Below are 71,590 nucleotides of genomic sequence, written 5' to 3'. Positions count from 1 at the left end.
GCTGGCAAGGCGATGGACTCGGGCACTATGTCGCTGTTTGGAGTCGTTGCCTGGTCGGGTGATTCTGGATCACTTTTTATGGAGCTCTCGGGAGTGTTTTTAGCTTTCTTAGCCCGCTTCGGGTTGACCGCGGGGGTGTTCCGAGTTTCTCGTAGTTTATGCTCGGCCAAGAAGCAGAGCCTAGACTGTTTCTGGCATCCCCAGATTACCGCTGTACCGTTTGGAGTTGGGAACTTGATTCCAAGGTGGTAAGTCGACGGTACCGCTTTCATGGCATTGATCCAAGGAGTTCCCATGATGACATTGTAAATGGCCGGGTTATCGACTACCGCGAAGTCAATGATTTTCGTCACCTCTTTAGCCATCACTGGGAGTTTGATTGATCCGAGGGTCATTGACGTTGCACCTAAGAAACCGGTGAGATTTTTTGGTTCCGGGACGACTTCTCCGAGTTCGATGTTCATCCTCCGGAGGGTATCGCGGAAGATGACGTTGACTGTGCTTCCCGTGTCGATAAAGATCCTTCCCACTTCCAGGTCTTGGATCACCAGATCGATAACCAATGGGTCGCTGTGAGGTTTGTTGATTCCGATGGTTTCCCGCTCTTCGAAGACGTTCGTATCGTTACTGACGTCGTCGGTTGGGGACCGAGCCGGCCAGCTTGAACTCGTCTCCGCCTTCCGTCCATAAGCTTTGATCGACGAGATCGAATCACGATAGAATTGCGATCCCCCGATGATCATGCTCACCCTTCTACGGTTGCTGTCGTTTCCTCGGTCATCCTGCCTCCTTCCGCGTTTCTCGCCCGACTGATTTTTGCGGGCGTCATTTTTGGGGGACTCTTTATCAGTTTTGGGAGGGCGTTCGGAATCCAGCAGGAGGTCTTTTATGCCTGTGACCTTTGAAATTTTGCCGGCGAGGAGCTTCGCAGCAAGCCTTCCGCCGAGAACCTAGCAGTTCATAGTTGAATGACCTCTAGTCTGGTGGAACTCGAAGTAGGAATTATCCTTGAACTGGTTTCTAGTCCAGGTATTTCCGGAAGTCTTTCTCTGTTCGGAGTTGATAGCGTAATTATGCTCGCCCTGGAGATCTTCTCCCTCCTGGTGGACATACATGTCGTTACGAGGGTTTTTCCTTGTCGCAGACGTCTTCTGCGGGTTGTACTTCTGGGAAAGGACATTCATCTCTTCTTCCATCATGATGAAGTCAGTTGCCTTGTGAAGAGCGTCTTGGATTGTTCTCGGCTTTTCAAGGGATATCCATTGCCGGAGTTTCGACCTGTACCAGAGAGTTTTCCGCAAAGCGTCGACTGCCACTTTGTCGCTGATTCCAGTGACTCTTGCCATTACCAGCTTGAACCTGTTCATGAATTCGCGGAGTGGTTCGTCTTCTCTTTGAGATAGACTCCAAAGGTCGACGTCTGAGGTTTCCCTGTCCATGAACATGGAATATTGTTTGAGAAACTCCGAGGCGAACTGATGGAAACTTCCGATGGAGTTTTGTTTCAGACGAGAAAACCATTCGAGCGCGGCCCCTTTGAGGTTTTCGACGAAGAGGAGGCAGTAGCCAGCGTCTCGTTCGCGTTCCTTGATTTTGCACCTTCCCATCGCGATCTGGAAAGACTGCAGATGCGCCTTCGGGTCGGTGGTGCCATCGTAGACGGGAATTTTGATCTTCCCAGGATCTGAGATGTTAGTTTCCGTGATTCGGGCAGTGAACGGAGTTTTCCGCGCCTCCTCGAGAAGTGTGTCGATCTCGGTGTAGCGCTTGTCGCGTGGTGAATATGCGACTTTACCGCCTTGACTTATGCCACAATTTTTGCGATGTACTCGCGGAGATCATGGATCTCATCAGGATTTCTAGCAGCCTTGCGAGCCTGTCGGCGTTGGCTGCGGTGGATCCGAGCTTGATTCTCGGCCAGTTCTTCCTGTTCTACCCAATAGAGGTTTTCTTCTTCCTCTGTCATGGGCTTTTCGAACGACGCGTCCTGCCGAGCGGACTGGCTTCGTGTTCTTCTCGGATGGACGTCGGCACCTCCGTCCGAGTGATCAGACTGGTCGCTTATGTCCAGATCGATCTGCTCGAAATCGCCTCCTTCGTTGCTCCCGGCGGGAGGTGCAAGGTTCTCCGCGGTCGGTTGTGCGCCTGGCGGGACTGTTTCGTCAGGGTTCTGACCTGAAGAATCCGTTCTGCCCGTGTGGCCCGATCGCTCGGAGTCTCAAAATCGAGTCTTCTGCCACTGCGGGCTCTTGTGGCCCCGCACGGGTTTTTACTCTTGGCCTTCGCCGTTAAGGTTTCCACCTGTTTTGCAAGAGAGGCCACAAGCTTTCCTTGTTCGTCTGACTTTTTCTGAGCGGAGGCGAACATTTCTTTCATCTGGTCTAGTATCACGGCATTCGTAGTGACCGTGGATACATTTCCTGCTAAATTTCTTTCAGCGTTGGCATTGACGGAAGTCCCGTCGTGCACTTGCTAGTCTTTTTCGGCGTCGATCGTCATACCTAACTGAACGTGCACGGTTGCGTGAGAGATAGATCCGTACCCCCCCCCCTCCTTCTAGCGCCAAACTGTGGGAACCGGAATTCACACCGTCGAGATTTGTTAATCGTAGGAAAGCCAAGCTAACCCAGCCTTCCTTGAAGGTCCCGGTTATCTGCTGGGCCACGCACAACACAATCAATATGAAAGAGTCGAAAGTAATAAATCGTAAAAGAGAGAAAAGAGAACGAAGAGGTCTTATTTCCGAATTCGCGTTTGAGCGTAAACAATAGGTAAGATCCTAGGCCACGAGAGTTGTCGTACGTTCGCTAGTCTAGCCACCTAAGTTCTAACCTAGTCGAGTCGCAGCTTGGTAGTAAAAACAAAAAAAATACCTAAATTGCTCTAAGAATTAAGTTTGCTCTGATAAAGCTCTCTCTTGCTCCTCGCTCCCTAGCTCCTCGCCTTAAGCCCTCCTTATATACCCTCTCTAGGTCGGTTTGCACCTCTTCCTAGGCCGGATTTGTCGCGAGACGGGCTTTTCCATTTTTCGTCACCCTTCATGATTATCTTCGGAAACTTGACATTCATCTTTTCCTGCGAATAAAAAATAGACCGTCATATCAGCCTTAGGCTCAATCATGTTCTAAAATAGTAAGTGAGTCGTTTAGCCGCGGTTCAGGCCCCTTTTGGGCCGTTTTGGGACTTAGACGTTTTTACGATTTTTCCTAAGAAACAGCCGTTGGTTTTTCCGAAAGGATTCCAATTCCCCGTATAGTTAAGGCAACTGGTGTTCAAGCTAACCATAGCTGTTTTATACGGCAGGCAGGAATCCATTTCGAGGACCAAGTTTTTATAACTTTTCCTAAAGTCTTTCTTTGATAATCCTAAGCGAGACGAGACATGTATATTGCGTCCAAGGGCCCGAAGATTGTGTTACGGGAACTTAGACGAGGATGCACGGTTTTGGGACAGGAGGTCGATCCTCACCCATGGGGGAGATGACGTCGGTGCGGGTCATCCTCGCCCATGGGCGAGGTGACCTCGGCGCGGGTCGTCCTCGCCCATGGGAAAGGTGTCCTCGGTGCGGGTCGTCCTCGCCCATGGGTGAGGTGACCTTGGCGCGGGTCATCCTCGCCCATGGGCGAGGTATCCTCGGTGCGGGTCCTCCTCGCCCATGGGCGAGGTGACCTCGGTGCGGGTCCTCCTCGCCCATGGGCGAGGTGACCTCGGTGCGGGTCGTCCTCGCCCAGGGGCGAGGTGACCTCGGTTGAGATGGTCCTCGCTTACGATCGAGACCTCATCCAGACTGATCCTATTCTCGACATTCCTCGGTTCGCATCCGCGAAAAAACTGTCTTTTACTTGATTAACCGTTTCCCGGGAATGTCTAGTTTTCAAGGATCGATCGAGAGTTGGTTTTCCGGGAACTTTCAGGCATTGATTCCGTCGTGACCGGTTTTGACCCCAACAACCGGTTATCTCTGTTAAGAATGCCGTCTATAATGGAACGACCGGCTCGAGGAGCGAGAATCATCGTACCCGGAAAGTCGTTGTTCCGCTTTATGGTGAACAATTGCTTCAACTCCTAGAGAACAAATTCGAGACCCTCTTCCCTAGCTCGGATCCACGAAGTCAACAAATAGCGAAATAAATTGGGACTCATCTGAGCGAAAGCCATCCCAAGCTCCGCTAGCGCCTCCAGGAGAAAGCGAGGAAGAGGGAACGATAAACCACCATCCTTGAAACACGACGTGTAGGCCCCATAATACTCGGGCCTCACAGTCTCTGGAGTCTCACCGTTTGGAAGTTTGATTTCGACGGCATAATCGACCCCCTAAATTTCGTAGATAGCATCAATGTCCTCCCCTTTGAGGATTGTCGGGAGATGAGGGCTGCATTTTTCATTTGCCATAGTTCTGAAGCAAGTAGAAAGATCAATAAAAAAGCGACAATAAAGAGAACAAAATCGTCGTGTTAGAGAAAACGATACACTCAGCAAAAAATATATATAAATATATACACGGAAAAAATGGTTCCCGAAAAGGTTAATCATAACCGGCCACGAACGATCGATCTCAGCCACATGATTCGAAAAATGGCCGACAAGTAAAATCAAGCTGATACACGTGATATCCCACTACTCGAGAATTGCGACGACGCCGGAGCATTTCATTAATCAGTTCTCACCCTTTCGGTTTCCCAATAAAACAAAAGGGCTAGGGGACAAATGTTTGTCCCAATTTCGGTCCATAAATCAAATGGGCCAGCATCGGTCAAGGCCACGCGGCGCGGAACGAGTAAAAGGCCCATTACGAGCTCTTCGAAGAGATGGAAGATCCGGAGATCGCGGAGTCGATCCACTATAAGAAGAGATCGACGCAAACAAAGGAGGACACACTGAAAACCCTAGAGAGAGCTATACACACACATCAACCTTATTTTCACCTAGCTTTAAGTCTTTTCTCTTATTGGTCTCGTTTGTAACGTTCGATCTCATTTCATTTATTGTATTTGATCTTATTGATCAATAAAATCCATCTTTGCCTACTGGATTCTGATTACATCGTTGTGTTCTAATGATATTGTTGCCTACATCATCTTTCCTGACCCAGATTAAACTCTCAATCACTATCAAATACTTAGGGTGAATTTTAGGATCTACATTACTCTAGGAACCCCGATGCGCCCTAGGCTGCACCGGGGCTTTAGGTAGTTTTGACAGCATACTCAGGCTTGCGCATACCCATTCCTGCTTTATGTCTCTTACCCATTTTGTTTTTCTATGGACGTGCAACTTTCTGATAAGGGTTGGCCAGGATCAGAGGTCTCTGGAGACCTGATCCAGCTCATATGCCCCTTTAAGTATAATGATTTTTCTACTACCCTTATAGTCGGAACTATTTTTATTATAAGCTTTGTCCGGAGACGTTTAGCATACATAGAGTAGGAAACCATAATGCTTACATAGTATATAGTAAGATAGTAGAAATCGTGGTTCGGAGACCGTTATTAAAAATGATAGGCTTTGAGGTGCAGGGCTTTCCAGTAGATGGGTTTTACCTTTGCTATCTTGTAGCATGTAGGCTCCTGCTCCCCGCACCTCGATTACCTTATAGGGTCCTTCCCACCCGGGGGCGAGTTTCCCTATCGCTATCTCAACTCGTCGTAGAACCCAACCCCCTTGCTGGGAGGTCCTAGTTCTTATTTTCTTGTTGTAAGTCCTCGCGACGTCTTGCTGGTAGGACCAGTTTCTTAGTCGAGCAGCCCCTCTCTTTTCGTCGAGTAGGTCGAGGCTCAATGTCATTAGTTCATAATTCTCTTCTTGAGAGGTAGACCTTGAGACCGTCTTTCTCATGTGCATCTCCGTGGGTATTATGGCCTCAGAGCCATAGACTAGCGAGTAAGGAGTTTCCTGCGTCGCTGTCTTGGGAGTGGTCCGGGAGGCCCAAAGGACTCCGTGCAATTCTTCTGCCCATTTCCCGTGAGAACCCTCCAATCGCTTTTTAAGCATGTTGACCACGGTCTTGTTCGTGGATTTGGCTTGTCCGTTAGACTGGGGATGTCGGGGTGTGGCGAATGTGAGCTTTATTCCCCAGCCCTTGCAGAACTCCTTGAAGTTGTGGCTTGTGAACTGGGGTTAGTTGTCGGTGATGATCTCTTGGGCGACCCCAAAGCGAGTGATCACGTTCGTCCACAGGAATTTTTGGATCTGAAGGTCTGTTATCCGGCTGAGTGCTTCTGCTTCAACCCATTTTGAGAAGTAGTCAGTAACTACCCGGAGGAACACCTTCTACCCCGACGCCATAGGGAATTTCCCAACTATATCCATGCCCCCACTTTTTGAAGGGCCACGGTGAGCTTATGGATTTGAGGTTTTCCGGAGAGAGTTTTGGAAATTGGAGTGTGCCTCTGACACTGATCGCAGTGTCTAGCCTGTTTGTTGGCGTCTGCGGCCATCGTGGGCCAATAGTAGACTGACCTTCTGGCCCTGAGCACCAGGCTCTTGCCGCTAGAGTGGGATCCACAGTCTCCTTCATGTAGTTCTACAAGGATTCTAGCGGCCTCTCGAGGTGTGACACATCTCAGGTACGGGCCGGAGAAGGACCTCCGATATAATTTCTCCTGGGAGATGCAATACCTTTTGGCTTGCTTCTTTATCTTTCTGGCCTCGTTGCGGTCTTTCGGGAGAATGTCGCTCTCTAGGTACTGGATTAAGGGGGTCATCCAGGTTTCGTCTTCTCGATAGCGGAGATATCTTCGGATTGCAGTTCCTCCAGGGTGGCTGGCCAGTGAAGCACAAGCAAGGGGATGCTCATCTGGCTGTTTGTTTCTAAGGCAAACCCTAGATTAGCCAGGGCGTCGGCTTGCGAGTTCTGGTCCCTGGGGATTTGTGCGAGCTTGCAACTCTTAAATTTATTGATGAGTCGCTGGGCGACCGCCAGGTACTGGATCATGCTGTCGTCCTTTGATTGATATTCTCCCTGCACCTGGTTAATTTTCAGCTGGGAGTCGCTGAAGACCTGGATGTTTTCTGCCCCCATTTGATGGGTGAGTGTTAACCCTGCGATTAAGGCTTCATACTCGCTCTCATTGTTGGTTGCTTTGAAGTTACACCTCACGGCCCTTAAGGGTTTATTTCCTGTCGGCGAGGTAAGCATTAATCCTACCCCGGCTCCTCTAACGCTGCTGGACCCATCAACATGCAATACCCATTCTCCTTCTTCTTTTGTTTTGCTTCGGAGGCGTACTTCTTGCTCCAGAGCTGGGAGCAAGGTAGGAGAGAATTCGGCCACAAAGTCTACCATGACATGTGACATTATAGCTGTAGCTGGTCAAAAAATCACATCGTACTCCCCCAGTTCCACATCCCATTTCGCTAGGTGTTCGGAGACTTCAGGATTGTGGAGGACCAATTTTATAGGGAAGGAAGTGACGACCACGATTGGGTGAGCCTGGAAATAGGGCCGCAGCTTACGGGGAGCGACTATCAGGGCTAAGGATAGCTTCTCCATATGGCTGTAGCGGGTTTCCGCGTCCAGAAGGGCCTTACTCACGTAGTAGATTGGTAGCTGCTTGCTCCCTTCCTCACGCACTAGGACGGCGCTTACAGCATGCTCCGAGCAATGGCTTGGATAGGAGAAGCTCCGAGCAATGGCTTGGATAGGAGAAGAGGAGTGGTGAGGTAAGCCTTCAGTTCATGGAGAGAAAATTCGCACTCTTCCATCCACTTCAAATCCTTTGGGTTTTTTAGGGTCCCAAAAAAGGCGTGTGACTTGTCGGAGAGCCTGGAGATGAACATGCTCAAGGCTGCCATTCTTCCTGTTAGCTTTTGGACCTCTTTGACATTCTTCGATGAAGGAATTGAGTGAATGGCCCTGATTTTCTCCGGATTGGCTTCAATGCCCCGGTGAGTTACAATGTACCCGAGGAACTTGCCGAAACTGAAGCCAAATGAGCATTTAGCTGGATTGAGCTTTATATTGTACTTACGGAGGGTGGAGAAGGCTTGCTCCAAGTGAGATATGTGGTATTCGGCCTCCAGAGATTTGACCAGCATGTCGTCGATGTAGACCTCCATGGTCCCCCCAATCTGGTCCGCAAACATCATATTCACCAGCCTTTGGTAGGTTGATCCGGCGTTCTTTAAGCCAAAAGGCATGACTTTGTAGCAATAGATCCCTCTGGATGTCATGGAGGATGTCTTTTCCTGGTCTTCTGGATGCATGAGTATCTGATTATAGTCGGAGAACGAGTCCATGAAACTCATCAGCTGATGCCCGGCAGTGGCATCGACCATCTTGTCGATGTGAGGCAGAGGAAAGCGGTCCTTTGGGCAGAACTTGTTGAAGTCTGTGAAGTCTATGCAGACTCTCCACTTCCTGTTCTTCTTCTTGACTACAACCACGTTGGCTAGCCACTCCGGGTACTGTATCTCGAGAATGAACCCTGCGCCGAACAGGATTTTGACTTCGTCGTTGATGATTGCATCCCTTTCGAGGGAAAACTTCCTCCTCTTTTGTCTGACGGGTTGATGTAGGGGATCCACTTGCAGCTTGTTGTTGGGGTCAAAAATGGACACGACGAAGTTAACATCCAAATATCCGTAAAAATCAGCATGAAAGCTTTTACGAAAAGTAGTCTTCGTAAAGAAATCTTTACGAAGAACTTTGCGGTAAAATCTTGCACTAATCTCGGTCGATTCATCGAAACTAAACACCCATAGTACAAGAAGACGTTCATAAAACGTCAGAAAAGGATTCAAACAAGGTCGCCACGTAGCGACCGGTCCGCGAACGAGCCGGTCTCTACGTAGCGACCAACCCGCGAACGAGTCGGTCGCTACGTAGCGAACGAGTCGGTCGCTACGTAGCGACCGACCAAGCTACGTAGCGACCAACCAAGCCACTCGGTCGGTCGCTACGTAGGGACCGACCAAGCCTTTTGTTCAGTCGCTACGTAGCAACCGATCCAGCACGGACCAGGTCACTATGTAGCGACCGAACTGTCTCGGACATCGGTCAACAGGTACGACCCAAATCCGTGCATTCTCGTCTTTCCCTCAATGCTAGCTCCCATGTACCGAAGCCATATCATTTCTCACATCATTCCCATCAAAGTTACCGTTGAAACTTTACGATAAAAACTGCGAGAACTTGTTTTTGTCAAAAAGGAAATCGTAACAAACGTTTCACGTCGAAAGACGGCCCAACGAGGTCTAAAACGCGACTACAAGCCCACTTACGATTCTTTAAGAATAAGCTCGTAGATACTATGGCGGTTTATGTTTTCATTTTATAAAAACATAATAATAATAATAAAAGATAAGTTTCCGCAGAAAAAATGTTAAGTTTCTGCGGATAAACATGAAGATCGAAAAAAATGGAATATCTTCATTTTTCACTTAAGACGGCTTAAGGGCAGGAAGAGAAAAGCTAAAACCGACATTGGAGGAGTATATAAGGAGTCCTAGGCGAGAGGCATAAAGAGAGAACTTTTTCAGAGCAAACTTAGCACTTAGAGCAATTTTAGGCAACTTTCCGTTTTTGTTATTCGATCTGCGACTCAATTAGGTCTTGCAGTCTTAGGGTTTTAGAACTAGGAATCCCGCTGACAGCTCTCGTAGCCCAGGCTCTTACCTTGTTGCAACGCTCAAACGCGGATTTAGAATAAGATCTATTTTGCTCTCTTTTCGATTTCTTATTTTTCTCGTCTTTATTTTGTGTTCTGATTGTTTGGCGTGTGGTTTAGTAGATATCCGGGACCTCTGGGAAATTAGTGTTTTCCTAACTTTCCTTATTTAAACGGAAATTGACAGTGCAAATTTCGGTTCCCACACTTGTGCATGATGGTCTCCGGATCGATCCCAGACATGTCTATGTGGGACCAAGCGAAGTAATCGAAGTTAGACCTGAGGAAGTCTATTAGTCTTCTCCTTAATCCCTCGGTCAGCTTGGAACCTACCTTGAGATATCGGGTCTGGTCCCCTTTGATCAATGGCACGTCATCCATCTCTTCAACCTCCGGTTCTTTGGTGTGATGAGCTAGATGTTTGTTCTGTAATTGCTATAAGACCTTGGTAATTCCCTTCAAAGTAGTCTGGTAGCAGGAGCGGGAATACTCATGATCTCCTCTGATTGCTCTTATGCCCCAGGGTGTAGGGAATTTCCCCATCTGGTGAAGAGTTGAAGGGACGGCTCCCATGCCGTGAATCCAGGGCCGCCCCAAGATCATGTTGTAAGATGATTCACAGTCAACAATGAGGAACTTGGTTGACATGTTAATCCCTTTGTTATACATCAGGAGGGTGACCTCTCCTGCAGTCTGCTTGACAGCTCCGTTGAATCCTATGAGTGGGGTTATTCTCCGTGTTGGGGAAAAATACTCATGTATTGAAATCCTCCAGGCCCCACGTAGGACACCGACCTCTGGGTCTCCGCTAAGAGGAACCCCGGTTCCCCGCCACGGAGTTCTACGGGTCCGGTCCCTGGAACCGCCCCCCCTTCCCCCGGGAAAAGGAAAACTTCCGATAAGGAGGACCTTCCATATATCTGAATATGGAAGAGTTTAACCTACTCCAACCGACTAAGGCCCGCCTTAAGAAGACTATATAAAGGGAACCTAAACCCTAAAGTAAGGGATCGACACTTCAAGACTTAGAGATTATAGCTAGCGGCTAGAACTAGGGTTTTTACTCAAAACTATTGTAGTTCCGGCTTGTTCTATCTAATAAAACATCTCTTCACGTCTATTTCTCTTAAATACTCTATACGAAATCTATGCAATAACCAGCCTTGTCCATCGTTCCGTGGTACTCATCCTACACAAAAATCCCCTAACAGTTATGCGCTAGAAGGAGGGGGGTAATCTAAACTACGTGATAATGGCGGTGGACGAGCAGGATGAGCTACCCGAAGATACCCAAAGAGAGGCCGAACTCCAGAGGCAAATCGATGGTCTGCAGAATCAAGTAACCGAGTTGCATAAAACTTGGGAGGAGACCAATCCCGAGCTCTCCTCGGAGTTCTAGAGCCTGAAGGAGAAGCTCAACGAACACTCCAATCAGGAGCAGAGCGCCGAGAAGCTCAGCCAGCCTGAATCAGAGAATCTCAACCTCCGTGACGAGAACCAAGCCCTCAACATGGAAAGTAATAAGAAACGTTGATTCCGGGCTCAGATCCGCCCTATGCCGACTCTGGAGACACCCAACTCTGGAACGGATGCGAATCTCCCACCTACGGCGTCCGGAGGAGATGCGTCAACACGTGAGAAGGCTAAAGACGCCCAGACCTACGACGTGGAAGAAAGCGAACCCGAGATGGAATCCGATATGGAAGCACCTGATGGAGCAAGGAAGGCGGAGTCTCCCATGGTCGCTTACCTGGAACATATGTTCACCAAGAGGCTCGATGCCATGCAGTCCATGGTAGAGAGGCTCCTAGGGGTAGCTCCCCTATCCGGAAGCGCAACCTCGACTCTTATGCTGATTCTCCTTTCACGGATGCGATCACCTTGATCAAGATACCCGGGAAGTTCTCTTTCCCCAGCATAAAGGCGTATGACGACACCACTGATCCGGACGACCACGTCGCCCAATACAGACAAAGGATGCTCGTCGTAGCACTCCCAAAGGGGTCGCACGAAGCTATTATGTGCAAAAGGTTCGGCTCCACCGTGACCGGACCCGCTCTGCAATGGTATATCAACCTACGCTTCAGGTCCATAGCGACCTTCGCGGTTCTCAGCGATAAATTTGTGGAACAATTCGCCAGCAGCAGGGACCTGGAGAAAACCTCTGACAGCCTCTACGAAATCCTCCAGCACCAAGCAGAACCCCTACGAGGCTACATAGCCCTCTTCAATCAAGAGAAGGTGGCTATTCCCGAATGCAGCATCCCCACTGCTATCTCTGCCTTCAAGAAAGTCCTGCTCCCCGATGAGGACCTCTATAAGGAGCTAACCAAATACCAGTGCAAAACCATGGAAGACGTTGATCTCGAGCCTTGGCGCAGGTAAAATGGGAGGAAGATGTCGCCAGCCGCGCTAAGGCGCAACAAAACCAGATCCTAAGACGATCAAACTAGACCAAACCGAGCGAGATGAGAAACCCTCTCAAAGACCAGCCAGCGACTCCGGAAATTGAAACAGGGGAAGATACCAGAACCGGCCGATCGAGAAGGCATAAGGGATGGCAGTGCCCACGTGGCCAGACATCTCTCACCTCTCCGTCTCAAGGCCGGAGCTGATCAATGTTCTGAGGCAGATTGGCCAACAGGCCAAGTGGTCTCAGAAGATGAAAGCACCCGACTCTTTCTGGAACCCTGGTTTCTGGTGCGACTTCTACCGAGACAACGGTCATAAAACAGAGGAGTGCGTCGCAAGGATTATCAGAGTATTACCCCCACCTACAAGAATTATCAGAGTATTACCCCCACCTACAAGAGATCCAGGGAGAGACAGTCCTATCCAGGGCTACACCAAGTGGTATCAGATCCAGGGAGAGACAGTTCTTTAAGGATTGATACCACTTGGTGTAGCCCTGGATAGGACTGTCTCTCCCTGGATCTCTTGTAGGTGGGGGTAATACTCTGATAATCCTTGCAAACAGAGAATCAAAGACTCGATCTGTATCAAGGCGTGTGGGTAGATGATAGATGATGATGATGGACTTTGCTAAAGAGCTATGGATTGCTCAGAAGCTGTTTTGCTAGTCAAAGACACAGGATTACCCTGTATTGTCTAAGATGGTTTCACAAGGAATTCCTTCCTTAAAGTGAGATCAATGTTCCTTAAGCTGAACAGAGAAAGCAAGAGACAAAGCAAGCAAAGCTGCTGGAAAATTCTTAGATTCAAAGTTACATGGAGGTGGTGCTGCTGTTTAAAAGCATAAAACATAAAACCCTAAGCCTAAACCAATGTGGTTTAGGAAAACCAAAACCAAATCCTATTGCTAATTGATTTAAAACACCAAACCGACTCCTAATGGGTTTATAAAGCCCGAAACCTCTTCCTAATGAGTTTACATAAATAATAAAACCAAATAGACTTAAAATAGACCATAATGGTCGTGCATAATCATATTGGGCCAATCATAATCCAAGCTGGCTTGTCCTTCCACTTTTTGGGCCGATAAAGGCCTTTTTCGAACAACTCTTTCTTGGGCTCGATCCATCTTGTTCCAAGTCCGACCAAGCTGCTCCTTATGCTCATTTGGATGATAAAAGTCCTCATCATGTTCCATTTCCTGCTCTGGTTCTCAATCTTCCATTTCCAACTCAATTCTCGCATATGTCGGTTTGACCAGTCCATTTCTCGATCAGACTGAATCTCCCATTCCATTTCCTGTCTAACCAGCTTTATCCTATCCATTTCCTTGTCAATCAGGGTTGTCACAGGTCGTCCATGATTTCTTAAAGTCAGTCCATGCTTTATAAAGGCCACATCAAGGCCCATAGCCTTTTCTCGATCCAATACCTCATGGATCAAGCCTTTTAGCTTTCCATAAAGCTCATCAGGTCGTGTCAAGATCCATTTCCTAGCTCCTTCTCTCCTTGACTTCATTTTCTTTAGTATGGAGCTGATCAGGGTCACACCAAGGTCAACGAGCTGCTTAAGAAAGGACACCTCAAGGAGTTCCTTTCCGAGAAGGCCAAGAGCCATCTAAGCAAGGAGACAACGGGGAATCCCACGGAAGCTGCTCCCGTCTCGCCACCTCGTCAGGACCGAGTGATTCATGTCATATCGGACGGTTCGGAGATCAGCGGCATAAGCCATGCAGCCACGAAGAAAAGCACCTGGAACGCTAAGCACGGCCTAGAGGCAGCCAAGCCAAAATGCCTGCTCCTAGGCATGGACCAAATAAGCTTCACGGCCAAGGAGCAGGAGAAAGTTCTCACCCCGCATCACGACGCCCTAGTCATATCGCTCACTGTAGCAAACTGTCTAGTGAAAAGGATACTGGTAGATAATGGAAGCTCTGGCAACATCATCTTCCAGGCCGCATACAAGGACCTGGAGCTGGAGGAAAGCGCTCTAACTCGGAGGATTACCCCACTTGTAGGGTTCAACGGGGAAGTCAAACAAACCGCTGGAGAGGTGACCCTCCCCGTGTACGCTGAAGGGGTCAACATGTCAACCAAGTTCCTCGTCATTGACCGTGACTCATCCTACAATATCATCCTCAGACGGCCCTGGATTCACGGCATGGGAGCCGTCTCTTCAACTCTTCACCAAATGGTGAAATTCCCTACACCATGGGGCATAAAGGCGATCAGAGGGGATCAGGAGTATTCACGCTCCTGCTACCAGACTACTCTGAAGGGAAAGACCAAGGTCTTATAGCAATTACAGAGTAAGCCTCCGGCTCATCACACCGAAGAACCGGAGGTAGAGGAATAGAAGACGTGCCATTTACCAAAGGAGACTAGACCCAACATCTCAAGATCGGCTCCAAGCTGACCGAAGGATTGAGGAGAAGACTAGTAGACTTCCTCAGATCTAACTCCGATTGCTTCGCTTGGTCCCACGCAGATATGCCTGGTATCGACCCGGAGATCATCATGCATAAGCTGCAGGTGGATCCCCTACATCAACCCGTCAGACAAAAGAGAAGGAAGTTCGCTCCCGAAAGAGGCGCAATCATCAACGATGAAGTCAAGAGCCTGCTCGGCGCGGGGTTCATTCGTGAGGTGCAATATCCGGAATGGCTAACCAACATCGTCGTGGTCAAGAAAAAGAACGGGAAGTGGAGAGTCTGTATCGACTTCACGGACCTCAACAAGTCTTGCCAAAGGACCCCTTCCTGCTGCCTCATATCGACAAACTGGTGGACAGCAGGGCATCAGCTGATGAGCTTCATGGACGCGTTCTCAGGCTAAAATCAAATACTTATGCATCCGGAAAACCAGGAGAAAACATCCTTCATGACGTCTAGAGGGATCTACTGCTACAAGGTTATGCCCTTCGGCCTAAAGAACGTGGGATCAACTTACCAACAGCTGGTAAACATAATGTTCGCGGACCAGATTGGGCGAACCATGGAGGTCTACATCGACGACATGCTGGTCAAGTCCCTAGAGGCGGAGGACCACAAATCTCACCTACAGCAGGCCTTCTCCACCCTCCGGAAGTACAACATGAATCTCAACCCAGCAAAATGCTCATTCAGGGTCAGCTCTGGTAAGTTCTTGGGGTACATTGTACCCCACCGGGGCATCGAGGCCAACCCGGAGCAAATCAGGGCCTTTCACTCAATCCCTTCCCCGAAGAAAAGTCAAGGAGATTCAAAAGCTAACGGGAAGGATGGCGGCCTTGAGCAGGTTCATCTCCAGACTCTCCGACAAATCTCAGGCCATTTTCGGAACCCTCAAGAATCCAAGAGACTTCCAATGGACGGAAGAGTGTGAATCTGCTCTCCAAGAGCTAAAGTCGTATCTCACCACTCCTCCTTTCCTATCCAACCCACTACTCGGTGAAGTCCTGCTGCTATATCTAGCAGTCTCCGAACACGACATGAGTGCCGTCCTAGTCCGCGAGGAGGAAAACAAGCAGCTACCAATCTATTACGTAAGTCGCCGCTCGAGAAGCTCCGACCCTACTTCCAGGATCATCCGATCGTGGTTGTTACCTCCTTCCCTGTAATGTTGGTCCTCCACAAACCAGAAGTCTCCGAACGCCTAGCCAAATGGGCTGTGGAACTAGGGGAGCACAACGTAATATTTCGACCTGCCACGGCTATAAAGTTACAGGTCCTCGCGGACTTTGTGGCTGAATTCTCCCCTGCCTTGCTCCCAGCTTTGGAGAAGGAGGTACGCCTACGAGGCGAAACTAAGGAAGAGGGAGAATAGATCATGCACGTTGATGGATCCAGTAACGTCAGAGGAGCTGGAGTGGGGATAGTGCTTACCTTGCCAACGGGGAACACAGCCTCAAGGGCCGTAAGATGCAACTTCAAAGCAACCAACAACGAAAGCGAGTATGAGGCCCTAATAGCAGGTCTAACCCTCGCCCACTAAATGGGGGCAGAGAACATCCAGGTCTTCGGCGACTCCCAGCTGATAATCAACCAGGTACAGGGAGAGTACCAAGCAAAAGATGACAGCATGATCCGGTATCTGGCAGTCGCCCATCGACTAATCAAGAAGTTCAAGAGCTGCAAGCTCACTCAAATCCCCGGAACAAAACTCGCAGGCCGATGCCCTGGTTAATCTGGGGTCCGCCCTAGAAACGAAAAGCCAGATGAGTATCCCCTTGCTTGTTCTTCAATGGCCAGCCACCCTGGAGGAACCTCCGTCAGAGGAGGTCTCCGCCGTCGAAGAAGGCGAAACATGTATAACCCCCCTAGCCCAGTACCTGGAAGCCGACATCCTCCCGGAAGATCGTAACGAGGCCAGGAAAATCAAGAAGCGAGCCGCAAAGTATTGTATCTCCGAGGAGAAGCTGTACCGAAGATCCTTCTCTGGCCCGTATCTGAGGTGTGCCACACCCCGAGAAGCCGCTAGAATCCCTGGAGAACTACATGAAGGAGATTGTGGATCCCACTCTAGCGGTAGAAGGCTGGTGCTCAGAGCCAGAAGGGCGGGTTACTACTGGCCCATGATGGCCGCCGACGCCGATAGACAAGCAAAGCACTGTGACCAGTGCCAGAGGCACGCTCCAGTCTCCAAGCTTCCCCCGGAGAATCTCAAGTCCATAAGCTCACCTTGGCCCTTCAGGAAGTGGGGCATGGACATAGTAGGTAAATTCCCTATGGCGCCGGGGCAGAAGGTCTTCCTTCTAATAGTCACTGACTACTTCTCCAAGTGGGTCGAAGCAGAAGCGCTCCGTCGCATAACAGATCTTCAGATCCGCAAATTCCTGTGGACCTATGTAATAACTTGCTACGGGGTCCCCCACGAAATCGTCACCGACAATGGACCCCAGTTCACGAGCCACAACTTCAAGGAGTTCTGCGAGGACTGGGGCATAAAACTAACTTTCGCCACACCCCGACACCCCAGTCTAATGGACAAGCCGAGTCCACGAACAAAACCGTGGTCAACATGCTTAAAAAGCGACTGGAGGGCTCTCACGGGAAATGGGCGGAAGAACTACACGGAGTTCTCAGGGCTTACCGGACCACTCCCAAAACAGAAACAGGGGAAACTCCCTACTCGCTGGTCTACGGCTCTGAGGCCATTGTACCTACAGAGATGCACGTAATAACAACGGTCTCCGGATCCACCTCTCAGGAGGAGAACAATGAGCTGATGGCGCTAAGCCTCGACCTACTCGACGAAAAAAGAGAGGCCGCTCGGCTAAGAAACTGGTCCTACCAGCAAGACGTCGCCAGGACGTACAACGGGGAAACGGGAAACTCACCCCCGGGTGGGAAGAGCAGGCGCCTACAGGCTGCAAGATAGCAAAGGTAAAATACAACCCAACTGCTGGAACGCCCTGCACCTCAAAGCCTATCATTTTTAATACGATCCCCGGACCATGATTTCTATACGAATATATACTATTTAAGCATTATGATCTCCTACACCTATGTATGCTAAACGTCTCCGGAAAAAGCTTATAATAAAATAGTTCCGACTACAAAGGCAGAAGGGAAATCATTATACTTAAAGGGGCATACGAGCTGGATCAGGTCTCCAGAGACCTCCGATCCTGGCCAACCCTTGCAAAAGTTGCACGACCACCGGGCACGCCCACATAAAATCAAAACGGGTATGAGACATAAAGCAAGAATGGGTATGCACAAGCTTGAGTATGCTGTCAAAACTACCTAAAACCCCTTGTGCAGCCTAAGGCGCATCGGGGTCCCTAGAGTACCAATGTGAAGAATACTTGTATTAAAACGCTACGAGCTACACAATACAGGGAACACATGGTATATATTCATTGCAAAAGTACTGTGAAATACATGGAGCAATCTAAACCCTGCTTCTCCAGACGTGGAAAGCAGCGAAGCCTGGCACTTGGGTAATAACACCCACACCAGCACCCTCTAAGCCTGTCGGTGACTTGCAGCAGAAGTAGAATACAGCATATGAAGTCGATAGTGGCCAGCTACCGAACGGCAGAATGCGAAATCCAAACAGGTACCGGTAGTAGCCTTGCCTAGGGAGGCGGAGTACGGTCCCTGCGAAAAACAAAATATTCTGGGTTTCCAAGGAACCTCGGGCCCTTATGCAAGCCCCCTATCTCAAGAGGAAACCCAAGGTTCCCAACATGATTTTCGGTCCTATGTATAAAATCTAAGGAAGAACTTTCTGGTTCCCCTATAGCCTCCGCGTTCCAATCAAGAATCTCAGGGTATAAGGAAAAACCTTTGGGTTCCTATGTGGCCTCAGGGTTCCAAAGATAAAAAAGAAGCTAGAACCCCTGTGCAGCCTAAGGCGCATCGTCATTACAACTTCAAAGAACCTCTGGGTTCCAGATCTTTGGATCTAAGGAAGAAACCTCCGGGTTCCTATACAGCCTCAGAGGCTTAATTCATGAAAAAGGATAGAACCCCCGTGCAGCCTAGGGCGCATCAGGGTCATTACATCCCTAAAGAACCTTCGGGTTCCCACGAGACCTCAAGGTCCAAATACGCCAGGGTCCTGATATGATATCCGGATCTAAAGGAACACCCCGTGCTCTTAAACGACCTCAGGGTCCAATCTCGAAAACCTTCGGGTTCCAACCAGATACTCGGATCTATCATAGAATCTCCAGATTCCTACACCGCCTCCGGGCTCCAGTCTCGGTCCCAGGATCTAAAGAAAGGACCTCTGGGTCCCGAATAAGACCTCATGGTCTAGGGTAACCTCCGGGTCTCCAATAACGATCTCAGGATCCAAGGAGAACCTCCGGGCTCCTCCGCGACCTTCGGGTCTCTAAATGGCCCCCGGGTCCTCACAAAACTTCCGGGTTACAAGATCAATATCCAGACTCCAAAGAATTCACATTCTAGCTCGAAACCTCTGGGTTTACGATTCATCTCCCCGGATCCTATTGTTCAATCTACGAAAAGAGAGGGACCATAGACTACAAAGTCCCACCTCGATCGAGAAACATGCAAAACACTACTATCAGGAGCATGCGAAGCAACAGAAAGGAGTAAACAAAGGGGAAAAGCCATGAAGCATCATTATTCATAAAATCAAGGGGGGCTATAAAGAGCCTTTATTCAAAAGAAAGCAACAAAAACCAGAGTCTCAAAAGATAAAGAAAAGAATCATTCAGAAAGAAGGCCCCTCCGAGAATCGCGACCCCACAACAGATCTCGGGGTTGTAGCCTGGGAAAAGCTCCCCGATTGATGGTTAAGCCCTCCGGACAGGAACAGATGACGCCGATACTCTTCTTCCGGATTTAATGATCCACGAGCCTCTCCAGCCATTCCTTCATAAGCTCCCATCTAGCCGAGGCTTTCACTTGTTGAACTAGTAGGTCCCGATGAGCTGTCATGTCCTTCACCTGGCTACGAATAAGGAACACCTCGCCAGTCAATCTCCGGTGAGCATCCACCAGAAGGTCACGGTTAGGCATAATCTTGGTACTTGTTGATGAGATGGAAGACAGACCATTAGCCGATAAAGCAGCCCTCACTAGTCTTGGCGGGGGAGTATAAGAAAGACGTCACTTCCAGGCTTTAGCCTTCTGATACTCGTCATAGACAACCGATACCGGGAGCCTCACTTCTCTAGAAAAAGTATGGTGAGAAATAAACAAGACAAAGTCTTACCGGATAGAAAAGGAAGGCTTACCCCAAACCCGACTATGACGCAAGGATTCCCTGCTCACCAGAAAGGTCACCCAGCGGAATCGTCGAGGAATTCCCATTATAAGCTTCGCTACTGCTTCTCCAACAAAGGAAACCGGCCGGGACACATCTGACAAAGCAAGAATTTAAACATCAAAATCGGGCTCCGGAAGGGATGGTAAAATTCAAAACCCATGAGGAGAACTTACCAACGGTACGCCAAAACGTAGGATAACCCACTAGCTCATGGATCTTCACGAACACGTGCCGGCTGTTCCAACCATCCCCAAAGGGGTGATTACCCCTGACACTCCTCGAAGGTTCCTCGACAAGAGGGGCACCATCACTGGATCGAAGGTGATAGAACCCCTCTTCGCTCGCCAAAGGAGCAAAGTAATAAGAGTATAAAATCTCATGCACCCCGACGGAAAGTCCATGGAGTTCTCCAAGTACTTGGATGGCCATTTAAGTCCTCCACGTCAGAGGAGTAAGTTGAGAAGGACAGAAACCAAAGAAAGATGACACTTCGCCTATGAGAGAAGGGATAACGCCCCGGAACACAGCCACCTCACCTGCTCCTCCATCCGGAGCGCGTTCGAACTCAGTCGGACTCCTCATCCCCACTGAAGGATGAATCGCGTACTACCTCCTCATGTTAGCCAGGTCCCCCTCTCGGATCTCAGAACGGGGACCGTCGTCGAAGAAACAAGAACGGAGCCATCTCAAGGGGCGCCATCGGAACCGCTTCACTATCAGCCTCCGAAATGTCTCCCCAAGAGGGAACGGGGGATGAGAAAGGATCAGTAAAAAGACGACGCGGCCTTGGACGACCACCCACAAGTGAGGACGGAAACGAGAGCAGCTCGGGATTCATCTTTCTCGACTAGGAATCAGTTCTAGAGTTGGATTGAGGCCAGCTAGAAGATATCGCGAGTCCTTTTATACATCCGGATCATTCCTTTTTCGCGGGATTAGAAAAGGAAGTAAGGATATTTCCAAATATCCTGAAGAATCCCTGACATAAAGGATAAACGGTGAAAAGGAAATCCGATCCTCGCAGAAAAAAGGGAAATCCCTCCCATAAAAAGTAAAATTTTGAAAATACACACTCTTGAAGAGTAAGAAGAGCATCAAGTATCATCAACCGAACGGGCACCAGCCTCCTGGTCTATCCCCTCACATCAACGCACAAGCTCCTCCTCAGGAAACATCAGAGCTCCAGGCTCCACCGTCTCCTAGACGCCATCAGAAGCCCAAAGCTTCTCCGTCTTCGGCAAGAAGTCAGCGGTTCTATAGCGCCAGACCCCGGTCTGGAATAGGGGAACTGGTCCTCCCCCGGGTTCAGAGTGTGGCTCCAGCCTGAGTGGAACCCGGGATCGCAGGATTACTGGAGCGATGTCCTGCCTAAGGGAAGCCTGCAGAGAATGAGCAACTCCGGTTGGCTTGAGTGCACATGTTATTCCCCGAGTTCGATGACGAAATCGAGTAATAAGGGGCAAACTGTTGGGGAAAAATACTCAGGTATTGAATTCCTCCAGGCCACAGGCAGGACACCGACCTCTGGATCCCCCCCTAAGAGGAACCCCGGTTCCCCACTACGGAGTTCTACGGGTCCGGTCCCTGGGACGGCCCCCTTCCCCCGGAAAATGGAAAACTTCCGATAAGGAGAACCTTCCATATTTCCGAATATGGAAGAGTTTAACCTACTCCAACCGACTAAGGCCCGCCTTAAGAAGACTATATAAAGGGAACCTAAACCCTAAAGCAAGGGATCGACACTTCAAGACTTAGATATTATAGCTAGGCGGCTAGAACTAGGGTTCTTACTCAAAACTATTGTAGTTCCAGCTTGTTCTATCTAATATAACATCTCTTCAAGTCTATTTCTCTCAAATACTCTATACAAAGTCTATACAATAACCAGCCTTGTCCATCGTTCTGTGGTACTCACAAAGATCCTACACAAAAATCCTCTAACACTACGTGTCAGAGCACTTACCTCCAGCCCCATATCCTTATATGCGGCTTGGAAGATGATATTGCTGGAGCTTCCATTGTCTACCAGTATACTCTTTACCAGGCAATTCGCTACACTGAGCAATATGACCAGGGCGTCATGATGTGGGGTGAGAACCCTTTCCTGCTCCTTGGCAGTGAAGCCTATTTCGTCGGTACCCAGGCGCAGGCGTTTTGGCTTGGCTGCCTCTAGGCCATGCTTGGCGTTCCAAGTGCTTTTCTTTGCTGCCGCGTGGCTTATGCCGCTGATTTTCGAGCCTCCTGATATGACATGGATTACTCGGTCCTATCAAGGTGGCGAGGCAGGAGCAGCTTCAGTGGGCTTTCCCGTTGTCTCTTTCCTTAGATGGCTCTTGGCCTTCCCGGAAAGGAACTCCCTGAGGTGTCCTTTCTTGAGCAATTCGTTGACCTCGATCCTTAGTGTGGTGCAGTCCACCGTTTTATGACTGTGGTCATGGTGGAAGTCGCACCAAAGACCAGGGTTCCGGAAAGAATCGGGTGCTTTCATCTTCTAAGGCCACTTGTCCTGTTGGCCCATCTGCCTCAGAACAACGATCAGCTCCGGCCTTGAGATGGAGAGGTGAGAGATGTCTGGCCACGTGGACGCTGCCATCCCTTCTTTCTTCTCGATCGACCGGTTTTGGTATCTGCCCCGGCTTCTGATCCCGGAATCCTTGGTTGGTCTTAGAGAGGGTCTCTCGTCTCACTCATTTCGGTCTGGCCTGATCACCTTGGGGACTTTCTTCTGCTGTGACTTAGCACGGCTGGCGACATCTTCTTCCCATTTTACATGTGCCCAGGCTCGGGGATAGCACGTCTTCCATGGTCTTGCAGTGGTATTTGGTCAGCTCCTTATAGAGGTCCCCGTCGGGGAGCAAGCCTCTCTTGAAGGCAGAGATTACAGTAGGGATGTTACATTCGGGAATGGCCACCTTCTCTTGATTGAAGCGGGCTATGTAGCCTCGCAAGGGTTCAGCCCGATGCTGGAGGATTTCGTATAAACCATCAGAAGTTTTCTCCAGGTCTCTGTTGCTGGTGAATTGCTCCACGAACTTGTCACTGAGGATCGCGACGGAGGGTATGGACCTGGAGGGTAGGTTGATGCACCATTGCAAGGCGGGTCCGATCAGGGTTGAGACGAATCCCTTGCACATGGTAGCTTCGCGCGACTCCTTTGGGAGTGCTACAGCGAGCATCCTCTGTCTGTATTGGGAGACATGATCGTCCAGATCGCTGGTACCGTCATAAGCCTTTATGCTGGGAAAGGAGAATTTCCTTGGCATCTCGATCAGGGTGATCTCATCCATGAAAGGAGTATTGGAGCAGGAGCTGGGGGTGCTTTTCCGGATGGGGGGATCTACCCCTGGGAGCCTTTCCACCATAGATTGAATGGCGTTGAGCCTCTTGGAGAACATCTGCTCCAGCTAAGCAGCCATAGGAGACTCTGTCTTTGCTAATCCCTCGGGTGCTTCACTATCAGGTTCCGGCTCAGATTCGCTGTCTTCTACGTCTTAGATCCGAGCACCCATAGTCTTCTCGCGCGTTGCTACATCTCCCTGTGGCGTCATAGGCGGGAAAGTCATGTCTCCTCCAGAGTTAGGTGTCTCCAGACTTGGCATGGGTCGGATCTGAGTTTGGAAGTGACGCTTCTTGTTACTTGCCGTGTTGAGGACTTGGTTTTCGTCTCGGAGGGTTAGATTCTCCGATTCAAGCTGGCTGAGCTTCTCGGCGCTCTGCTCCTGTTGCTTGGAATGCTCGTCGAGCTTCTCCCTCAAGCTTTGGACTTCGGAGGAGAGCTCGGGATTCTCCACAACCTCTTCTCGGGCTCTGTGCAGCTCGGTTATTTGACTTTGCAGACCATCGAGTTGCCTTTGGAGCTCGGCTTCTCTCTGAGTAGCTTCGGGTAGCTCATCCTGCTCATCCACCGCCATTATCACGTAGATTAGATTGCTCCCCTCTTTCTAGCGCCCAACTGTTAGGGGACTTTTGTGTAGGATCTTTGTGAGTACCACCAAACGATGGATAAGCCTTGATTTCGTATAAATTTGAAGAGAATAAGACTTGAAGAGATGTTTTATTGAGTAAACAAGCCGGGACTACAATGTATTGGATAAGAACCCTAGTCCTTGCCGTCTAGCTCTAATCTCTAAGTCTTGAAGTGTCAATCCCTTGTTCTAGGGTTTAGGCTCCCCTTATATAGTCGTCTGTAGGTCGGTCTTGGTCAGCAAATAGGGTCAAACTCTTCCATATTCGGAAATATGGAAGGATCCCCTTATCGGAATATTTCCATCTCCCGGAGGAAGGGGCGGTCCCTCGGACCGGACCCGGAATGTTTCCTAGCGGGGACCCAGGGCGTCTCCTAGCGGGGACCCAGAGGCCGGTGTCCTGCCTGGGGTCAGGAGGAATTCAATGCTTGGCGTCCCCGCAAGGAGACGCTCTGGGTCCCCGCTAGGAAACGCCCCGGGACCGAGCCTCTCGACCATTCCTTCCTCCGGGAGAAATGGAAATCTTCCGATACGGGGATCCTTCCATATTTCCGAATATGGAAGAGTTTAATCCTATTGGCTGACTAAGACCGACCTAAAGATGACTATATAAAGGGAGCCCAAACCCTATAACAAGGGATCGACACTTGGAGACTAAGAGATTAGATTTAGGCGGCCGCACCGGTGGCCGCGAGTGGTGGTGTGGTGGCTGTGTCTTGTTGTTCTTTGCTAGATCTTGTTCCTCTTGTTCCAGTTTTCTATATCGCTCTCTAGATCTATTCCAAATGAGGTGTTTCGAACCTAATATTCTCACATATTTTCTATCTTGATGGATTTTAAAATTAGGATTGGTTAGACCTTGTTTGATGTTAGGTTGATAGGTCATAATGGGAGTTAATTTTCTTGATGCATGATTCATGTTGTATAAGAACCTTCACACAGTTTTTTTTTTTAAAAAGACTTAATGGACTGTCTTGTGTTGCTGTGAATGATGGCTTGTGATATTGCTTGTGTGATTGGTTTTATGCTTCTTATGGTGATTGTTTGGTGAACGATAAGTTTCTAGCAAGAACTACTTGCCTAAGTTACTAGATGAAGTTTTCAATTGGTATCATTACAATTGTTATCATTACAATTGGTATCAGACGAGAATGAATGATTAAAATGAAAGATGAATGTTATAAACGATGTTATTGAATGTAAAGTGCATTTTATGAAACACCGAGTATGGGTGGCGTCTATTGAAGAGTACCCGCGGGACAGAAACTAACATGAGGTACCCACAGGAATTTAATGATAAGTTAATGGTTAACGATGAATGGACATGAATTATGTTAAGACACATAAAATGGGTGGCGTCTAGAAAGAGAATTTAATTTAATAATGAGTATCCCCAGGACAGTAGCCAAACATGTGGTATCCGCGGGAAGTAATGTAAAGGCCGCGAGTGCTGGTAGTGGTGGCCATGTTATTTCGTTCTTTGCTAAATCTCGTTCCTCTTGTTCCAGTTTTTTAGATCTATCTCTACATCTATTCCAAGTGAGGTGTTTTGAACCCAATATTCTCTCATGCTCTTTATATTGTTGGATTATTAAATTAGGATTAGTTAGACCTTGTTTTATGTTAGTGTTTTAGGTCATAGTGGGAGTTAAGTTGCTAGATGTATGATTCATGTTGCATAAGAACCTTCACACTGTTTAAAAAAAAAAACTTACTCAACTGCCTTGTGTTGCTGTGAATGATGGCTTGTGATGTTTCTTGTGTGATTGGTTTTATGCTTCTTATGGTGTGTTTGATGAAAGCTAAGTTTCTAGAAAGAACTACACGCCTAAGTTACTAGATGAAGGTTACCCTCTCTTTTCTCTCCATCTCTCTCTTGCAATCCATCTCTCTCTCTCTCTCTCGGCGTCTCTCTCTCTCTCGGCATCTCTCTCTCTATCTCTTCTTCGGATCTCTTTCTGTCCGCGCCGGTGGCCGCGTGTGGTGGTGGTGATGGCCGTGTGTTGTGGTTCTTTGCTAGATCTCTTTTCTCTTGTTCCAGTTTTCTATATCTATCTCTAGATCTATTCCAAGTGAGATGTTCGAACCCAGTATTCTCTCATATTTTCTATACTGGTGGATGTTAAAATTAGGATTGGTTAGACCTTGTTTGATGTTATGTTGATAGGTCATAACGGGAGTTAAGTTTCTTGAAGCATGATTCATGTTGTATAAGAACCTTCACACTATCTAAAAAAAAAAAGACTTAATGGAATGTCTTATGTTGCTGTGAATGATGGCTTGTGATATTGCTTGTGTGATTGGTTTTATGCTTCTTATGGTGATTGTTTGGTGAAAGATAAGTTAATAGATGAAGTTTTCAATTGGTATCATTACAATTGGTATCAGGTGAGAATGAATGATTAAAATGAAAGATCAATGTTATAAACGATGTTATTGAATGTAAAGGGCATTGGATGAGACACCGAGAACGGATTGCGTCTATTGAAGAGTACCCGCGGGACAGAAACTAACATGAGGTACCCACAGGAATTTAATGATAAGTTAATGGTTAACGATGAATGGACATGAATGATGTTAAGACACAGAAAATGGGTGGCGTCTCGAAAGAGACTTTAATTTAATGATGAGTATCCCCGGGACAGTAGCCTAACATGTGGTACCCGCGGGAAGTAATGTAAAGGGCACCATAAGATTGAGTCATGCCGAGTTATAGCATATGTGATCATCAAGACTGTGGGGCAGACAATGCTGAAAGGGCCCAAAGGGCTGCGAGCAGGTGGTCACATAGGAAGCCTTGACACAGCTGTATATCAAAAGATCTCGCGGGATAAGCAGATACGAGGTGAGACGTCTGTGAACAAGCCATAGGTCCATACATCTAGGTTGCTTGGCGTCAATGTGGGAACCGAAATACGCACTGTCGATTTCTGTTGATTTAGGAAAGTTAGGAAAACCCTATTTTCCCAGAGGTCCCAGATATCTGCTAAACCACACGCCAAGCATATAGAACACGAAATACACAAACGAAATAAAATATGAGAATCGAAAAAGGAAGAAGAGGGTGTCTTATTCCGAATTTGCGTATGAGCGTTACAATAAGGTAAGAGCCTTGGCTGCAAGAGCTGCCGGCGAGTTTCCTAGTTCTAACAACCTAAAACTGCAAAAACCTAGTTGAGTCTCGGCTCGATAACAAAAACGGAAAGTTGCATATTGCTCTAAATGCTAAGTTTTGCTCTGAGTAGAAACATTTCGTCCCCCTGCATCTTCAACCTCGACATCCTTATATACTCCTCTAGAGGTGGTTTGTTCTTTCCCTTTCTGCCCTCGGTCAAGTTTATCACTTCCCGGAAATATTCACTTTTTCTTCGATCTATGTGTTTATCTTTGGAAACTTCATATTTATCCTCCGAACTTGACATTTATCTTCTCATGCATAACAAAAGATAAACCGTCATAACGATTGGGCTTGATTTCGTATAAAATCGTAGGTGGGCTTTTAGTCGCGTTTTGGCCCTTTTGGCCCTTTTATGGAATGAGCGATTTCGAAACGACGTTAATTCTGAGGAACATTTAGATTCCTCGTATAGCGTAGGCAATTCGAGGTGTTAAGTTACCTGTTTCTGCACGTCGATTCTGAGGAACATTTAAATTCCTCGTATAGTGTAGGCAATTCGAGGTGTTAAGTTACCTGTTGCTGATTTATACGATCAATCTGAATGTTATACGAGATAACGAATCCTTGCGGTTTCTAAGTCGTAAAGTTCTGATGGTGACTCCGATCGAGACGAAACGAGAGTTAGTATGATTCGATCACGAAACAGGGAGCTACGGTGATGGGATGAAGGCAGGCTGGTTGATCCGACTCACCGAACGAGCGAGTTGGACAGCTCGTTCAGTCCAACTCGCCTGTTCGGCGAGTTGGACGACATGCTCGATCCAGCTCGCGTCCAACTCGCTGAACGGGCGAGTTGGACGGCTTGCTCAATCCAACTCGCCCGTTCGGCGAGTTGGACTAATCCAACTCGCCGAATGGGCGAGTTGGTCGGTGCATCCGGTCCAACTCGCCCCGTCGGCGAGTTGGACAATGGGCGTTACGCTGTTTGGGATTCGTTGTCCGAGGCCTCGGGTAACCTTTCTCAAAGACTTATCGTGTGAATCCTTTTCGGAGTTGTTACGAAACTCGATTTAGGTTCTTCCACTGAATTTAACTTCTTTTTTTCAAAGAGGACATTTCTTCGGAAGTTTCTGACGTTGATTTCGTCGTGATCGATTTTGACCCCAACAGTTAGCCCCCCCAGCTTGTTAAAATCATGATGTTCTTGCGAGCGGTTTAGACATGTCGGGTAAGTTAGGCGGAATCCAATGTCTGAAAATCCGAAGGTGAATAGTGAATTCTCGTGCCTATAAGTATGTGGAGTAAGATTTCAATTTCATTACTTGCTCATTTCCACAAACTTGTTTCCAAGATAGAAAAACCATTTTCCCTCTACTCTCCCTTTGGTAAAAAGTTTCTTTTTGATCATGACTTCAAGGAGAAAAGCTTCCACCAAATCTCGTCACGATCGTTCCGTTCCCGACGGCTCTAGTTTGCAGCACGACAAAGTTACGCCAAAGGTAGAGGTTTTGGAACATTCGGTTGATCCCGAGGAGGCCAAAGCATACTAGGCGGCTAGGGGAGAAGTAAAGCCTCCTACACCCGGGACATGGGCTACTCCTCCATTTCGTGCTAACCTTGTGGAGGATTGTCCGAGCAGGGTTCCGGAGTCAGTCGAGTTTCATCTCCCAGTAGCTGGGAAAGTCGCTGATTCCCCACCTGATGGTTACTTCCCGTGCTTCGAAGCGTACTTAATGCAATGCAACTTATGTTTTCCTCTCTCGGAAGCTATTGTGCGGCTCTTCAGTTGTTTTGGCCTATCGATCGGTCAGGTTAACCCGTGCGGTTTGCAGCACGTTGTCGGGATTCTGATGATGAGTTACGAACGGGGCATGACCTTCGACGTTGATCATCTTGAAGGCCTGTTGATGCCTAAGGGAAGTTCGGCCATAGTACAACTGAGTCCTCAGAACCACATGGCGATCATAGTGGGATTCGTGTCGAACTACCATACCTGGAAGAAGTTTTTCTTCTTTGTCTGAATCGACAATGCATCCGTGGAGGAGAGTTGCATTCCTATCCTTTGGACCAGATGGGGTCGGAAAGGTACTTTCAATTGGTTACACGATAGTTTCAGTTTCGACGATATTCAATCTTACACATTTGTTTCTTGTTTTGCAGTGACTAATCCTCTTCCTCCAACTCCAGATGGCTTGTACATAGTTAGAGATTTACTCCGGGGTGGTCCATTCTTTTGGGCTACGTTAACTCCGAAACGGGTTCATCGCGCTGTCGCTCTCCACCGTTCTCGATTCCAGCCGGATTTGCCGGTCAAAGAAGGGGCAGAGTCGAGCATGGACAGGTTCGTTCCGTATGAGGCCCCGGCAGAGAGGGAGAGGTCGAGGACCCGCAAGGACAAACACATAGCTGTTGATGATGACGCAGCCGACGGGGAATGCTTTCCCGAAAACTTCCTTGGAGATTATCTCAACAGTGGTGAGCTGATTGATCTTGACGAGCTGCTTGGTTCTGACTTTCATGCGGCCGAACGTGGATCCGACAAGGGGCCGAAGTTTACCATGGCATCGAGGATGGTCAATGGGGTAAGCTTTGAACACATGTTTTCCTTATGGCCAAACCTTTCTTGACTTTGAGAGTTTTCGCAGGGCCTTCTCATGATGAACCGAGCCCTTGACGCGAGCAACCAGAAGGCTCGCATGGCTCAATTCAGGGCCGAGATGGCTGATAAGGAAATTGCTCGTCTGAGGGATGATTGGAGTGTTAGTCGGTGCATCCGGTCCAACTCGCCCCTTTGGCGAATTGGACGTTAGGTGTTTCGCTGTTCGGGATCCTTGTAACCTTTTTCGAAGACTTATCGTGTGAATCCTTTTCGGAGTTGTTACGAAACTCGATTTAGGTTCTCAATTCCACTTCTCTTTTCTTGTGAATTTTACTTCTTTTTTAAAAAGAGGATATTTCTTCGAAAGTTTCTGACGTTGATTTCGACGTGACCGATTTTGACCCCAACAGTCAGGTATGTCGAGTCGGTCGAGTCCATGTGTAGTGATGGCTGAGTTCTTGCAATGTTTTTTGTAGCATTTTAGGTTGCAATGTTTCATGTTAATATAGTTGCACGCATGATTGTTAGTGGCTAGCCAGTCCTCTTTCTTGCATTGAGTAGTATAGAGAGTCATGCATGGAGATTAGTCTAAAACCACTTCAATGAGTAGTTCATTTACTCATGTCTTCCTTTTCCATTTCCATATGAGCAGAACTGTAAGTAGAGATATATGGATATGGCTTGGTTAGTGTTTTACAGAAAGCAGTCGTGACTCTTAGGACCAGTAACAGGACCTGTTGGATTGTCTAAAATGAGTAGACGCGTGTTTATAACATCTGTCCTGAACCCCGATAGTGGAGCGGGTCGTTACAATTCCAATTTGCAAAGTTCTAAAAAATAACATGATTTTTTTTTACAACAAATGACAATTTTAATACTTAAACAAGAGTTGGTATGAGAAGCAATACGATAATAAAACAAACAACATGCAAAAGTTCCATATTATAAGATCTTACTGTTTTAATTAAAGAATCAACAATTATATTATGCCCCGAGGAATGTAACATGAAATCATGAAAGCTTGAAATCTTCTTGGAATTCAATCAGTTCCTCTTAAAGCTATGCTAAGTAGTTTGGTCAATGCATATGGTTCCATAATCATTATGATCAAATCCTTGCATCATGTTCCAAAATTCTAACAAGTTGATTGATGTTGCATATATTTCATAGAACATTAAATTCATTGGTACAAAGATCATACGAAGATGACTCTTTGTACCCATGAATTTAGTGTTCTTGCTATATATATATATATATATATATATATATATATATATATATATATATATATATATATAAGTATTTAACCGTTGGTTGAATTTAACTTATGATTTAATTTTTTAGTTTTAATATATAGCTTATAGCTTACATTTTCACATTGTTCTCTAAAAAAATAGAACAATATCTGATATGGTAAACTATTACAATCAGTATAATTTTCCAACGCAGCAAGTCTTAGATTATATATAATTGAGGTGTAAAACAATCCTACAAGCTCGGAATTAATTCTTCCTGATTTTGGGGTTAGGTATTTATGTCGTTTTCCGGAAAAGTTTGACGTTTCGTAGACGTTTAAGCTTGTTATGTCATCACTGTTACATAAATTATGACCAAACAAACCAAAAACGGAAGAAAAGTAGTGTAAACTAATAAGTCACATATTTTTACTTTACAATTAATTATGTTTTTAATTTTATTTTGGGTAAGTAAAAAAGTACTAGTGGATATACGTTGGATTTTGCAGATTTTTTCTTTTGTCTACGATTATTTTCTGTCTACGGCATCGGATTTTGCTTATAGATATCATATATTTGCTTTTTGTGAATTGGTAGTAAGATGTTCTCTAATCGTGATAAAGACTTTAAAAAATCTGGTAAATACAGAGAGAGTTACCGACTATTGCTTGAAGTATACTTCTTCTTCCATAGGTCTGGGATATTGCCGGTTAATAAAAAAATATGTATATACACTTTTAAGAAAAAAATTAATTTGTGTAATAACAATTTTTTTAAAAAAAAATTAAGAATATATTATTAATGTTTGCATTATTAAATCTCCTAGTATCTTTTTATTTTTCTTCCGGTTTTGTCCTTTTTCTAAGCCGGTTGACGGGTAAGAGCATACGTCGCTTAAATGAAAAACAAAATAAAAATTATTGTTAGAGTAGTGGTGTTTATGACATCGACGATGATGGTGTTTATGATGGTATTATATAAATTGAATAGAATATGCTAAATGATATAGTTCATATTAATGAAAATAAAAAAATGATTTAAATATATTATACTATGTATGTCAAAAAATAACGAATAGCACAAAACATAACTTTTATGACAGAAAATTTAACAATATAGTACATAATCACTAAACGAATGAAGGAAATATAAATCCTAAATCCAAATATTAAATTTTGCAAATAGAATAGTAACAAAAAAATAGCATAGTACATATTGTTCAAAATTTGAAATGTATATAATTCCAGAGAATAAGGTAATAATTACCCCAACGTCAACCCAATCCTTCTATAAACTAAACCCAAAACTCTAATCACCAAACTCTAAAAAAATTATAAACCATAACCCAAATATCAAAATATGCACATAGTACATAATATGAAACATTATCAAAATAAAACAGTAACGAACAAAATAGCATTAGCAGCAAGAGTTCTTCGGGAAAAATATTATCGCCTGAGCTCGCCTTTGCGAATTGGCGCAGAGGATAACCCATCTTATGTGTGGACGAGTATTATAGCGGCAAGGAAGCTATTACTTTTGGGTATCAGAAACAAAGTGCATTCAGGACATGAAATTATTGTGTGGCAGGATCCATGGATTCCCTCAATGCCAACAAGGCCGGCTCGCCCCATGGCCCCAGTACTACATCCAAAAATGATCGTCAGTAGTCTTATTAATTTTGAACCAAAGGAGTGGGATGCTCGACTACTGGAACAGTATGTGGATCAAGTGGACATACCGATGATTCAGAGTTTGGCCATAAGCCCTACTCATCGACGAGATACCTTTTGTGGAGCTACACCAAAAGTGGTCAATATACAGTCAAGTCTGGATATTGAGTACCTACAAATATACTGACAGATGACGAGGAAAAAAAGTTCTAGAGCCCAGTATAACCAAACATCAAGCCTTTGCTTGGAAAGTTAATGCACCACACAAGATTTGTCATCTTATTTGGAAATTAATCTCAGGGCAGGTAGCGGTCACAAGGAATCTGGTACGCCGCAATATGCGATGTGATAACTACTGCCCAAGATGTGCAGAGCCAAAAGATACTATTACTCATGCGATCTTCGAATGCCTACCGGCCTTACAAGCATAAGCATTATCATCAATAGCGTCAAGCTCTCAAACTTTCTCTATCTCGAGTATCTACGCCAATATGGACTACTTTTTGGAGGAAGAATAGTATTATGGAGCCAGAAGATGGTAGAGACCCTTATACGTGGATAATCTGGTACATTTGGAAGGTTGGGAATGATAAGCTATTCAGAGGTATAGACATGGGTTGGAGCTAGTCAGGTATGCAGAGAGTGACTGTCAGGCCTGGTATAATTTAAAGGATACATGCTTCTCCACAAGTACAAATTGTTGAAGAAACACAAGCCTTAAGCTTGGGTAATATTTGTATGGTGGATGGTTCATGGACCTGATGGTTCATGGACCTCCACAGATCAATTCAGTCGAATTAGATAGGTTTGGAAGGATAGCACGGAAAGAACCAACTTATGGGGACACAGAACTTAAGAAGGCGTGAGACAGCATTGCACTCAAAACTAGAAGCGCTAAGATGGGCAATGGAGAGCATGCTACAGCATTCAACATGTTAGAGATTTGTGACAGATTGCAAGGACATGATTGCAATTATAACGGACCCCCAAGCTTGGCCAAACTTCTCAACTGAGCTGGAGGTCATTCAAATTCTCTAGATATGTTTTCTGGACTTCAAGATCAGCTACTTTCCAAGGGCGCAAAATGAAATTGCTGATTTGCTATCTAGGAATGCATGTTGTTTTCATAGATCTCTTTGTTTTATTTATTGTTCTATTTCGGTCAGGTTGTCCAGACCACCTCAAGTTTGAGTAATATAATAGCCTTTTTTTGCAACAAAAAAAACGAAATAGCATAGTACAAACGAGGGCGCTTAGACTGTAACGTCGTCGTGGTCTGTAAATTTCAGAAGCGGAGACGACATATGTAGCAGTAAAAATGATATATGTAGAAGAAATTATGGATTTGTAGGTGGTTGTGGTGGCTATGGTGATGGTCACTTAGTGATGAATGTGAGTATGAATGTGGTGATAATGAATATGCAAAAAAGATATTGATTATAAAAAAGAGGTGGTGCCTAAGGAGATGATAAATACAAAACACAGTGTGGAGTTAGTGATGATTGTATTGTAACGTTGACGGAGGGCAAGGTGGTGGGGATTGAAGAAGAGCAGTGGTAGTTGATAATCAAAGAAGAAGAAGGTATTTTGATCTTTCATTGACCAGATACTAGGGGTAATATAGTATATATATTACATAAATAATTGAGGTTTTTTTTTGTTAGATATTTAATGGACTTATTTGAGAACTAGCCATATTTCAGCAACAAATTAGAAAATGTCATTAATTTTGACATAATGTAATTTCTAACATTTATGCCACAAAGTACCCGGTTTTATTTTTTCTCTTTACAGGTATCAGGTAAATGTGGCCAATATAATATATACGGTCAAGAGCACCTGAAAACTATTCCAAATAAAAGAAGGAGAAGCCATCCACGTATAACTTTATTGATCACATACATATGCACCGAGTATTCTTTTCATATTACCGAAGTAGTCTAGAATTATAACCCCACCTATAACCCTAAATACTAAACATATCTCAACCCCTAGATACTAAACATTATCTCAATCCCACCCCAGCCCCTAAATATTAAACTCTAAACTCTAATCAGTAAACTCTAAACCCAAATATAAACCCAAAACCGAAATAGAATGGAACAAAATAAATAACAACATTACATGTTGGTGAAATTATGAAACGTCTATAATTGCATGGAAGAAGTTAATGTTGACCCCAACCATAACCTCTCACCTTATAAATAATAAACCCAAAACTCTAATCACTAAATATTTACCCATATATAAATCCTAAACCGAAATATAAACCCTAAGACGAAATTGAATAGAACAAAATAAATAACAAAGTACATATTAGTGAAATTATGAAATGTCTATGATTACATGGAAGAAGTTAATGCTGACCCCAACCATACCCCCTCACCTTCTAAATACTAAATCATAAACTCTACTCACTAAACCCTAACCCAAATATGAACCCTAAACCCAAATATCAGAATCTAAAATGTACATAATATTATGTAATATCAAACTATACAATATAAGATCATAGTACGATTTTTACAGGCTCAAAAATATGTAACGATAGTTAGAACTTAAGATAATTACAAACTATATTGCTAAACAAAATAGAGTACTTTTTAGTAACCGTCAAATAGAATGGAACATGATTAAATAGTATAGTAACATAATACATCGCATAACAAAAAATGAAAAGTACATATTATTTTACATTTCTATTGTATAAAGTGGCGAGAGTAATATGTAAAATGGAACATGATTAAATAGTATAGTAACATAATAGAACACTGTATTTTACATTTCTCTTGTTCAATTCCCAGATTCATTAGTGGCGAGAGTTCTTCGGGGGAAATATTACCGTCTAAGTTCGCCTTTGCGAACTGGTGCAGTGGATACCCCATTGTATGTATGGACGAGTATTATAGCGGCGAGGAAGCTACTACTTTTGGGTATCAGGAGCAAGGTGCACTCAGGATATGAAATAAATGTGTGGGAGGATCCTTGGATTCCTTCGACGCCAGGAAGGCCAGCTCGCTCACAAGTCCCAGTAGTACACCCAAAGATGACCGTCAGCAGTCTTATTGATTTCGAGTCAAAGGAGTGGGATGCAGGACTACTGGAACAATATGTGGATCAAGTAGACATTCCGATGATTATGAGTTTGGCCATAAGCCCTACTCACCGACGGGATACTTTTTGTTTGAGTTACACCAAAAATGGTCAATATACAGTCAAGTATGGATATTGGGTTGCTACGAATTTGATGAGAACAGATGAGGATTTAGAAGTTTTACAACCCAGTATAACTAAACTCCAAGCCTTTGCTTGGACAGTGAATGCGTCACAAAAAATTTGTCATCTTATATGGCAATTAATTTCTGGACAGGTAGCGGTAACAAGGAATCAGGTACGCCGCAATATGCGATGTGATAACTACTGCCCAAGATGTGGAGAGCCAGAAGAAACTGTTACTCATGTGACCTTTGAATGCCCACCAGCCTTACAAGCATGGACATTATCATCTACACCGTCGAGTCCTCAATCTTTTCATGTACCAAGTGTTTACGCTAACATGGATTATATTTTCTGGAGGAAGAATAATATAATGAAGCCGGAAGATGATAGAGATCCTTATCCTTGGATAATTTGGTACATCTGGAAAGCCAGGAATGATAAGTTGTTCAGAGGCATAGATAGAGACCCATTGAAACTAGTCAGGTATGCAGAGAGTGAGTGTCAAGCTTGGCATAATGCGAAGGAAACTATATATGTTCCTCCACAGGGACAACCTGATGAAGAAACACATGCCTTAAACTTGGATAATATTTGCATGGTGGATGGTTCATGGACCTCCACAGCTCAGTTTAGTGGAATGGGATGGGTTTGGAAGGATAGCATGGGGAAGATTCAACTTATGGGGACCATGAACTTAATGCGGCGAGAAACAGAATTACACTCTGAGCTAGAAGCGCTAAGATGGGCAATGGAGAGCATGATACAACACTCGACCTGTCAGAGATTTGAGACTGGTTGCAAGGATCTGATTGCAATGATACAAGAGCCACAAGCTTGGTCCAACTTCTCAACTGAGCGGGAAATCATTCAAACTCTTCGGTTGTGTTTTTAGGACTTCAAGATCAGCTATTTACCAAGGACGCAAAATGAGATTGCAGATTCGTTAGCTAGGAATGTACGTTCTTTTCATAGATCTCTATGTTTTATTGGTTGTTCTATTCCGGTCTGGCTACCCAGACGACCTCAAGTTTGAGTAATAGAATAGCCGTTTGCTGCCAAAAAAAGAAAAAAAAAACGAAAACAAAAACGGTTCATCTTCTCCCACATGCGACAGAGATTTACTTCAAATTCAGATATGTACATATTCAGGCGTCCTCGCGACTGACGCTTTTGAAATTCGAGAAGTCTCTCCTTTCCATCACTGACAAAGCCTCCTAAACCGGTCTTCTCCTCAACGCAGTGGGTAGCGTATTCATCGCTCAAATCTGCGGAAAAATCTATTTACTTTTCTAAATATTAACAATAAAAAACTTATTTTATGAGAGTGTGTGAGTAACAAAGGGCCACATTTTATTTTTCACATTCAATTACTATTAATTAAATTTTTGTTTCTTCGCAGGTTGCACCAGTTTTATCGGAGGGTATAATAACATTATTACACAAAATATAAGACATATGTGAGGAAGTTAGGTTTTTTTTGTCAGACACTGAATTATAATTTTTTCGGCGTCGTACATCCCAATTTTTCATATTTAATTATGTTTTGTTTTGTTAGTTATTTAGCTCAATTTCTTTTTAAAAAATGAATAAAGTAAAGTAGATAGAAAATATATTTTTGGAAAACGAAAATCCATATCAAAACCAACTTTTGGTTTATATTTTACAGGTAGTCATGAAAAATATCGAAAATTTAGCACCTGCCTCCGAGTTAGAAATTTGGGAATTGCGGATCATCACAATGATTCTAAGAAAGGATTCTCCTCTATAACATCTCAATGTCCATCCCTCTCATATCTAACGTTATTAATTTTGCACAGCGACCACTGTCCAAGAAACAAATTAAACAACCAAGGATATTGTGCCATCTTGACACTACAAGAAAAAATGGTATTGACAGCATATTATGATAGCGTTGTTTTACGAATTGCTATTAAAAATCAAAAAAAAATTGAAATTTATATTAATAGCAGTTTATTAATGCTGCTGTGTAAAATTAGTGAGCGGGAACTGAAAATCACTAATACTACTAATATTTAGGTGAAAGTTAGCCACGCGCCAAAACATATGTTTTTCTTTTTTTTCAATAGCACATTACGATAGCATTATTTTAAAAACTGTTATGAAAAATCAATTTCTAATCTTTGAAATCTTAACCCTAAACATGTTTTAAACCCTAACCTGAAATTATAAACTTAAACTCAAAGCTATTCCTTTTAATCTTAGTCTTTAATTTCCAAAACACAAACCTTAAATCTTTAGTCAAACTCTATACCCTAAGCTCTATACATAAACTTTGTACATAAACCTTATAATTCAAATTATAAATATAAACACTAACATATTGTATTCAACACCCCCATATACTGTTCATATTTTAGTTCCAAATCTTAAAAAAAGTTCAAAATTTAGTTATTTTCAAATTTTAATCTCAAAATCTTAAAACCAACCCTTAACATCACACTTCGAACCCTAAAACCTACGTCCAAATCATAATCTAAATATTAATCTAATATTTTCAAACTTAAACATCAAACCTTAATATAAACTTTCAATTTTTTTTAAAACTCAAATCTTACGCTAACTCCAAACACCATATATTAAAATTCACAAATTAAAATTCAAATCCAATATTCTCTACTTAAATCTAAAAATCTTAAAAATAGCTCTACACTCAAATTTTTAAAATAATACAAATCTTAAACCCAACCCCAAATTTTTTTACTCAAAATACTCTTAACATAAATATTAATCTTAAAACTTTATTCAATGATCTAATTACTTTATATTTGTTCACAATTTATTCAACTTTAAATTTAACTGCAAATATATTTCCTAATTTTAATCCTAATTTTTAATAAATTATAAACTACAAAAATATAAATTTTGAATAAAACATAACTTAGAAAAATTACAAGCAAAAAATTACCAAATAAAGAAAGACAAAACAAAAGAAAATAAAAAAGAAAGATAAAGTTATTTTGTCCAATCAGAACCATATACAAGGATCACCGTCTCAGCTGTTGGATTATAATAAATCAACGGTTGAGATTAATCTTTTTCTTTATTCTTTTCTTTTTTCTCTCTGGCTCCCTCTCTCTCTCTCTCTCTCTCTCGAGATTGATTCTCTCATCGCTTCCATCTCTATACGCTTGAAATCTCACCAACTCTCTCATGTCTTACTTTTCAGATCTGGTCAACTGAGAAAGGATGGAGATGCTAATGTAGACGACGAAGACAGAGACTCGCTGGGACGAAGCGCCGAGGCTCACCGGAGAAGAAGAAGACGCCGGAGTATCTCTCTATCTCCCTTCTCTCCCTCTGTCTCTCTCTTTCTGTGTCTGTCTCTCTCTCTGTTTTGATTTCGTTTTTCTTTTCTGGTAAACAAAGGTAGATGAGGCAGAGAAGATGATGTTTGGTGGTGGTGCATAGATCCGAGGAAGAGGTAGAAGAAGAAGACGCCGCCGGAGTATCTCTCTATCTCCCTTCTCTCCCTCTGTCTCTCTCTTTCTGTGTCTGTCTCTCTCTCTGTTTTGATTTCGTTTTTTTTTCTGGTAAACAAAGGTAGATGAGGCAGAGAAGATGATGTTTGGTGGTGGTGCATAGATCCGAGGAAGAGGTAGAAGAAGAAGAGGGGAAGGCGGCGAGTTTGGTCGCTTCGGCGGTAGATCTCGAAGAAGATGGATGAGATGGGGCATCATGGAAACGACCACGATGGCGGCGTGGAGAAGGTCCAAGCTCCGGTGTGCTGGAGCTCTCGTGATGTACTCTCGTTGGAGGGAGGCGGCGGCAGTGACATTAGTTAGGTTTAGGGTTAGGTTATATTTTTTAGTTAAATTTTATTGTTAACTAGATTTGGTTTAGTTTTCTAAATCTCTTTAATTGTAAACCGATTAAATTTATAAAACATATTTCTATTTGGTTAATTCATTTTATTTTGTAAACCGAATTAAACCAATAAACCATTATTAATTAATATATCAATTCTAATTTAAAACTAAATTATTGTAAAATATATAAATTTTATAAATATAATTAATATACGCTATCATATCTTCCTAGTTTAACAGCATTTATACAATTGCTATAATAGAGAGCGGACCTAAGATAGTTGGGGCAGACATAGCAGTTTTAATAATGTTAACAATAGCATATGATAGATGTTTTCTTATGCTAAGAATATGAACATTTTTTTTTGTAGTGTGAGTGTCTATGACCCGTAAGGAACCAAGAGCTGTGATCAGTCTCCAAATATAAATCAGAGAGAAAAATACGAGAAGAATCACATATCATCCTAATGCCTAAGTGACCATACTTCATCACAAGGTCCACCCACATTCATCATCCCAATATTTCTTCTTTATTATGGTTTGATAGATGCCCAACCACAAGAATGCACCACACAAGCTCTCAGTTATCAGTTGACATAAAAACTCTCAAATATCTGATAATAATTTACACCACTAAAATATACTCGTTTGTTTTGAAACGGTCCACAATCTGAATGCTTCATAGGTAAGCTGTCGAAAACACTGTTCCTTACTATCATGGGGAAGGTTGATTGGTATACCTACCTTTACTATTTTTCTTTTAAAGATAGCCCTTCTATGGTGTTCCGTAATAAAACGTCTCCTTAACCTTCGCAAATATCTTGTTATTTGACATCCATTATTTGTTTTTTTGTGGCCACGTACAGTTTCATAATATTATTAAATAAACATTTAATTTTATAATTACTATCTAAAAATATATAGTAATAGTCACTAACAAATCAAAATTAAGTGTTAAGCCCTTATAAAAATATGTTAATTAATATACATAGTAAATCATATAAATGTAGGAACTAAACTAAAATCTACAGTAACGATCATAATTTCAAATAACTTAAAAGAAAAAATAAAATTGCAATGTTGTGTAGTTCTTACATATTAAATCTGACAACATTTAATTGTGTTTATTTTAACTTTGACTAATGATTTAAAAGTTAGGCACGCGATTTCTAATTAAAGCATGTTAATTTGGTTTCGCATAAAAAGATGGGGGCACATACTTATATTTTGCTGTCTCTCTTTGGAGCGACGAATTTTTCAGAGCACGTTCTAGTTGGTGATGTGTTATTTGATACTCTTTTTTTTTTGAAAAATTGTTATTTGATACTTATTAAATGTTTTTTCTTTTTTTTCTTTTTTTTTTCTCTTCTTTACCAAAAAAATGTTTTTTTTTTTAGTCATAAATATTCTTAAATATTGGTTTATCTAGTAAACGTAGGTAGATCTGCAAATAGTAGATATGATGGGTCAACAATATGGGTCAATATTACATTTCTATATAATCGTACCTCAACCATGGTATTGTGACCAAAAACAAAGTATTTTGTTCGTGCCTGAGTTTCTCTTCAATGGACTCCAAGTGCGTCCAATTTTTCCAGAACAAGACGATTCTCGTCACCGGTGTTCCTGGTTTCCTTGCCAAAGGTACTCTCTTTTTGGTATGTCACCAGTTTGACATGAATTGGATATCTTACAGTATGGTCGATTATCTGATTGTTATGTTATGAACCACGAAGAAGATTATGTCACTCATTTCCAATTTGATTGCCAATGTTTTTAGTGACTAAGGTTCATTACGGTTTTTGGATTTCATTTGCATGCCACACATGAGAACTTGTTGTACTGAATAATAACTTAATCGTTGGTGTTATCTTTATTCATTTCGTTCATTTGTTGTTCAATCTCGTTATTTTTTTCTGTGATCCTTACACCATACGTGTACTTTCCACCTATCCGGAGTATCCTCACCAAAATAATTTTTATAAAGTAATTATGATTCGAAGATAATTAATAGTTTTTTTAATAATATGTAAATAGTGTTTTTGGAGAAAATATTGAGGGTACAACCAGACGTGAAGAGGCTTTACCTTCTCTTGAGATCAACAGACAATGAATCCGCCATGGAACGGTTTCGCACTGAGGTATAAATTGCTTAAACATTTCGTTAGACATAAATCAGTATTTATATGAATATCTATGAGGTTTATAACTAAATGTTATGTAAACATTTAGTCATTTATTTTTAGCAAAAAAAAAAACATTTAGTCATTTATTTTGAGAGTATTATTTGACTTACATGCATGCAATAATACAACAGGTTTTGGAAAAAGATCTTTTTAGAGTGTTGAGGAACGATTTAGGTGATGCAAATTTGAAAATAGTGTTAAAAAAAGTTGTCCCGATTCCGGGTGATATTTCTGTTGTCAATCTGGGACTGAAGGACTCTGATCTCTTACAACATATGTGGAATGAGATAGAAATCATTGTAAATGTTGCTGCCACAACGAACTTCGATGAAAGGTGTAGAACGAATATATACTGGTGGATCCATGGATTATTCAACTTTTTATCCTATAACAAATATTGAAATCTAACATAAAAATTCAACTTTTAATATGTATAAAAAGATATGATGTTGGTCTTAGCATCAATACATTTGGACCGCTCAACGTCCTCAACTTTGCCAAGAAGTGTGTTAAAGGACAGTTGCTTCTCCATGTCTCCACCGGTGAGTTCTATAATGCCATTTACTCTCACGAAAGCTAGAATACGTATTCATATCATTTTGATTCATTATATATGTGTGTATCCTTATTTACTGGATGTAATGTTGTAGCGTATGTTTGTGGAGAAAAGCCTGGAATCTTACCAGAGAAAACATTCAAAATGGGAGAAACGTTGAACTCTAATGGAAAATTAGTTATTGAAACTGAAATGGAGCTAATGAAGCAGAAGCTGAAAGAACTGCAGAAACAAGAATGTTCCGAAGAAGAGATTGCACAGTCCATGAAAGATCTTGGAATGTCAAGGTTAGTGTAAAATTACAAACTAGTTCTTATATTAATTGACAATATCCATTGAAGTTGAATAAAATTACTCTTTATTAGGGCGACGCTTCATGGATGGCCAAACACATATGTGTTTACCAAATCAATGGGAGAGATGCTTCTTGGTAACCATAGAGAAAACCTTCCTCTCGTTATCATCCGTCCCACGATGATCACTAGCACTTTTTCAGAACCGTTTCCCGGTTGGATTGAAGGGCTAAGGTAGATTAATAATATAGACCATTTGGACTTGATAGATTCATAATAATATTTTTGTTCTAATCATGTGCAGAACCATAGATAGTGTGATTGTTGCATATGGCAAAGGAAGGCTTAAATGTTTTCTTGCGGATTCAAACTCAGTCCTTGATCTTGTAAGTTCAACTTCGTTTAGGGTTTTGGCATATAAGATCATCTAGCCTGAGTTTTGGTATTATAAATTAATCAGTACATATTGTTAATTCATCTATAAATCAATACATACGCTGACTATATATCTACTTTGTTGTGGTGCACTGAAATCAACGTTCATAGATACCTGTGGACATGGTCGCTAATGCAATGGTCATGGCAGTGGCAATACACGCCGGGAAGTCAGGCTCTCAGGACGTGTACCATGTCGGCTCCTCTTGTAAGAATCCAATAACATTCGGACAGCTTCACGACCTCGCGGCTCGTTATTTTACTAAAAGCCCTCTTGTTGGACGAGACGGGTCACCAATCATAGTCTCCAAAGGAACGATCTTGTCCACTATGTCTCAGTTCAGCTTCTACATGACCCTTCGTTACAAGCTACCTTTGCAGGTATGATTTGCATTAATTTCACTAACTAATGCTAATTATAATTCTAACACAGCAAGGCAAATGTTAAAATCTTGGTATCATGTAACTTAGGAGACTCGGAAAAAAATAATGAAGAGGGAAAAAGTTTTATTAAATTGTATATAACAACTTTTAGGTATTATTTTTTCACTACCAGATGTTGCGATTGATAAACATAGTTTATCCATGGTGGAATGGAAATAAATACAAAGACATTGACCGCAAAATAAAGCTGGCGATGCGGCTTGTCGACCTCTATCGACCTTATGTGTTGTTTAAGGGAATGTATGTATCCATCTAAAACTTTCAACAAATAATTTCAATTTTTGAATCTTTACTTTTTCAGTTTTAATTTTCTCAATCGATTTCGCCATTATTATTTTGCAGATTTGACGATATGAATACTGAGCGAATGAGGTTGAAAAGACAAGACATCAATAAAGAAATATCTGGTTCACTTGAATTTGACCCCAAGTCTATTGATTGGGAAGATTACATCACGAACATTCATATTCCCGGCCTCATTAGTTATGTGCTACAAAATTGAAGCTTCTATGCAATAATTTCTTTTATATTATACTACGGTCGGTCCGAGCTACGCGCAGATTATAAATTTCAATTTGTTATATATAATATTTATGTCATAGATTTATTTATTATTTTTCTTATATGTTATATAATGTTTATAATATAATTTATTACAATTGTAATATGTAAAGCTAATATAATTTCTCACTATTTTAAGTAAGGCTAAATTATATCTCTTATTCAAAAAAAAAATTCATAAAAAAAGTAAATAAAACAACTTTCCAAAATGTTGTATGACTTAAATACACTAAAACTTCTTTGAAAAATAGTAATATTTACTATATCATTTGTTAAACTATAAAACCGAAACAATATATTACAATCTAACTACATTTTTTATATAATATTTTTTATGTTTAAAAAACATGATTATATATTTGGGGTTTTGCAAATATGACTCAAAACTTGAAGTCAAACACAAAACTAACACATGTTTTTTTTGGAACTTTGACATGCCTCTTTCATCCCCAAAGTTCAGATTATTCACGAAAATGCCATCACTTTTTTTTCTTTTCAAAAATGCATATTTTACTCTATCATCCTCATTTTCCTCAAGTATTCACAACATTGTCATTGCCCTCAATACACCAACCACCATGAACAACCAATTCGAAGCTCTTAATGTACCTAAAAATCGATTTACACTCTTTCTTTCTCAATTCTTATGAACTAAAAACAACATCTCTTTCACTTTCTCTCCATATTCACCAAAAAACCCCAAGATTATGATTCTAAAATTTTTATGGTTAATAGAGCCATTGAAGCTTACGATTCTTGGTGGGTCACTTTTGTTTGAGATTCTGGGTGCTTGAAGAAGACTTATGTGTGCTAAACAAGTTATCTCACTGGTTAAAACTATGAAATCAGTTTTTTTTTCAGATCTGTTCGTCTAGACGACTTACGGGTAAGTCGTCTAGCTGTAGACGACTTACATGGAAGTCTTCTGGTCATTGCAGAGGTTAGTTTTGCAATTGACTTTTAAATGTGTTTTTATAGATGACTTACATGGAAGTCGTCCATCTTTTTTTGTTAAAAAAAAAATTCGAGACGACTTCCATGTAAGTCGTCTAGGGTAAACGGGTTAGTTTTGCATTTGACTGGATTGTGTCAGAAAATTTGACTTTTCCTGGACGATTTACATGTAAGCCGTCGAGTAGAAAATTAAAAACTCAATATTTTGTTATACCTAGACGACTTACATGGAAGTCGTCTCAGGTTAGTTACGCAACTGAAAAATAAAACAAAAAAAAATTATTACGACTTACACGTAAGTCGTCCGTCCGATGACTTACATTGAAGTCGTTCATGATTTTATTCCGAGATTCTGGTCAATTACATCAAGTAATTTTGGCAAGATAATATTGTGAAATATGAACATATTTACCAAATTTTTTATTAATATCTCTTCAAATTTACTAAAAAAATCATAATTAAAGGAATACACATGCAAATCACAAAACATACCAAAAACAAAACTATTATAGATCATTCTTCTACAGAGACAAGCTTGGACTCCACTTGATATGGAAGAAGACTCGGTCAGAAGACTTCCTTCTTCTAGCACATAATATTTTAGAAGACTTTGAAAGACTTATGGGAAGTTTTCTGTAAGACTTATGGGAAGTTTTCTGGAAGACTTCCTGGAAGTCTTATAACATTATATTTTAGAAGACTTCCCATAAATCTTCCAAAATCTGCTCCAAATCTGAAAAACCTGCATGTAAAAAAATGTTCAAATGGTTTAAAACAGAAAAAATAAGTGAAAAATTATATAGATATACTTTTATAGAATACACAAAGTAAATATCCAAACACTACAAGCGGATGAAGTAAAGATAGCATAAGAAGAATGCTATATTTGACATAATCTTTACTTTACGATAGCGTTTTATAATATGCAGTTTTATTTTTCGGACTCAAAAGCATGTAACGCTTTTTAAAGAAGTTTATTTTTATATAGCTTTTATAATCTTGAAAGGGTAAATCTTCAAAATAGCACCTTTCTAAGTTTATATTACAAAAATAGCACTCAAAAACTAAAATGACCAAAATAGCACCTTTCTAAGTTTATCCTTTGAAAATTTTAATTTTTTTATTTTTCAAAATTTGAAATCTTATCCCCAAAACCTCATTTCTCAACTCTAAACCCTAAACTCTAAACCCTAAACCATAAACTCTAAACCCTAAACCCTAAACCCTAAACTCTAAACCCTAAACCCTAAAATCTAAACCCTAAACCCTAAACACTAAACCCTAAACCCTAAACCCTAAACCCTAAATCTTAAACCCCACCCTTTAACTTTAAACCCTAAGTTTGTGACTTTTGATAAAACATTAAGTGCTATTTTTGTGATTTTTGACCTTGAGTGTTATTTTTGTCTTTTTCTCATCTTGAAACGCTATGTATAGTTTAGGGGGAAAATTATTTCATTAGTTTAGCGAAACCCGGCAAAGACTTAGCAAAAAAAAATTTAACTCTACCTCTCAAACTCTCAAAATTCACTCTCAATTTTTTTTCCCTTTGTTTCAAATCTATCGAGGTTCTCTCTCAATACAAAACTCTTATCTCAATCTCTCGACCCTAATCTCAAAATCTCCCTACTCTTCCGTTCTCTTCTTTCTCCCTCCTCTTCCTTTCTCTATGGCCATTTAATCCCGACCTTCCACCAGATCTGCTCGCTGTGCTCCGCCCCAAATCGACTAAGGTCCTCTCTCCGTGACGGAATCGTAGGCTCTGCTCTTATCAATTATCATTTTTCGAATCAGGGATTTAGCTCTGCGGCAGTGTTAATCTGAGATTGGTGCTGGTCGCTACATATTTTTATGGCTTCTAACGATGGTAAGCCCTTCTGGATGAAACACGCAGAAGACGCCCAAATCAAGGACCAAGGAGTGAAAGATGCCGCCGCCAAAGCAGCTTTCGAAGCCACATTCCAAGGCGTCGATAGTGGTAGCCTCATTATTGTTTCTCGTGTGGTGTTTGATGGTAAAGGTCATGTCTTTTATGTCTGTAACATGCTTTTCTTCTTCTGCTGCTGGACTCATTGGCTCTCCAATCGTCAATTTTTTTGAACTAATCATAGAAATTCTTCACTATTTTCTTTCTTGCAGCAAGAAGATTTGTCTCAGCCATAAGGTAAATAGAAACCCATATTCCCTTTTGCTTAAAGCTTCCAACTTTAAGTTTCGATCTTGACATTAGCTTTCCTTCCTACCACAATCGTCACGATTGCAAGTTTATCCAAACTAATTAAGATGTTTGATTTGCTAATCTCTCTTCCTGTGTTTCACTTACTAAACCGAGGGCTTATGCAAATCAAACTTGTCAATTAGCTTCGAACTTCAAGTTTCAGTTTTATAGTTACCCTTTAATTTTGCATAAACTCTCTTTGTTTCACTGATTGCTATGAGTACTGAGTTGTGTATATAAATATTTGATTTTTACAAGTTTTATTGTACAGAGAAAAGTTGCTTTTGGAGGTGTAGAGCCTGTGAGTCAACCTCCATGGCGATCTGAGCAGACAGGAACATCAACTGCTTTTGCTCTCCCTGGTACTATTTCCTATCATCTGTTTGGCTTATGTTTATGAATTATTAATTAAAAAAAAAAACTAGCTTCCTCTCCTATTTGTATTTCTATTAAGAATTGTTTGGAAGTTTAACAATCATGTGCCCAATGAATTCTGTAGGTCCTGAAGGTTCCAAGAGTGTTCAAAAGGGTGTGACAGAGAATGCTCTTGTTTTTGGTCCAACTCTACAGCCAAAACTCTTTCAGGTGTTGTTAACCTTTGCTGTTTATTCGAGTAGTGTTTTTGACTCGTGCTTAATTATTATTTTCACAGCTCATCCAGGTGCACTTGGGTTGGGTTACTGGAGCATAAATTGTGCTTTAGCTCTTGAGAAAGAAAGTATGAGGTTAGTCTCTTAAAATTTAGTTGGCAGACATCTCTATGACCCAACTTTGGACGTTTTATTAACCGGAGGTAATAATCTGAGACAAGTTTTGATGTATTGTTGCAGCTGCAAAGAGACAGTAGGTTTAGATGCTTGAGAAAGTGGTGATGGATCATCGAAGGACTTGGAAGTGCAAAGCCAAGAGAGACAAGAAGCTCCTGAGGCGAGTTCATGGCGGCCTTGCCTTTATCATTGCAGAGACTGATTCTGCTTCCAGTCCGACAACATAGCTTGCTTACCAGAGGAGGAGAAGAAGAAGCTCCTGTGTTGCAATTTTGATATCAAATAAAATTTTGGTTTTGTTTTTGTTTAGGTTTGGTTATTTTGTAAACAATTTCGATATCAAATAATATTTTTCAAAATATTTTTATTTTGTAAACAATTTTGATATATAATTTTTCTTTTTTTTTAATAATGCTATAATAGCAATTATTATTTGCTATTATAAGTTATACAATTGCACAACTAAAAAACGCTATCAAACTAATACTTTAACATAGCATGCGCAAAAATGCTATCCAAAGTGCTCAAGAAAAGATTGTGGGAGAAGATACAGTGTTCGCCATAACGCTGCGCTATCTTGCAATAGCGTTTTTCTCATGCTACATATGAGACGTTTTCTTGTAGTGAAGTGAAGATGAGAACCATCTGGTTAAAAACCTGCAACAAAAAGATAGATTAGTGAGAAAGACGTGAGACAAAAATGAAATTCATATAAAGTTTGGTGATTTCAAGTCAAAGAGCTTAGAATGGGTTTGGAGAGTTTTAGTTTGGGAAAAAAGTAAGAACTTTATGCAACATGAAGTTACCAAATGAAGAAAAATCATATATAAAAGCTTACCAAAACGTTCAGATCTGTTATGAAAGGGAGACATGTGAAAAGACTCCGTCAGAAGACTTCCAGGTAAGTCGTCTTGGAAGTCTTCTAGCATATTATATTTTAAACGACTAACAAGTAAGTCGTCTTGGAAGTCTTCTAGCGCATTATATTTTAGACGACTAACAAGTAAGTCGTCCCAGAAGTCTTCTATATCTGAAAAACCTGCATATCCAAATCCAGATCTGAAAATCATGCATATCCAAAAACGTTCAAATGACTTAAAAACAGAGAAAATGAGCGGAAGATTAGATATATCTACCTTTATAGAACACACAAAAATACATATCTAAAATTAATAGATCTACCTTCAAATGAGTGGAAGATGAGAACCATGTGATGAAAAACCTGCAAAACAAGATAAACTAGTGAGAAAGACATGTGACAAAAACAATAAATTGATATAAAGTTTGGTGTTTATAAGTTCAAAGAGATTAAAGAGAGGTTGGTGAGTTTTAGAATGAGGAACATACCATTTTTGTTGCAGCCATTTGAGAGGAAGAGAGAGAATGTGTAAATTTTTCTTTATATATGGAGACAAAAATTCCAATAAGGTTAAATATTTTCGATTCAAAAGACTTTCTAGTAAGTCTTACTTTTAAGTCGCCTAGAAGACTTCAATATTTTTAGCGGGAAACTAAAATATTTTTAGCAGGAAACTAAAATAGTTTTAGCGGGAGTTAAAAAACTTTCAGAGAAGTCTTCTAATGGCCAGACGACTTACCGGTTAGTCGTCTAGACCCTAAACATAACATCTAAACTAAATTAACTAATTAAACACTTCATAAAATCAAATTAAACTCAAAAAAGTGTTTAATATACACATAAATAAACACATATAGGTAAAATTTTAATTTTTCAAAAAAACATTCAAGCTTACCAAAATCTAACCCTAAGAATACATACAATACTACAACATAGGTTGTCAAACCCTAAGCCAAAGAATATTATGATTAACTACTTTCACTCATCTATGTTGAAAACTATTCAATTTTATTATATTTTAATTTATATTACTTAAAACTGTTTATAATTACATGATTTTAATTTTTCACCTGACAAAATATTTCTTTAAAATTTTATAAATTATTTTTAAGATAAACTACACTAGAAGATTTCCATCTCAGAAGACTCAGACGACTTTCCGGGCCTATATTCGTAAAAATGAGCTCTGTTTTTTTGTTTGGTCACAAGGGGCTGGCTGTAATTTCACAAGGCTTTTAGGTTAGTTTTGCATTTGATTCAATTTTGGGTATATTTTTGTATTTAAAATCAAGTTTTGAGTCATATTTGGCAAATCCCCCTATATATTATGTGTCGACTATTGTATCATTTATTCATTTTATCATCCTTTCGGTTAAAATTATTTGATATTCCCCAAATTTTATTGCAAAAACTAAATTTAATAATTGGATTATTGAGATATTCTTATAAAATTATTTTCATTTTAACGGTGCAAGTCTTTTAATATGTTTATTTTATTTTACTTTTACTATTTTTCAAATAATTTTTAATTGCCTCTCTTGTTCATATTATGTAAATATTTATTTTCATATTAGTATTTGATTTGTATTCGAGGACTTTCGAATTCATGACATAAATTTTGTTGTAATTTTAATAATTTGTTATTTTTGTTTTTTACTGTTTAAGATATATATTATCCGTTTCAAAAAGATCCGCTTTTAAAAAAATATTTATTTCAAAAACACATTTTTACATTTTCATTACGTCGGTAAATGTAAACTTTAAAAACAAATTATGCTATACAAAACTCTATTGGTAAAAAGTTTTGGGATACAGTTTATTAAAAATTAATCTATCAATATTCAATATTTAATATTAAAACTTACATTTTTTGAAACAAAAAGAGTATTTATTTTTTCTTAATATGTGTATTTAACTATCTGTCACTTCCCAAAAGCATGACCTAGATCTGAAAAATCTACATATCCAAAAACTTTCAAATGAGTTCAAATAGAGAAAAATTTCAAAAATAAATTTTTATGATTAAATAATAAATAAAATAGTCGTATTATGTTGAATCTATAAATTTTTAGAGTCTAACATATAAAATACAAAAACACAAAACCAAAATTTATAGATCTACTTTTAAAAGAATGGAAGATAAGAACCATGTTAAAAAAACCCTGCAAAAACAAGATAAATTAGTGAGAAGAACATGAGACAAAAATGAGAAATTGATATAAACTTTAGTGTTTTCAAACTCAAAAAGATTAGAGAGAAGCTGAAAAATTTTAAAGGGAGAAATATTACATTTTTGTTATAGCCTTTTTAGAGAAAGAGAAAAAATGTGTAAAATTTTCTATATATAGGAGACAAAAATTTTCAATTAGGTTAAATATTTTCGATTCAAAATAGTTCACTGAAAGTATTCTAGTGCATTATTTGTTAAAAATCTTCCAAACCCTAAAATCAAATAAGTAACTAAATAGCAATAAACACTTCATAAACTTAAAATCAACATATAAAATGTTTAATATACACAAAACTAAATACATATAGATCAACTTTGTTTTTATTTAAGAAATTAAATCGGGATTTTTGCAAGATTGACTCAAAACTCAAAGTCAAACCTAAAACTAACTCATGATTTTCTTGGATTTTTCTTTTGTCCTATTTACCCCACAAGTTCATATAATTCACGAAAATGCCATCAAATTTTTTTTTCTTTCCGAAAATGACATTTTTACTCTCTCACGCTCATCATCATCAAGTAATTACAAGATTGTCATTCTCATCTATACCCCAACCACCATGAACAACCAATTTGAAGCTCTTAATGCACCTAAAATCGATTTACACTCTCTTTTTCTCACTTGTTATGAACTAAAAACAACATCTCTTAACTTTGCCTCCATATTCATCCAAAAAACTCAAGCTTTTGATTCAAATTTTTTTTTATGGTTGATAGAGCCATTCAAGCATACTATTCTTGGTGGGTTACTTTCGTTTGAGATTCTGGGTGGTTGGAGAAGACTATGTGTGCTAAGGAAGTCATCTCACTAGTTTAAGGTATAAAATTATAATTTTTTCCAGATCTGTTCGTGTAGAAGACTTACCCGTAAGTGGTATGGCTGTAGAAAACTTACGGGTAAGTCTTCTGGTCAAATGGACGACTTATTTGTAGGTCGTCATCTTTGTTTGTTAAAAAAAATCTAGAGAATACCCTAGACGACTTACTGATAAGTCGTCTAGGCTAAACGGGTTAGTTTTGCATTTGACCGAATTGTGTCAGATATTTGATTTTTTCTGGACAACTTACCAATAAGTCGTCTCCGGGAAAACAAAAAATTCAATATTTTATTAAAGCTAGACGACTTATCTGTAAGTCGTCTCAGGTTACTTTTGCAATTGGAAAATAAAACTTAAATATTTAACTTTTTCCAGACAACTTACTCGGAAGTCGTCAAGTAAGACGACTTACTTGAAAGTCATCCACGATAAGCAAAGTCGTCTAGATTTATTTCCTAGATTCTGGTCAAACCTTGCTTATCTCGGACGACTTTCTCGTACGTCGTCTACCTGGACGACTTTCAAGTAAGTCGTCTGGGTTAAATATTTAAGTTTCTTTTTCGAATTGCAAACTAACCAGAGAAGAGTTACAAATAAGTCGTCTAGCTTTAATAAAATATTGAAATTTTTGTTTTCCCGGAGACGACTTACTGGTAAGTCGTCCAGGAAAAGTCAAATATCTAACACAATTCGGTCAAATGCAAAACTAACCCGTTTATCCTAGACGACTTACCAGTAAGTCGTCTAGGTTTTTTTTTTAACAAACAAAGCAGGACGACTTACTTGTAAGTCGTCCTATTTAAAATTCAATTGCAAAAATGACCTGTTTGGACGACTTACTGGTAAGTCTTCCAGACGACTTACTGGTATGCCGTCTGCGTCAATGTTCTGTAAACTTTCATTTTCTCTATGTTTGCTAATGTGTTTTATTTTGAATTTTTGTAGATGATGCGTCAGTTACATGCAGTGTATGAAGAATGGTTGTTGAAAGATTGCCGTTGGGATTTTGTGGTTGATAATGTCAAAGGAGCGAGAATCATTTTTTGGGGGATGGTTCGACACATGCTGAACTTCTTGCAATGGCTCAAGAAGATTATAACCTGGACAGGGGCACATAATCTGTGGAGATAACCTACTCATTACCAGCAGAAATGATGCAGGCTCCAGACACCCCTCTTATTCATGTTACAAGTGATAGACAAGTTTGAAACTTGCTCGAAATAACCAAAACGCATGGAGTACGGCTTTGTGTATCAAGCCGTAGCAAGGTGGAAACGGTTTCAGAGTTCAGGGTAGAAGATGATGAAGCTGATGAATGTTTTGAAGATGATGATGATGGGGAGGAGGATGATGGGGAGGAGGATGATGGGGAGGAGGATGCTGGTATCTCCAATGGTGAGGATTACAGTTTTTATGGAAATGTTGAAGATGAAGATGAGGAAGATGATGATATGTGTTTTGAAGATATCAAAAAGATTGAAGGAGGAAGATCGAATGGTAACAATATCTATGTCAACCAGAGTTTTGTTAGCAAGGATGCACTGCTTTCAGAGCTGTGGTTGACAGCAGTGAGGTTTAGGTTCTCCTTCAGAATATACAAGTCAACGAAAACTCTCCTTGTGACAACATGTCCGGTTAGTGGTTGTCAATGGAAGGTTAGAGCGAGTGTGAAACATGGGACAAACACGTTTTGGGTAACAAATTATGTGGAAAAACATACATGCTCAGTGGGAGACCGACTCGCTCAGCGGAGACACTGTACTCCGAAGTATGTTGGTAGGCTTTTCATTGATCGTGTTGGAATCATTGATGGGTTGAATCCGCAACATATCACTGATGCAATGAAGAACATGTTTGGCATGACGCTTGATTACACCACTTCATACAGAGCACTTTTATATGCACAAACATTGGTGAGAGGATCAGCAGAAGATGGGTATTCGCGTCTGCCATCATATCTCGAGCAAATCTCCTTAGCAAATCTCGATTCTATCACGGCTATAGAACTTGATTCTATCAATAGATTTAACTATCTATTTCTTTCTTTTGGAGCTTCGATCAAAGGTTTTAAGTATCAGAGAAGGGTCATTGTGGTGGATGGGACTCACCTAAGTGGGAAGTATGGAGGTGTTATGTTAGTTGCAGCCGCACAAGATGGGAATTTTCAGATATTTCCATTGGCTTTTGGGATCGTAGATGCTGAAGATGAACCTTCTTGGGAATGGTTTTTCACAAAATTGGCTAGTTGTGTATTTGATGAGCAGCCTCTGGTGATAGTCTCCGACCGGCACGCGGACATTAAAAGTGCGTGTGATAAGGTGTTTCCTTGGGCAACCCAAGGAATATGTTATTATCACCTTCAAGACAACATTGTCAAAAGTATAAAGGGAAACATCTCTTGTACTTGGTGAAATGTGTTGCTTATGCTCATACGGTTTCAGATTTTGACCGGTATATGGCTGAGATACGGAGTGCAAACCCGGACCTTGCAACGTATTTGGAGAATGCCGACGTCAGCCTATGGTCAAGGGTTTATTGTTAGGGGGACAACTACAACATAAAGACAAGTAACATCGTTGAATCTATTAATTCCGCTCTAAAGCGAGCTAGAGGATTTACGGTTCAGTTCCTGTTGGAGTTCATAAGGGAGAAGCTAGGAAAGTGGTTTTGGAAAAGGAGAGAAGATGCTTTGAGTCTCCCAACTCAACATAGTCGAGGTGTTGAACACTTGCTTGCTGTTTGATCGGAGATAGCGGATACGATGACGGTACAACCAATTGATGGATGGCGATTCTTTGTGAAAGGTGGCAAAATGGACTGTGTGGTTGATTTGGAACATGGAAAGTGTGATTGTGGTGTCTATGCAGTGGAGAAAATATCTTGCTCTCATGCTATAGCTGCTGGAACATCTGCTGGTTTGCATATCTCCACACTTGTATGTCCGGTGTACTCAAAAGATTTTCTGTTTGCACGATACTGAGAGAATATATATATCCTTGTGTTGGACAACAAGTTGAGGAACGCACATGCTTTCCTCCGGATGAAAAGCGTGGTCCGGGAAGACAGAAGAAATCAAGATGGCAATCTTGGTTGGAGCTATCCAGGATGAGAGGACGCAAACCCCGGAAGCAACACAAGGTTTATAGATGCTCAAAATGCAAGGAAACTGGCCATACGAAACCACAATGTAAGAAATGACGTGGATGACCTTCAAGTAAGTCGTGCAGTGTTTAGTCTTCCAGAAGACCTTCAATTAAGTCGTCCAGTTAGTCGTCCAGGGTTTTTTCTTCCAAAAGACCTTCAAGTAAGTCGTCCAGTGTTTAGTCTTCCAGAAGACCTACAATTAAGTCGTCCAGAAGGTCGTCCCGTTAGTCGTCCAAGGTTTTTTCTTCCAGAAGACCTTCAAATTAGTCGTCCAGTGTTTAGTCTTCCAGAAGACCTTCAATTAAGTCGTCCAGTTAGTCGTCCAGGGTTTTTTCTTCCAGAAAACCTTCAAGTTAGTCGTCCAGTGTTTAGTCTTCCAGAAGACCTTCAAGTTAGTCATCCAGTGTTTAGTCTTCCAGAAGACCTTCAATTAAGTCATCCAGAAGGTCGTCCAGTTAGTCGTCCAGGGTTTAGTCTATGTATTAAAATTTGTGTTATGAACTTATCTGTGTCAACTTCTTTGTCAAATTTCACTACCAAACAAATTTGAGATGGTCTTGTCCTTTATATTATCCGAAATATAGTTACAAAAGGTCACTGCTCAGAAGACTTTCCAGACGACTTAATTGTATGCTTTCTGCGCAGAATATAGTTACAAAATAGGGATCAAGTTCAAATACACACATCAGCCTAATCAATCGTACAAAATAATCTAACGAAGCCTATTTATCACCCCTCATACGCACCCAGGTTGGCATCATTGTCCTTGTTTTCGAACTCATGCGCGTCAGGAAGCTCTTGAAATATATCCACCGCCATCTTATCCCTCATAGTCTTCCAAGTCTTTTTTAATAAACTCTATCCCAAGAGCATGACATTCAATGTACTTTAGAGTGTACACGCCACAATCACCAGCTCGGGCCGGAGGTATATTGGTCGGTCTCTCATATGTGAATAGCTCCAGGCTTTATTGGGCACGTTGTTCGTCTGAGGAAGCGCACTCAACAAGCAGATAAGGGACCATGTAGAGAAAAGGCTCCATTACCACATCGAGGTCTTCTGGGGAGATACTGGAACAAATGTTGTCCCAGACGACTATGTGCCTCTTAGGGATCGATATTCACATAGCAATCCAATGAGTGTCGTTGTAGTTCACTGGCGCATAGACATCATCAATATCCGTCCCTCAAACCTTGTTTGATTGGCAAAATGATGGTCTAGTGCCTGCATAATAATTCCACGCCCCACCAGGGAGTCTTCTTCCTAAACCGTTCTGATCGGGCTACGAGTCCTTAAAATCCTTGTAGTTGAATCTCCATTGCTGAGCAAAGAGATGATCAAGGAAGGACATTCCCTCGCTCCTGAAATGTTGTGGGTTAGCGTCGTACCTCTTCCTCAGCACATTAATCCAAGAATCAATATACTTCATATAAAATAGGGTACAAGTCAAAAGATATCAGACGACTTACTGGTAAGTCGTCTACGTAGAAGACTTACCAGTAAGTCATCTGGTAAGTCTTCTACGTAGACGACTTACCAGTAAGTCATCTGGTAAGTCTTCTACGTAGACGACTTACCAGTAAGTCGTCTGATATCTTCATTCAACTTACTGGTAAGTCGTCTACGTAGAAGACTTACCAGACGACTTACTGGTAAGTCGTCTACAAAAAAAACTTATCACTAAGTCATCTAAGTCATAGCAGAAGACTTACACAGTCATCCAGCCACTCTAAGAAGGTCCGGAGGATTTAATACCACCAAGTTCTACTTGTCCGTGGTTTTTTATCGAGAGGTGTTCTATAATGACTGGAAACACAAAATGTTGAAAAGCAATAAGTTTTTGTAGACTAAAGCAAGCTATTATGGGAAAAGCAAACACTTACGGACAAGTTTTCAACCAATCAGCGAGCTCCTTCAACTTCTTCTTGTCAATTGGTGCAAAAGGATTATAGCCTGGATAAAGCTTTTTGTTTGGAATGATCACTTTGGCCGTGCTGTTTGCCGTATAAGGAGATTGCTGTGAGGCAGCAAGTTTCCTTGTTCAATCACTCTTTGCACGACAAAGTGCCAAAGCAGCATCCCTCTTTTCCAGATATCTAGCATCCTCATTCTGTAAATCCGAAACAGTGGATTGATTTTTGTCCAATAGAACAAGGCTCGGTACTGGAGCTTTATCTTTCGAGGAACTAGCATCTGCGGGCACATCTGAACCTTTATCCTCCGGCAAGATCTTTCTTCCCGCATTCGTCCCATTAACACTTTCACTCTGCAATATACAAGATGGATTTATACAATAATAACCAAAGATCCATTTCAAACAATAATAACCAATGACTTTGTCCAAAGATCCATTTCATACACTATAAACAAAGCACACATGTTCTGACATACAAGAAACAAAGCAAATGTAACTTTTCAGTTCTTATTCTTAAGACTTTGTCTAGTCAATCTCTTGTTGGGAGAGGATTCGTTACTAACCCCGGGTTCGAGCGTCGGTTTAGGTGGAGGGGTAGTGTTTTGAGCCGATGTCCTTTTCCGTTTTGTGGTGATACCAACCTTCTTCTCCACAGCTTCCACCCTTTCCGACAGATACTTGATCTCCTTAAGGCACGTCCCAAACCCTTCTCTCATGGCATCAACTATGTCCTTGAACATGGTTTTAATATCCTCTTTGGTCAACCCAGCAACAGTCGTATGAACCTCTTCACTAGCCTCTGCAGCTGCCTCTTCACTAGCCCAGAAGATATGAACTTAGATATTTAACGGATTAAGAAAGATGGAAAGAAAAGACTTCGCAGACGACTTATAATTAAGTCGTCTGGAAAGTCTTCCAGCTGTAAGACTTAGTAGAAGACTTATAATTAAGTAGTCTGGATAGTCTTCCCAGACGACTTAATTATAAGTCTTCTACTAAGTCATTCAGCTGGAAGACTTTCCAGACGACTTAATTATAAGTCTTCTACTAAGTCTTCCAGTTGGAAGACTTATCAGACGACTTAATTATAAGTTTTCTGCGAAGTTGTCCAGATTGCAGTAAATACCTGACTGAGGATAGCCTCTTTAAACTGTCTGCGTCCTTTGCGACCCTTGTAAGCCAGTTTCGGTGGAGACGGATTGTTTGGGAGAGGATTACCATAATTAGCACCCAATTCCGGCAGAGCTGTGTACACCCAGACCTCGAAAGCTTGCGCAAACCCATTAATAGTGTAACAACCCAAAATATCTCTGCCCTTCACAGAGTCCATCAGCACCTTAAACACGACTCTCCCCATGGATAATTTTCAAACCGTTCTAGCTCCATCACTAGCCTTGCCAGACTAACCCGTGTAGGGGTTGAATATTTTCTCCCTTCAATGTATCTAGTGAAGATGGCAAGGTACGCGAGCCGCTAGCGAACATCCCGAGACCACACTTCGCATCTCTCAAATGCTGCTTTTATCTCCTGAGTAGATGGCCCAGCTTCGACATGAACTCCCAACATCTCCCAGAAAGAAGTCAACTCCTTTGAAATGACACAGTGAGGTCTCTCAAGGTCCTCGATGTACTCGCAGTTTAGACCAGTGAGGTTTTCAAACTCTAACAGTGAAAACCTCACAGGTTCTGGACCAACGAGACTCCACAGCTCATACTTCTTCTTTATGTCCAGCTGGAAACCGAGCATGTAGTGAACCAGCCTTGAAGCCCAATTAAATCCCAGCTCTTGGAACTTGATGAAAACTCCCAACTTCGACTCCTTCAGCTCTTCATATTCGGCATCATGAAGAGCTTTCTTTAAAGCAGTATGCAACGTCCAACATGTATGATACGAAAAGCTATGCACTGCGGGGGCTCTTCCCCTAATGTATGTATCCTACGGAGGAGTTCTGGTATATCCATTTTTTTTCCTGCAGAACAATCAAAGATAACCATCTCTAAACAATCAAAGACTTATAATTAAGTCGTCTGGCAAGTTTTCCAGCTGAAAGACTTATAATTAAGTCGTCTGGAAAGTCTTCTAGCTGGAAGACTTTGCAACGACTTAATTATAAGTCTTCCAAGACTTCCAGCTGGAAGACTTTGCAGACGACTTAATTATAAGTCTTCCAAGACTTCCAGTAGAACATTTTAAAGCAGACCTGAAAATTCAGAGAAGATGTAGTCGCCTTCGACATAGCGGTTATATATCTGCAAAAATAGACATGAAAAAAATAACGAGTGTATAAATTGATAGAGACAACGTTTTATGTTCATCTTTTCCTCAGTCAATCACTCGACAGTATGAGATATAACTTACCGGCGGCATAGTTCAACGAGACGCCTCTGAGAGAATGCGCGCTAGGGTTTCCTCTCAGATCTTATATAGAGGAAGCGGCTGTGAGAACGGTGGTGAGAACGACGGTGATAACGGCGGAGAGATAACCGGCGGTGAGAACGATGGATTAGAGAGAATCGACGGAAATCGCCTTCGAAATCGCCTTTGAGAGAAACGGCGTTAGGGTTTTCTGAATTTCGCTAAACAATGAAAAAAAAACACCTTATGTCCGGTAAATAATCCGGTTAGGTTTAAAAGTACATTGAAAAATTAAAGGTTCGGTCCGGTTTGGACGACTTACTAACTAACCACGTTATAAAGCCGTAGTTATACTTAAATAGTGTTTACTATACACATAAATAAACACACTTAGGTAAATTTTAAAGTTTTCAAAAAAACATTTATGCATTCTAAATTTTAAAGTTTTCAAAAAAACATTTATGCATTCCAAAATCTAACCCTAAGAACACGTACAATACTACAACATTTTTTGGCAAAACCTAAACCAAAGAATATCATGACTCACTACTTTCACTCATCTATGTTGAAAACAATTAACTTTTGTTATATCTTAATTTATATCTCTTAAAACATATGTTAATTACATGATTTCAATTTTTCACTTATCAAAATATTTTTTACAAAAATTTTAAATTATTTCTAAGTAGAACGAGTCCAGACGACTTTCCAGTAAGTCGTCTAGACGACTGTAAAGTCGTCTGGACAGACGACTTACGAGGGTTAGAAACGTAAAAAAAATTTTGTTTTTTTATTTGTTCACAAGAGGCTGGTTGTAATTTCAATAGCCTTTTAGGTTAGTTTTGTATTTTATTCAAGTTTGAGTTTACTTTTGCATTTGAAATCAAGTTGTGAGTCATATTTGGCAATTTTCCCAATTAAATATTCCAAAATCAAACCCTAAAAATACAAACAATAATATAACATATGTTACCAAACCCTAAACCAAAGAATATCATGACTCAATTTGCATTCACTCATCTATGGTGAAAGAAACTTAATTTTGCTAGATCTTAATTTATATTATTTACAAATGTTTATAATTACATGATTTCTATTTTTCTCCCATAAATTTTTTTTTTTTTTAATTTATCAATTATATATAGATCTATTATTTGATATGACTTCTAGGAAGTCTTCTTGCAGAATACTTACAAAACAAAAGAAGACTTACTTAGGTTATATTCGTAAAAAAACATACTAGTTTTTTTTTTGTCATAAGAAGTTAGTTGTAATTTCACTAGCATTTTGGATTACTTGCATTTGATTGAATTTGAGTATACTTTTCCATTTAAAATTAAATATTGAGTCATTGTTGGCAATTTCACCTTATTTAATCAAGATGGTTGAAAATAAAATATAATAATTACTCACTTCGATTTGAAAAAATTATATTTTTGGAATGTTATGATCAAATGATATCTGAGAACCACCTTCTAAATTAGTGACTTATTTGAAATCATCTAGTCTTTTTTTTCTTCGAACGGCTATTCTATTACTCAAGCTTGAGGTAGTCTGGGAAACCAGACCGTAACAGAACAACCAATGTAATACATAGTTCTATGGAAGGATCGCGCTATCTTAGCTAATGAATCAGACGATACATTTTCAGAACGAGGGATAAAAAAATTGAGAACGCTGAGAATCTACTCTTCAGCTTCGAAAACTCATTTAACTCCGTGGAAAAGCTAGGCTATGCTCCTGGATCTTGAATCATCGAGGCTAGGTCCTTACAATCGGTGCCAAAAACCTGACACGTCGATAATTGCAACATGCACTCCATCGCCTATAATAGAGCCTCAAGCTCAGAGTGAAGAGGTGAGATCCTTCTTAGTTAGTTCCTGGCTCTCAATAATTGAATTACTCCTCCCGCAGTCATCCATGTCCATCCACACACCGTTTAAAGAGTGCGTCATCTGTCCATGATCCATCTACCATGCATCTCTCCGAGATTGGTATTTGTTCAGGATGCGGTGGTGGCATCGGTTCTTCCTCTTTTCGGTTTTCTATTTGAAATCACCGAGTTAAAAACATAAATATTATAATGAAATGATATGTTTCATCCTATTTAAATGAAAATATTATATTGCGCAATATAATTACTACCCGCCCTTCTTATTTAGTCATTAGTCATGAAATAATGACAATTTATGTCCACAACTATAAATTACGAAGAATAATATATATTTACCATATAAATATAACTCCAATATATTGTGTAGATATACTTAACTCAGCTGCACATGAACCACATGTGCAATAAATGGACCCAATGTTGATATGAAATATGGAAATTTTTAAACTTAGATATAAGGAAAATGGTCGTATAGTTTATTGACAATGGTCCATACAATTTACCTAGGAAGTTTAATGCATCTATTAGGGGTGCCGAGAGGATCTGTGGTAATGACACCTAAACATAACTTAAACAACGTGTTGCTCCTCAATTATTCTATATGGAATGTTTGTTTAGATTTTTGAAATATAGTAAAATAAATATAAAAACCGTTTATAGAATAGTATAACCAATTAATTATTTTAAAATTATTTTACAAATCAGTATGTATAGATATTTTAGTTATAACCATTAATGATACCGTAGGAAAAAATTTCTTAAATTGATGATGACGTGATATTTTTCTGTTTTTGGTGATAGTTTTGTTTCCAAATGATTATCCATGAAAATTCATCTTTTAAAAATGTTTCTTTTTAATATGAAAATTTATATTTACTGAAATAATTTGGCTGGTTTATTATAAACTTGGCAATAACCAAAATGAATCATGAAGAAATTAAGTGAAACCTAGAAAACAAAATAAAGCTTAAAGCCGAAGTAATACATAATCATCTCGAAGAGAGTCTTAATATTGATTTTCGATGGTCTAAGCAGTTTTCAAATTCTTGTCAATGTAGCTTATATAGCTTATCTGTAACGACCGTGATCCAATGTGGGAAAGCCCATTTGTTTTTATTAATTAAAACCCAAAACCATTTTTTTTTATTTTGTCCCACATTGGAAGTTTAGAAAACTTACCTCCCTTCCCTTCTCTTATATAAGAAACTCCACTCTTTCTCTTTATTCTCATCAAGTAAAAGTATTTCTTTGTGTGTGACGAGTTGTTGTTGAATTATTCGACGACCAGTCACTAGTGAATTTTCTGGTGGGATTTTTGGGTGAGCTTCCAGCGAGATTTCTGGGCGAGCTTCCGGCGGGATTTCTGGACGAGCTTCCGGCGGATTTTTCTAGTAAGTTTGTCGCCTTCTTACTTCGAGTTACAGAAATCTATTTTAGAAAGGTTGTTATTTTAGGAAAATTTCTACTTTAGGAAAGTTTCTATTTTAGGAAAGTTTCCATTTTAGAAAAGGTTCCACTTTAGGAAAAGTTCCATTTTAGGAAACTTTATTTTTGGAGAATCTGAGCCTAAGTCGTTGATTGTCGTGTTGCAGTTGACCTAAGTTGACCGCATCTTCTGTTGTTTATTTCCTGCCAGTGGCTAAGGTGAGGGTCTATTCCGTAAATCCCGTACCAGTGTAGAATTCTCTCTATCGTAGTTTAGATTTCGAATCATGATCCGTCTGTTTGAATTGAGTCTTGATTGTTAGTTAGTTCATTCATTGTAAACTGGAACTAGGGGTCTAGAGGATTCAACCTTTGATTGGATTGTGTGATGTTAAGAGATGCAATATATATATGTAGGTATACATAGTTATTAGTAGGGACTATGTGCGTGGGCGGAGGCTCAGAGATATCTGGGCTAGCGACGCTACTTTGATTGTGCGGGCAGGGGTCAGAGACGTCTGGACTTGCGATGCTACTGGTGCGGGCGTGTGGTGCAGAAACGTTTGTACCATAGACGCTACTTGAGAGGGCGGGGGTACAGAGACATACTGTACTAGCGACGCTACGTATTATATATCCATATGAGGAGATGTGGGGTGTATGGACTAGCTATATGCTATCATCGCATTGTTTGGTTTGTGTGATGCGCTAGGCGTCGTGTGTGTTCATGTTAGAACTAAACTTCCATAGTGGGAGTTCTATTTACTCAAGTCAGTGGTTTGCGTGTTTAGCATCCCATACCTCACGGAGTAACTCCCCTGTTACTCACCCCTCCTATTCCTTTCCCCTTTCAGGTGAGACTGACGAGCAGGAGTGATTGCTATCGGATTGGTGCTTTGGGAGTTTTATTTCTTTCTTTTTTTAGACTTGCAGATTTTATGCTTTTATCGATATTTTTGGGATTTATTATGTTATTTGGATTTATGGCTATTTATTAGATTTACGACTTTGGAGTTAACTTTTGAGAAGTAATAAATGGAGATTTCAGACTTTTTATTTATTTAAGTTATTTTTGGAAAATACGGGTGTTACAATTTGGTATCAGAGCGGGGTTCCGTCCAGGCTCTGACCTGGGACGGCGATTTATGGGACTCGGATTTCAGCGGTTTTCAATGTTTGTTGGGGATTGGGAATTTCAAAATAAAAGTGACACCCTACTGTCCAGAATCATTCGTTTAGTAGTTAGCGTTTCTGACTTTTTCTTTCGGTGTGGATGAAAATCAAGTTTCTGTTTGTTTTCATCTCGTGTTCTTCTCTCCTTCATATTCGTTGAAGTTTTTCTCGGGTTCCGTCTTGAAATTCGAGACGAATTCCGATTAAGTGGGGAAGAATTGTAACGACCGTGACCCAATGTGAGAAAGCCCATTTGTTTTTATTAATTAAAACCAAAAACCCTTCTTTTTATTTTGTCCCACATTGGAAGTTTAGAAAACCTACCTCCATTCCCTTCTCTTATATAAGAAACTCCACCCTTTCTCTTTATTCTCATCAAGTCAAAGTATTTCTTTGCGTGTGACGAGTTGTTGTTGAATTATTCGACGACCAGTCACTAGTGAATTTTCTGGTGGGATTTCTGGGTGAGCTTCCAGCGAGATTTCTGGGCGAGCTTCCGGCGGGATTTCTGGACGAGCTTCCGGCGGATTTTTCTAGTAAGTTTGCCGCCTCCTTACTTCTAGTTACAGAAATCTATTTTAGAAAGGTTGTTATTTTAGGAAAGTTTCTACTTTAGGAAAGTTTCTATTTTAGGAAAGTTTCCATTTTAGGAAAGGTTCCACTTTAGGAAAAGTTCCATTTTAGGAAACTTTATTTTTGGAGAATCTGAGCCTAAGCCGTTGATTGTCGTGTTGCAGTTGACCTCAGTTGACCGCATCTTTCGTTGTTTATTTCCTGCCAGTGGCTAAGGTGAGGGTCTATTCCGTAAATCCCGTACCAGTGAAGAATTCTCTCTATCGTAGTTTAGATTTCAAATCATGATCCGTCTGTTTGAATTGAGTCTTGATTGTTAGTTAGTTCATTCATTGTAAACTGGAACTAGGGGTCTAGAGGATTCAACCTTTGATTGGATTGTGTGATGTTAAGAGATGCGATATATATATGTATGTATAGATAGTTATTAGTAGGGACTATGTGCGCGGGCGGGGGCTCAGAGATATCTGGGCTAGCGACGCTACTTTGATTGTGCGGGCAGGGGTTCAGAGACGTCTGGACTTGCGATGCTACTGGTGTGGGCGTGTGGTGCAGAGACGTTTGTACCATGGACGCTACTTGAGAGGGCGGGGGTACAGAGACATACTGTCCTAGCGACACTACGTATTATATATCCATATGAGGAGATATGGGGTGTATGGACTAGCTATATGCTATCATCGCATTGTTTGGTTTGTGTGATGCGCTAGGCGTCGTGTGTGTTCATGTTAGAGCTAAACTTCCATAGTGGGAGTTCTATTTACTCAAGTCAGTGGTTTGCGTGGTTAGCATTCCATACCTCACGGAGTGACTCCCCTGTTGCTCACCCCTCTTCTTCCCATTGCAGGTGAGCTTGCCGAGTAATTGGATATTTGGACTGTTTGGTGTTTTGGGATGATCGTATTTTATTTCGGTTTTAACTAATTATTTATACGAATTTTACATTCGATTTATTTGATATATTTTTATACTTCAAATCAAAAATGTATTCCTTTTGAAATTCTTTTATTAAATGTTATGTTATTTTGTTCGATTTTGAATAATTTGGTTTAATTCGATATTTTACCGTAAGTAACACACCGTTCTCCATATAGGAGGTGACGGGTGTTACATTATTATCCTCCATAGATAGCTTGTTCACTAACAAATGTTTTTTGTCAATGTAGGTTTCGACAAATTTTTTAAAGTTTATGTATACAAATCCTCTATGTATTAATCTTGGAGCATATTTTAAATGACAAGCTTAAGGAGTATGCTTACGTGTCACTCCCATAGTTCTCCTCAGCTCTCTCTACTAATAACCCTATGTTACTAGAAAATAACATGTTTGCCATCACATGGACCACTCAAAACTATATTTTTTTTTTGTCACTAGATTTTATTTTTAGAAAATAAAGGTCCAAGCCCAGCAACTACAAAGGCAAAATCTCAAACGATATAACACTTAAGGCCCAAGCAACACATGGCCAACTACTCCCAACTACATGGACCTACGCCCCAAACAGATAGAGGCCCGGACGACTTAAGCAGGCCCGCATCAAGGAGGCCCAAACACGTGATGAGATCTTCCTCCTCGGGGACGACACGCATCCCATCCGCCTCAACCTGACCGAGTGCTCACCGATGCGCCTCCGGCACCATCCATCGAACCCTGGTAACGCCGGAGCTCGATTCACCCGCGAGCCTCCACCGAACCACCTGTTTTTATCCCCGCTTTATCTTCACCATGGATCGCCTTCTCGATCTATTCAAGAGCTCCTCCAAAAGATCAAAGCCATGAACCACATAACCTCAGAACCAGACCCGACCCAAAATCGGACCACAAACCCTAGTCTACGACGGACATAAAACACCGAGAGCCGACGAGGCCAAGCTATAGAAGCCTTGGCACCACTCAAAACTATATAACCGTGCCTTTTCATTAAATACAATTTCATTAAATACAATACAAGAGCTTATAAACCGGTATGATCCTTTTAGAGTATGTTTCGTATACATACCGGTATAACATAATTAACTTTAACCTCTTAGTAGAACTCTTATTACACAATATACCTTTTGGTACAAACTGTGTTTGTGGAATAAGATTGTCCAAACTTATGCCGGACCGTTAGCACATATATTAAAATACTTATGCTTCATCCATGTAAAGCTGTTAGGAACATATATCATCAAAGTTAACTTATAAAAAAGTTTATACAAAGATGACAGAAATTTGTTTCTCATAGTTATAAGAAATATCTTCCAAAATCAGAATATATAGTGCATGTATCAATCATGGGAAATGAATACACATTAATGTTAAGCAACATTATAGCAATCAGAAACAGACATTCTCAGATTCTTTTCTCATACTGTTCAGAAGAGAGTAGTCATTAGTCTAGTAAGAGATCATTCTTAGCGTGTATTGTAAATTATGTTTAACCAAAATGATCAATATCTTATATGTAAAAAGCATATTTTTTACAGTTCAATCAAAAAGTACCAGTGAATATAGTTTTCTTGACATTGTTTGTGATAAACTGTCAAACCATTCCCAACTTCTTTCAACCGCAACATTCTCCATTCAATCAAGAATACCAAAGCGCCGTTTATTTTATATTTGTTAAATAACCAGATCAGTTCGGTATTTTAACATTTTTGCATATAAGAATAACTAAAGGATATTGTTATACAACAAACGCAATAGAATAAGTTGATAGGACCGTATTATATAAACTACGGAGAACTGAATATTGTAAATAATAAAACTGATAAAAGTATACCAAAGATTAAAAAAAAAGATGATTCAACTGTAGAGGCGAGATATTATCTCTTTCCTTAACTCAAAATACGTCCCGTAATGCGACGGTTTGATAACGTAATGAGTCCCAAGATACAACTGCAAAAAATCTTCTGATTTGCGTCACTCTATCAGAAGCCTGGCGAAACTAGTTTTGTGTATACTCTCAGACTCAAGAAAAAAAAATACTAAAGAGAAAGAAGAGGGGAAAAATAATGTGAGGGATTTGTTTTTCTATCTGTTCATCTGAATGAGCTTTCACATGTTTCTATTTAACTTCAAAAAGTTAAAGAAACGTTACGTAGCCATGAATGAAACCAAACGTATATATTGATATTAAGTGCAATAATATAATTGATTCTCCATTACTCACGTTTAGAGATGGCAAAAGAAGAACCTGCCCGCGGGCCAGGCCCGTGTGAACTTGCTTCGGGTCGGGATTGGGTTCTAAGACACAGGCCCGAATTTGAAGCGGGCCTCGCGGGTAAGGCTTGTGCGGTATTGGACCAGACGCAGGATTGGCTCGATGTGTACCGCGGGACGCGCGGGGCTCCGCCAAAGACGATCTCTTCCAGCTCGAACGGTGATAGAAATGGCGATTGGTCATCTCCGCGAAACACTGTTCTCCGCAATTCCACCATCCACGACTTCTATGGCTTCCCTGATCCCATGTACAAGGTCTCTCTCTTCCTCTTTTTTCTTACCAGAACCCTAACTTTTGTCTCACCCAGAATCTAGATGAATTAGGTTTTATCCTAAGCCATACCCACCGTTGAAGAAACACATCAATTTTCAATCTGTGGTCAATTATATCAAAAAAGTTTCAATCTATGTGGTCATTTTTGAAACTTGCAGCTGAAATATGAAGCACCTGGAGCTATTGAATTGGGGAAGAGGGTAAAAGAATTGTTAATGGGAGAAGGAGGAATGAAACGTGTTGATGAAGATAAAAACAGAGGACTGGATCATGGAGCTTGGGTTCCTCTTATGCTGATGTATCCAGAGGCGGACATACCTGTTTGCCAGCTCTCTGTTCAATCATCTCAAAGTGGGACTTACCATTACAACATGGGCAAAGCATTGGCTCCACTTAAAGACGAAGGTGTTCTTATCATTGGATCAGGAAGTGCCACTCACAACTTGAGGAAGCTTGACTTTTATATAACTAATGGCTCAGCTGTTCCTTGGGCTTTAGCGTTTGATTATTGGCTCAGAGATTCTCTTCTTCAAGGAAGGTATGAACTACAGTTACAAATTTTTATTTATATATATATTTCTTGGTTAGTGTTACAAGAATCATTGATTGTACGTATTATGTGTGTTATAGAGCAAACCTCTGCTATGTTTACAGGGCAGCTGGGAAACAGGAGAGCATAAGACAGACTGCTGGATCATGTTTGGTCCGTCCTGCTCGTTTTAACCAAAGAAAAGGACAGTTATGTGCAACAATGTCTTAATGTCCTGATCATATAAACTCAAGTGATTTTAGTCATATATTTTCTAAAACTTTTTCTTTATAATGATATGTAATGAGTGGGGGATTGTATTATGATCAAGTAGGAGAACAATATGAGAATGCAAAGGACACTTCACACTTGCATACCGATCTATAAGGCAAAGGACCTCAGGTTAGTCTCTGTTCTATTTATTTATTATGTCGTCTCCATTGCTTATGATAAGAGCTGATAGAATTTAGATACTTGGTTACTAGTACATAGATCTCTTTGTTTCTTGTGTTGTTGTGTTCTTGTGTTCTTATAGCTGATAGAATTTAGGTAATAGGTTACTAGTACATAGATCTTTTTGTTTCTTGTGTTGTTGTGTTGTTGTGTTCTTATAGCTGATAGAATTTAGGTAATAGGTTACTAGTACTTGATCGTCTATGCGTGGATGGTTGCTTGTTCTTGATCGTCTCTTACATATGGTTGCTTGCTCTTGATTGTTTAGTTTGATAGTTTGATAAGACTTGAGTATGAGACTTGATCTTTACGTATGATAGTTTAGATAATAAAAATTTCTTATAATGGTTGAGTCTCTGACCAATGAGAAATAAGAGAATAATTGCTATAATTTTTAAAATTGCATAAAAATATAAACAGAACCCTAAAATATTGACACGACTCACGACTACTACTCACGACCTAAGAAAAAAAAAACGACGCAGAAACCTAAACTCTAACTCTAACGAAGAAGAGAGAAAGAGATGACAGATGATGGTTCAAGTTTCGATCTAAATTTCACACCGTTGAATACAGTGGATTTAGAGAGCCAGCGAGTCCTTGGAGTTATTTTGGCAGCTGATGAGGCTGATGGTTCATCTGATGGAGCAAAAAAGAAGCAAAGAAAGAAGAGAAGGCTTAGTGAAGCTGCTGATGATGAAGATGATAGTGATGTTGAAATCAATCCTCCACCAACCCAAGCTACTACTCTACGCAAACAAGCCACCTGCGGAACTGTGCGAGCCTTGAAATCAAAGAAACCAATGTTACAGTCTACTCTAGACGGTGGCATTGGATCGTCTTCATCTGCTAAGGCGAGTAAAAGGAAAACCAAAACCAAATCTATTCATTTTACCATCCGTGGGGGGAGAAAAAGCTCCAGGCCGACACAAGGCAATGGTAAAAATAAGAAGAAGATTCAAGAGGAGCAGCTTGATTCGGAAGGTGAATTTGAAGAGGACGAGATGGAGAACGAGATGGAGAACGAGAAGGAGGGTAGGTAGTGGTCTGATGTATGGCCCCATTTTACTAAGATTCGAAATTCCAATGGTGAGCAGAAAGCTAAATGCAATTATTGTAAGAATGACTATGCATGGACTTCCCACGAGCATGGAACAAGTGGTTTGAGAAGGCATCGTGACAGATGCAAACTCTTTCCAAGTAATCTCCGAACAAAAAAACTCGATGCTGAAGCCAAATTAGTAAGTGGCAAGTATGATCATGTTGTGTTCAAGCAGCTGGTAACCAAGACTATAATCCAGCATGACCTACCTTACTCATATGTTGAGTATGAGCAAGTCAGAGAAACTTGGAAGCACTTGAATCCTGACGTCAAATTCTTTTGTCGGAACACAGCTAAAGCAGAGGTCTATCGGTTTTATGAAAACGAGAGAGAGACATTGAAGAGGGAATTGGCTAGTCTTCCAGGAAGAGTAAGCTTCACTTCTGATTTGTGGTCATCACTGAAACGGGAGGGTTATATGTGTCTGACAGCACATTACATTGACCGAAATTGGAGGCTGAACAGTAAAATACTGACTTTTTGTGCTCTCCCACCGCCTCACACAGGTATGAATGTTGCTTTAAAGCTTCTTGAATCTGTGGAAGAGTGGGGACTAGAGAAAAAAAATGTTCTCTCTCACATTAGACAATGCTACAAGTAATGATTCGATGCAAGATATAGTGAAAACTCAGGTGCTTTTGAGCAATGATTTGTTGTGTGGAGGTGAGTTTTTTCACGTCAGATGTGCAGCTCACATACTCAACCTCATTGTGCAAGATGGTTTGAAGGTTATTAAAGACTCTTTGCACAAAATTAGAGAGAGTGTTAAGTATGTAACAGCGTCAGAGACGCATGAGATGACGTTTGCAAAATGCGTGGATGCTGCTGGTATAAAGGAGAATGCTGGTTTGATAATGGATGTGCAGACAAGATGGAACTCGACATTCTATATGCTTGAAAGAGCCCTTCCGTACCGTGAAGCGTTTGTTAAGTTGGAGATATATGATAGGAGAAACTATAAGTTTTTGCCTACAGCTACATAATGGAGCAGAGCTGCGAAAATATGTGTTTTCTTGGAGCCTTTTGCTAAGATTACTAGTTTGATGTCAGGTTCGAAATACCCAACATCGAACTTGTATTTCTATCAGGTATGGAAGATCCATAATTGGCTGCAGATAAATGAGGAAAGCGATGATGAGATTATCCGAGAGATGGTGATACCGATGAAAGAGAAGTTTGATAAGTACTGGGAAGAAGTCAGTGATCTTTTTGCAATGACAGCTGTCTTTGATCCACGCTTGAAGCTTCCAGTTGTAGAATATTGTTTAGGGAGACTTGACATGAGTACACGTGATGCGAAAATGAAGAACTTGCGTTTGAAGCTGGAAACTTTGTTTCAATCATACGACAAAAAATCAAAGTCAACATCACCTTCTGCAGAGCCTCGTGAGATGGATCAACAAAATGTTTGTGGAGGACTGAAAGGAACATTTGAGAACTATGGTGTAAGTCTCCTGTTTCTTTTTTTTTTTAATTACTTATGAACCTGCGGTAGATATAGATAGCTTTGAAAGTTTTGATATTCCATCAAATTTAAAAAATAAAAAAATTTAAACACTACAGGATTTTTTTGCGTTTCGCAAAAGTAGTTTTGCTGCGAGTGGAAAGACAGCTCTCCAAGCTTATTTGGATGAACCTGCGCTAGATATGGATAGCTTTGAAAGTTTGGATATTCTCGACTGGTGGAAAGATAATACTCACAGGTTTGGTGATTTGCCAGCAATGGCTTGTGATCTGCTTAGCATTCCGATCACAACAGTGGCTTCAGAATCCTCCTTTAGCATCGGTTCGAGAGTTCTGAACAAATACAGGAGCCGTCTACTTCCCAAAAATGTGCAGGCTCTGAT

The 71,590-nt window shown here is 41.0% G+C and overlaps 4 protein-coding genes and 1 long non-coding RNA gene across 9 annotated transcripts in view; 4 read left to right on the top strand and 1 right to left on the bottom strand.

Annotated features, from left to right (window-relative positions):
* LOC106393767 overlaps window positions 1-743 on the bottom strand; it is an 828-nt gene extending 85 nt beyond the window's left edge. Inside the window, exon 1 of the mRNA XM_013834438.2 lies at window positions 1-743. This exon is cut by the window's left edge and continues 85 nt beyond it. Within this exon, the coding sequence (XP_013689892.2) occupies window positions 1-743 (743 nt within the window).
* Window positions 744-38,584: 37,841 nt separating this feature from the next.
* LOC106402584 lies at window positions 38,585-39,476 on the top strand. The gene is made up of 3 exons (XR_001280740.3): window positions 38,585-38,844; window positions 38,941-39,019; window positions 39,115-39,476. It is a non-coding gene; the product is annotated as an uncharacterized LOC106402584 (long non-coding RNA).
* Window positions 39,477-40,869: 1,393 nt separating this feature from the next.
* On the top strand, window positions 40,870-44,004 carry LOC106403161 (probable fatty acyl-CoA reductase 4). The gene is made up of 10 exons (XM_013844002.3): window positions 40,870-41,024; window positions 41,418-41,521; window positions 41,698-41,900; window positions 42,008-42,108; window positions 42,217-42,409; window positions 42,488-42,649; window positions 42,720-42,801; window positions 42,962-43,231; window positions 43,407-43,534; window positions 43,637-44,004. The coding sequence occupies exons 1-10, from the start codon at window positions 40,949-40,951 to the stop codon at window positions 43,794-43,796; spliced, it is 1,479 nt and encodes a 492-aa protein (XP_013699456.2). The 5' UTR covers window positions 40,870-40,948; the 3' UTR covers window positions 43,797-44,004.
* A 2,213-nt stretch (window positions 44,005-46,217) lies between these two features.
* On the top strand, window positions 46,218-48,155 carry LOC106402519. Of its 5 annotated transcripts, none has more exons than XM_013843273.3 (5): window positions 46,218-46,973; window positions 47,299-47,389; window positions 47,527-47,612; window positions 47,680-47,752; window positions 47,858-48,155. In XM_013843273.3, the coding sequence occupies exons 1-4, from the start codon at window positions 46,737-46,739 to the stop codon at window positions 47,716-47,718; spliced, it is 453 nt and encodes a 150-aa protein (XP_013698727.1). In that variant the 5' UTR covers window positions 46,218-46,736; the 3' UTR covers window positions 47,719-47,752; window positions 47,858-48,155. The 5 variants fall into 5 exon arrangements, 3 of the variants coding, with proteins under 3 accessions (XP_013698727.1, XP_048607538.1, XP_013698726.1); XM_048751581.1 differs by having other exon boundaries at window positions 46,235-46,564; window positions 46,704-46,973; window positions 47,527-47,752; XR_001280733.3 differs by having other exon boundaries at window positions 46,256-46,829; window positions 46,949-46,973; window positions 47,527-47,752.
* Window positions 48,156-67,328: 19,173 nt separating this feature from the next.
* Window positions 67,329-69,672, top strand: LOC125584441 (extradiol ring-cleavage dioxygenase-like). The gene is made up of 2 exons (XM_048752922.1): window positions 67,329-67,640; window positions 67,818-69,672. The coding sequence occupies exons 1-2, from the start codon at window positions 67,344-67,346 to the stop codon at window positions 68,337-68,339; spliced, it is 819 nt and encodes a 272-aa protein (XP_048608879.1). The 5' UTR covers window positions 67,329-67,343; the 3' UTR covers window positions 68,340-69,672.
* The last annotated feature ends 1,918 nt before the right edge of the window (window positions 69,673-71,590 follow it).

This window comes from Brassica napus, chromosome C3 (genome assembly GCF_020379485.1).
Source record: "Brassica napus cultivar Da-Ae chromosome C3, Da-Ae, whole genome shotgun sequence".
NCBI classification, from domain to species: domain Eukaryota; kingdom Viridiplantae; phylum Streptophyta; class Magnoliopsida; order Brassicales; family Brassicaceae; genus Brassica; species Brassica napus.
The sequence above is the reverse complement of the archived record's forward strand: the minus strand, read 5'-3'. Positions and strand labels throughout refer to the sequence as shown.

Coding starts and splice junctions, on each gene's coding strand:
- LOC106403161 (XM_013844002.3), top strand. CDS start 40,949: ATGGACTCCAAGTGCGTCCAATTTTTCCAGAACAAGACGATTCTCGTC. Junction 42,410..42,487: donor AAAGATCTTGGAATGTCAAG/GTTAGTGTAAAA, acceptor ACTCTTTATTAG/GGCGACGCTTCATGGATGGC. Junction 43,535..43,636: donor TATGTGTTGTTTAAGGGAAT/GTATGTATCCAT, acceptor ATTATTTTGCAG/ATTTGACGATATGAATACTG.
- LOC106402519 (XM_048751581.1), top strand. CDS start 46,737: ATGCCGCCGCCAAAGCAGCTTTCGAAGCCACATTCCAAGGCGTCGATA. Junction 46,974..47,298: donor AGATTTGTCTCAGCCATAAG/GTAAATAGAAAC, acceptor TTTATTGTACAG/AGAAAAGTTGCTTTTGGAGG. Junction 47,390..47,526: donor AACTGCTTTTGCTCTCCCTG/GTACTATTTCCT, acceptor TGAATTCTGTAG/GTCCTGAAGGTTCCAAGAGT.
- LOC125584441 (XM_048752922.1), top strand. CDS start 67,344: ATGGCAAAAGAAGAACCTGCCCGCGGGCCAGGCCCGTGTGAACTTGCT. Junction 67,641..67,817: donor TCCCTGATCCCATGTACAAG/GTCTCTCTCTTC, acceptor TGAAACTTGCAG/CTGAAATATGAAGCACCTGG.